The following is a 61,436-nucleotide window of genomic DNA, read 5'->3' as shown; positions in this document are numbered from 1 at the left end:
GACTTGTGAGAAAATTGAACTCGAAAAACACAAGTGACCCTTATTCAACTTCTAAAAAGCCTTAAAAAAAAAAAAGACCAGTAGTGCTGAGTCTCTCGGATAAAAAAAAAAAAAAAAACTCTCGTTGGTGCTAACAAATAGTGCTTCTATATATATTTCACAAATCTTTAGACTTAGTCTTGAACAAAATAAATAAAGACCCTCTCTCTGCTAATGATCCAGGTGTAGAAGTTAATTAATAAATCAAAACTGAATCGGTCTCGGATTTTTTTAAATACAGGTCAAGTCTCTCCTTATTTTCCACTATTCATCTCACAATGACAAGAAAAGAGGAAGAAAAAAGAAAGAAAAACTCACAATGAGAAACGTACGTCAATCAAACGGCAAAAGATTGAGAGTAGGAGTTCATGTGGAGAATGGCTATCCTCAATTGTAAAAGTAGTATATGACTCTAGCCCTAATATGACTCATGTTACTAGGTATGCAAGATTAATATGAACACTAAAAGATAATATGAATATAGAAGTTTAAATAATGCAGCAAACACAATATTAAATAATTATTAATGTCATCGAAACCACTAAAACAATGAAAACTATGAAGTCTTACCTCATGTGAAGCTCCTGAAACATCGATTTCGTGTTCTATTCGTCAAAAACAATTTTTCTCAATCAACATGTTTGATAGTTGAGAAGATAAATAATACGCTAAAAGTGATTTAGGGTGTATTTATAAATTTTAATTTTTTTCAAAACCTAATAAGGTCAAAATTGTCATTGCATAGTGGAGTAAATAAGTCATTTAATATTAAATTTTAATATGGGGTGCATTCAATATTTTGTGGGGTGTTAATATAAAAACTCTTTTTATTTTGTTTTTTTCTCACTGTACAAAAGTCAACACAAGATGTTAACTTGATTTAATTATGACCGTTAACATAAATGCGAGGGGAGAGAAAAAAACGGATGAGAGATAAACCTACACCAAATAAAATTGCTCAATCGAAAATCCACCTTCTACTACTTGTCCACTCATGTTTGTTTATTTTATTGTTGGTCATGCTTAGGTGTCGTTTTAATTATTTGACTAGTACTACTTTCTCTGTCATCTTTTTAACTAACAGATTTAGATATGATAATTTAATTTTTGATGAGTTTTTATATTGTTAATTGTAAGATATTATGTTTCAATATCCTAACATGTATAGCATGGAACTAGTTTTTTTTATAGCTTTTTAGGTTAGATGACAATTGTTAATTATGGTTGTAAATTGTAAGATATTATGTTTCAATATCCTAACATGTATAGCATGGAACTAGTTTTTATAGCTTTTTAGGTTAGATGACAATAAGTAGTGTTTTTAGGTAGATTTTCCACAAACTCCGCGGATATAGGTTTGCAGCAACGAAATAATAAATCATGCTGGTTTCTTAACCTAGACTTTCGTAAGTGTCATTACTTGAGTCTAACTTGTAAATGAAATATAAATTGAATAACAAAAAAGCACATGTACTATCACAATGTATAATTGAATAGAAACATTACAATTCTGAACTTCTCGTGTCTATTATTAATACATGAAAAGTCAAGAGTTAGAATATGTATTGCTGATTACCCATCAAACTGTACAAGATAGTTATAGCATGTTGATCCAAGATTGACCCAAATAAAAGTATTAAATTTCATACAAATTAAAATTGAGTGTACGAAATAACTGTTAAACCAAATATAAGACTGATTGCACTCATGTTCCATAATGATATTAGATTCGCACTTTTATTTTCTAGTAAAAGAAATAGCACGCACTCATAGAAAACATAAAGTTGCTATAATGCTTTTTTTGTATTACGATAGAGCTAGGTTTTTACCAATTATATGGAATGTTTACTAATACATTGTACATGGCTAATTACAAGTTTTTTTTTTTTTGAAACTTTAACGAAAAGTTTTCGGTGTTGTTTATTTTAAAGAAAAACTATATTTTTATATTAAAAAGTCATCATGATACTATTCATTTTACCCTTTATTTTATCATTATTGTTAAAACTTAAAGTTTTCAAATTATTTTTATTAGTTTTTTTTTATATGCAACGGTGTACAATGTAAGTTGCTCTCTGTTAAGACGGTGTGGTCAAAGTCTATTACCCACAAAGTCAACTAGGAGGAAAATGGGCGAGTGGAGTGGGATGCACGTGCGTCCAAACAAGAAACATGTCGTCATCATAAATTTTCATGGGTAAAAGAAGTGGGACCCGCAGTGGCAAGTTACAGATTCCCACACCCTAGAAAATAGTACAACTAGCTACGTGTCTGGTATCCACGTGTCCAACATAGCAATCACCAACTTCTGAGAGCGACATGTCGTCTGGTATTTTTGGCCTTTTTTTTTTTTTTTTTTTAGAAGAGTTTTGGCCTACTTTTTTTCCTTACTTTTTTGCCAAAAGAAATTCGATTTCATCAACCGAAAAATAAAGGGAGTTATTTTGCACATTATAAACGTAACCATGCACTTTTTTTAATAGTGAGAAATGTAGAAAATAGTGCATAAGTCTATTTTAAATGCTAGTAATTCATTTTAAAACAAAAATTAAATTTTTTATTCGAACGGTGTTTATTTTAAACTAATCCAAAATATATAAAAAAAAGAATTCAAATACATGTGCATAAAAGATATCATATCTACTTTAATTAACATGATTGCGTATATTTGAAATAGCTATACATTTCAATACTTTTTTTCCATTATGTTAAACGGTTCGGCAAAGCAGTACAAATGACCTCAAAGAATACTAAATAGAGAGGTTCAATCTTCTTTCACATATACTAATCTCTCTGCAAACGCTTGCAACAAACCTTTAACTATCACAGACCAAGGTCGTCTCTAAGATTTTAGGGGCCCTGTGCGAAATTTATAAAAGCATCCCTCCTTAAGATAGTCTTAAAAAATGTAGGACAATGTATTGACACTAAAAAATAATTACTTAAATCAAAACAAAGTTTAGCACTCGCTGATTGCAAGTTTAAAAATGTTACTAATAATAAGTAAAAGAGCTACAAACATAACATTCACTAAATAATCAAAAGCACTTCACTCTTAAACAACCAAACAAGAAAACAAACTTCAAAAACTCTAACTTTAAAGCTTCACTTGAATATGTAACATTATTATATAATAATATTAAAAAAATACAGTCTTTTATGGTGTATTATTATTAGCACTCAAAATATCTTATTGTGCTCTAAATTTTTATATTTAGAAAATAAAAAAAATTACGCTTATAAAGAGTCTAAGATGAGATTTTAATGTGCTAATAAAATCAAAATTTTAATATAGAATATTATCTCATAATAAAAGCAATTTTAAATATAGAATATTATTACATGTAAATATTAAGTGGCAAAAATTTTAGAGACCCCTTCAAATTTGAGATTCTGTGTGACTGCACATTTTGCATCCCCTCCACGCTCCCTCTGTCACAGACGCTACGCGTCGCTCATGATCTATCTTGTATGGGAATAGTATGGACGGGAAAGTAGCAGTTTTTCACTAGATCAGGATCCTCTCCTGAGCATATGGAGAGGATCCTCCTGATCAAGCTCATCAGACCGTTCATTTTTTATCCAACGGTTATAATTATTATAATTTTAGAGGGATACCCTGTTTGTAACCGTTGGATAAAAAATAAACGGACCGATAGGCCTGGTCAGGAGGATCCCCTCCATCTGCTCAGATCGTGGTCCTTTTTCACTTGTCCTTTGAAAACGTGTTTCATATTTGGGAGAGTGGGAGAGTGTGAAATTGTTGGTGGATACTTCAGGCCGCCACGTGTTGGTTAAGGATTGCAATCCACAGACAATAAACAAGGTTGTGTTTTACACCATCTTCGAAATGACTTAAAAACCCCTGCCTGCATACACCTGTCTCATAAAGTATTGTATCCCCACAAGCTATGTCAGTCTGGTACCAACAAAAGCCACATCCTCATGTATTTTTTTAGTGGTGTTTGTTGGTTTGCCTTCTATAGAGGTGTTAATCTTTCGCCCAAACTAAAGCCAATTATCTTCCTAAATTTTTATAATTAGCCAATTTCTCTTATGAACTTTAACTTTAGCAGATTACCCTTCTAAATTTTTTAAAATTTTCATCCATCCAATTTTCCATTCTTTTTGCCCCAATACATTGTCATGTATTGTCTACATGATCAAAATGGATAAAAAAATTGGATGGATGATTGTTTTTTTAAATCTAGCGTCAAGAGGAAATTGACTATTTATAAAAGTTTAGGAAGTAATTGACTAAAATTAAAGTTCAAGGAGGAAATTAGCTAATTATAACAGTTTAGGGAGGTAATTGGTTAAAATTAAAGTTCAAGAGGGGAAATTAGCACCTCTATACAAGTTCAGGGGACAAATCGACAAATATGACTTTTTCTTATTCAAGTGATACTCTAATCTAATCAGAATCACGTTAAATATTTGCTTTTTTGAGTGTAAGGACAACAAATTGTGCGATAAATAACAACTTAGCTACGCACATATATGCTCAATTTGGTCTTCAACACCAATTATTCGATGATGTCAAACATGACACAAAATAATCAGCATAACTATGAAGAAAAATGTTGAAGAGACCATATTTTTGTATCACATATGTGTATCATCTGATGTAGTATAAATATATGATATTCCTAACGTTACTCAATTATATGGTCTTTCCTAACGTTACTCAATTATGAAACTCCCAATAATAATTATTCCACCAAAATATAGTTACAAAAAAATTTTAACCGAAGAAAACTCGAAAAAGTGAGCAAGGTCACACCTCGTAATATGGCCGCTCTCTAACTTCTGCCTACCAAAAACGCCTAGTGTATGAAATCTCTCAAGTAAATAAGCTTTTTCTTATATGTTTCAACCTGATAAGATCCTTAACCTAACTTAAGCTGCAGATTTTGATGTTTGACGAGGAGCTTTTCCTCCATTCTGGTAAGGTCTCTGGTGCTGATAAGCTTCTCCATTGCGCCCGGCAGCTGGACCGGAGAATTCACGGTATTCACCCCTCTTCTCATGATCGTCTCTTCCATAACCACGGCCTCCATTGTAGTTTCCGCGGCCTCCATTGTAGTTCCCACGGCCCCTAAAGTTGTCATTTTGGTATCCACCCCTTCCTGATGAGAACCTTCCTTTGTCGCTGGCTGCAAGCATAAAATAAGTCCTGAGCAATCAAGCATGCCATCTCCCAAGCATATTTTGAGTGATAACACATTTGTATTTTTTACCACAGATATAAGGTTATGGTCTTTTGGCAATGTAAAATTATTTTAGAACACATGGGTTCGTTTGATACTGTTTCTGCATTGGTGATGAGAAAGAAATGAGCGCAGCGAGGAAAAGATAGGAGGCAGCAGATAAGAGTTTATTTTAAACATGTTGGACATAGGACATTTTCGTATGAGCAATTGTGACAAAGGCAATGGTGGAGGAAAGAGAGTAATTTCTACAAAAGCAATGCACATAATTCAGAAAAAATGATGAACAACATTGCAACTTACCTCGTCTCTCTTCAATTTGTAGCTCATAATTGCCATATTTGATAGGAGATGCCTGAAGTGCACGTTGCATGGAGTCAGCAGATTCAAATTCCACAAACCCAAAACAGTTTCCCTGATCCTGGATGTACAAGTGTGATGCAGGACAAGTGAGAAACAATACACGAAAGGCTTAAATCAAAACGAATACACAAAAGACGTAAAGCATACCCAATGGCTTCGAACTTGAATCCCATTGCGCTTGATGGGTCCATAAGGCTTGAATATCTTCTCCAGTTCTTCATGAGTTGCATCCATGGGCAACTTGGCAACGAAAATGGCATGAGACTTAACTGCAACGACAAATAAGAAGGGTACAAAGTATGAATACTTATTCCAACAGTGAGAAAGTTATATAACACCTCATTAACTGGCCCAAACAAATCAGGTAAAATGGTAAAATTTAATGCTACACCATAAAAAGAATATCAACCTGCAGGGACATTATTCTTTTCCACAGCACGGTTGTTTCGGGGAGGTAAAGCTTCAGGCGTTACAGGTGCACGTGGCTGCTCAACAGGTTTGGGTGCAGGTTTGCGTACAGGTGTCCTCACAACAAATGGAGCTTTATTCTCGCTCAAAGCACTCACCTGAACCAAGAAACAATCAGATGATAAGCACAAGTCTAGTAATACCAAGTACCAACTACTATACAACCTAAACATTAACTCACCACTGCTGCAAAAGACTTCTTTGGAGCATCCTTCTGGGCTTTAGGAGCTGCGTCCTCCGTTGCCTTCAGGGTAACACTCTGTCTTGATTCAATGGGATTATCAGCACTCACATTGTATTTAGTAACAGGTTCCGGAACAGTTTCCATCACATTATTGGCTTTCTTTTCATTAGTGATCTTAACCTCCAAAGGGGTAGTTTGACTGACCACGGGCTGATCAGCGGCAGCAGAGGGCTCTGTAACAACTGATAACATAATATCCATAAATAATTTGTTTACCAAATGCCAACCCCAAACAAAATAGAAAATGGAAAATTATATTTGAAATCGCATACACCATATAACATACCATGGTTCGAGGGAACAGGAGCTTCTGGTGTACTTTCGACAACATTATCTGGCACAACATCCAAGTATTTAAAGATATCATTCAAGACAAAGTATCCGTGCTGTTGTGGGGCTAGAAAGAAAGTTTGAGTAAATTTTCTTCGCACTTTGTCATCTCCAGTTAAATACCCAGTCACTAAAACAATCACTCCACCATTGAGTGAAAACTGAGAATCGGTAGTCAATATTTTTAAGTCACGATAATTCTGGTAACCCGAGGACAGTAGCATGTTCTCAATGCCCTGTTTCAAAACAAACATCCAATTAAATCATCAGAATAGGAGAACTCCAGTTAACACTAAAACCCTGCTTAAACATCCTAAATTTTTCAGCTAACAGAGAAACAAGGAAAAGCGGGAAAACCGAATGAATGCATCATGAAAATTTACAATAACTAAGGCTGCCAAAGACCAATGCAGGCAAAAGAAGCACGAAAGAGCAGCTAAAGGCCACCATATTAACAATGCAATCTCCTCCAATACATTCACAAATATTGTACTCAATCAAAAGGCTGTAACAACTAAGTAACGAACATCGGCAAAGAAACTATTAAAACTTTTTACAAGGCTTACTTCCATAGTTGTCACTGACTTCATCGAACCATCTTGTTCAGGACGAGATATCACACTTGAATCCTGATAAAATTTATGGAGCACCTTAGAATCATCTCGAAAGACTTGATGGTATTGGTTTATAAAATTCTCGCCCACGTCCGTTGCTGTTGGTGGATTTTCTGATTGATTTTCCATCTCTGCAACCACAAAGGTGGTGTTAAATTCTATTTGATATTAACAGAATTAATCCAAAATACAAAACCCAATTTATAGCTTAATTTCACATTCTCTCGAAATCAACCAAAAGAAAAACATACAATACTAACCGAAAATTGAGGATCTAAAAGAAGAAACCGAACGTACTGATACGATCACCACTCGAACTTGGGTACAAAACCCCAACCCTAAAACCCCAAATAAAACAGGAATACAATTATCATCGGCATAATTTACATATAAAACATAAAAAAAAAAACCCCCAAATTTATAATATTTTTTCTTCTCTTTTGTTTCTGGACCCAAATCTACAAAATTTACACCAGGAATCATAAACCTAACAAAAAAAACAACCAGTTCCTGAATCAAATCGCAAAGAAAACAACAGTTGGATATAAAAACCAAGAAAACAAAACGCAAGCAAACTCAAATTCATTCACGATACAATGCAATCAACCGAAAACTCAAACACCCCAGATACAAATTAAAAAAAAATTAAAAAAAAAAAAACCCAACACGGAGAGAGGAGAGAAATCAAGACGCACCAGACGACGGCAACAGGGAGCCGAGAAGCGCCCTGCGGCGGCTCCAACTCCAGATAAAGGGGAGAGAAACTCAGAGGGGAGCGGCAGAGAAGAAGAGAGTAATAGGTGGTGTGGAGAATCTGATGTGAAGGTTGGAATTTATAGGCGATTTGTTTGTGTTTTTCTCCAAATCCTGGTCCGATTTATTCTCCTCTCTCGGCCCACCGCCTTTCTCAGGAGTCTGGAGTTGGAGGGAATTTTCATATTTGCACAGTTCGGGAGGGTCCCACCAAAACTAAACGGATATTGTACAACGAGTGAGAATCCTCGCCGATCTTCTTTGTGAGATTGATAATTTTCAAATTACATATATTCATCGTATATTATACGATTAGAAATTATTATATTTTATTTATTTAAAATTAAATATAAACAGTACTTGATAAAAAATAATCGTATAATATATGATAAATGAATGTAATTGGAAGATTTCTAAATTCTCACAAAGAAGATCCGGCGAGTACCCTTACGTGTACGAGCATTTAGAATTGAAGTCCTTGATTTGTTTTAAGATAATAAAAAGTTCTTGATCTGACGGCTACGATTGGTGGATTTTATGCCATGTTGAATAAGGGAAATTAAGAATTGTCAATTTCTTCCTTTTTTTGGGTATTCGCTAAGGGATTTATTTATTTATTTTGTTGATTTTTGCTGAGGAATTAAGATTGCCAATTTGTTCCCTTTGTTTTGTTTGCTAATAATTTGCTCAAACGAGGAAATTCTATTGAAAAAAATATTGTGAGATGATTAGGGTAAGATTATGAGTCTTTAATGTATTTAGGGTGCGATTCTTTACTAATAATAATCAAGTCAGAATAATTACTATTTTGTGCACGGTTGACATAATATTAATATTATACTTGTCTAAGCTACACATAACTTACACAATCACACGCAATCTTAAAGTTTTAAGATGTATTCAATTTCAATTGGATTTTGACGGATTTTAATTATTTTAACAAATTTAGGAATATTCAATCAAGATTTTAAGATTCATTGAAATTCAAAGTGTATTCATTTAGAAACTGATTTTAGAGGATTTAAAATGTTCAGGAATTTCAATTGGAATTTTGACGGATTTTAATTATTTTTAACAAATTTAAGATTATTCAATCAGGATTTTAAGATTCATTGAAATTCAAATTGTATTCATTTAGAAACTGATTTTAGATGATTTAAAATGTTGAGGAATTTCAATTGGAATTTTGAAGGATTTTAATTATTTTTAACAAAATTAGGGATATTCAATAAGGATTTTAAGATTCATTGAAATTCAAAGTGTATTCATTTAGAAATTGATTTTAGAGGATTTAAAATGTTGAGGAATTCGAGGGAATTAAAGATATTTCGTAATATATTGTAAAGCATATACATATCTCACATATTTCTAAGAAATTTTAAGAGAATTTAATTAAAATTTTACATAAAATCCATACAAATCAATTAAACTTTATAAAAATCTATTAATTTATATCCATTAAAATTTCTTAAAATCCCAATTAAACACACTCTCTTTAATTTTATCTCGTGTCAAAAAATATTATTGACACTCCAATTCTGCTCAATATTTTTCTTACTAAACTTTGCACAGAGGTGGGAATATAGTTAAACCCCCAAAATTTCAATGATTAGGGTTTAGGGTGGGTGGCAAATTGGCAATCACCACAAACAGAAATGTGCGGAATCGCTTTGATCATCTGGGGAATTCGTTTTGATCTGTCGTCCCTGCTTCTCAATCCTACACCTCCACTCCCCAACTCCGACCAAGTCTGTCTCTTTCTTCTTCTTTTTTTTTTTTTTTGGGTTAAAAAAATCGAAGCTTTTCGGCTTAACCATTTGATTAACTGAGTTTGTTGTTGCTACCGAGCAGCTTGCGTTCGCCATTGACGATCTAAGAAAAGCTTTGCGGAGGAGGGGTCCCGATAGCTTAGGCAGCACGAAACTTCTTCTCCATTCAGCCGTTTCGAATCGTCTCCCGGTGCGGGAAATTGTGTCTTCCATTGAGGGGGTAGTAAAGGAGGAGGCTGGTTGCGAAGGCGATGAAGGCAAATGTTTCTCTTTGGAAAATTATCGAACGCCTCATCTGCATACCCATTTCAGCACCGTTCCCAGTTCGTCTGCTGAGTTGCACTTCCTGGGTGCCACTTTGCAGCTCAGGGGAGTAAGCCCTGTGGTTCAGCCATTGATAGATTCGGATAAGAATATCCTTGTTTTTAATGGTATAAATTTGTTTTCGAGTTTCGGGTTTTTTTTTCTTTCTAGCATTGCATTTTGTTTAAGTTTGGTAGATGGTGGATATTGAATTTGGATTCTTTGTGAAAGGTGAAATCTTTGGGGGCATAGACATTGGTAGAGATGAGAACGATGGTGAAGTTCTTTTGCAGTTGCTGGTACAGTGCTGTTCGGGTTCTGTTCCAGATGTTCTTTCTAGGATCAAAGGGCCTTGGGCTATCATCTATTGGCAGGTAACTCCGAGTGGTAAGTTTGGTTTTAGTTTATTGGCATTTGTTGCTGCATTTTTCTTGCTTGGGATTTTGCTTCTGAATTGTTTATGTATTTCCATGGATAGGAAAGTTCAAAAACTCTGTGGTTTGCTCGAGATGCATTTGGTCGGCGGAGTCTTCTTGTTCACTGGCCAACACTGGAGGACTCTCGGTTTCTGCTGTCGTCTGTATCACCTTTTTCTTCAAATGAGCGTTCTTTTGGTATGTATAGCTCGGTAGAGCTTTATTTTTCTTGCCAATCTGATTCTTGATCTTGGACTGTACAGTAGTGAGCCGTATCTATTAATTGATAATGTCAATGGACTGTAGATTTTGAAGCTGAAAATGGAACTACCAAGCTGAATTTTTGGGAAGAGCTCCGATGTGGAATATACAGTATATCTATGAATGCTCCAGGTCTTGATGGGATTTTGGTTGGTGAAGTGCAAAAACATGAGTGGACTAATGGTGTACTAGAAGAACTGATAAAATGGGAGAGAACTTATGTCGAACCTAAACCTGAAGACTTACACATTTCCCATTCCAAGACTCTGACAGGGAAACGTGATATGCACTCAGTTAATTCAGGTACAGAACCATTAAAATCAGGTTAATATCATCTTTGCTGCAGAGAATCTAATCTTAAGTCAGTAAACTTTAAACTTTCAGTATTTGTTAGTACACGCGTTGTTGTCTGAGGATGTCATTGTGCCTTTTGTTTTGACTGAGCAGGATCTATACAAGCTTCAATTTCTGTGCCAGCACAGGCGGTACTGATTGCTTTAAGGGAATCTGTTAGGCGACGCTCTTCACTGCACACAATTTTTCAGGTTCAGAAATCTTATTCTGTTTTGTCATGCTTCTAGTTATATCTGCAGTATTAATATTAAATACTCAGTGATGTAGTACTTTTAAGTTTTAACTTCTTACTGTTTATTAGGCAGGTAGACATGATATGGAACAGGAATTTGTACCGGTGGCAGTTCTTTTTTCTGGTGGATTAGATTCTATGATAATTGCAGCCTTGTTGCATGAGTGCCTTGATCCGAGCTGTAAGTGTAGCTGGATAAGCTAGGTCAGCAGTTTATTTTGCCATAGTTCAATGTTCGCCTTGAGAAACTCAGTTTGCCTATCGCATTGTGAAATACTTGTTTAATATCTTTAGCTGAGTTGATTTTATATTAATTTTTTGTTTGCAGATGATATTGATCTACTTAATGTGAGCTTTGATGGTCGGTCTGCTCCTGACAGAATCTCTGCCAGGGCAGGAGTAAGCGAACTGAGAAGAATTGCACCTTCAAGAAAGTACTCACTAAACTTTTCTTGCGAGTCTATGTCTATGTTTAATGCTTTGGCTCAGCATGTGTATAAAATAATATACTTTTGGATTATTTGTTCAATGCTAAAATGCAGTCTAACGTGCTTTTCAAAGAAGTGTTTATGGTCCACATACTCAATATCACTTAGCTTTGGATTAAAGTCCTTGATGGTTTGACTCCATTCTTGTGGAGATGCAGGTGGAAGCTTGTGGAGATCGACGCTGAATTGTCAACATTGACCTTTGAAACAAAGCATGTCATGTCACTCATAAATCCTGCTAACACCTACATGGTACTCAATTTCATTCTATGGCCTATTGTAGATTACATTTGTCCAGGACATGTTTCCTGCTGATATTTATATTTATATTTTTTTTTTGTTGACTGTTTGACTAAATTACGGTTTTAGATATCACAAGTATGTTAAGGTTTCGAGATAGGTGTTTTATGTTATTTAGTGTTGCAGGACCTGAATATAGGAATAGCTTTGTGGCTAGCTGCTGGTGGTGATGGATGGGTATATGAGGAAAATACCAATTATAATGATGAGGATTGTCAATGCGTCAAGTACAAGTCTAAGGCGAGGATTCTTCTTGTTGGTTCAGGTGCAGATGAGCAATGTGCTGGCTATGGTAGGCACAGAACGAAATATAGAAGTGGCGGGTATGAAATTAAATTACAGGGGTGTAGAGTATTATATGTTTTCAGGTACTCATTCTGGTGGTCTACTGTATCTCAGCTGGCGTGCACTAAACGATGAAATGAAATTGGACATGCAGAGAATTTGGAAAAGAAACCTTGGGAGAGATGATCGGTGCATTGCTGACAATGGCAAGGAGGTGCTGCTGACAACTCGGATAAATATCTTTCATTTTCTCCTTGGCTTGTGTTATGTGTTGATTTTAGTCTTAATTTATGCCAGGCAAGGTTTCCGTTCCTGGATGAAGATGTTATAAGAATTTTGCTTGGGTTTCCTCTCTGGGAGGTTGCCAACCTTGATCAACCGAGCGGGATAGGAGATAAGAAGATTCTGAGAGGGGTCAGTGCTAATTCCTTTGCTCAGTGTTTAAGTAATGTCTGATCTGCTTTTGCACTTGATGTGTACTGAATACAATGTTATCCTATTCTACGGTGGCTATGCAGGTCGCAGAATTGCTTGGTTTGTATGAAGCTGCTTCTCTGCCTAAAAGAGCTATACAGGTGTTCTTCTTTTCTGTTTCTCTCTCTTTCCTGTGTTCCCCCACTTTTTTGGGGGCTGAGCATGCGTAGAACTGTGATAGTTTAGGTGATTTAATCATGCGTTTTTCTGTGTTTCTGTTTTAGTTTGGTTCAAGAATTGCAAGGGAATCAAACCGAAAGAATTACGGAAGTAACCGTGCAGCAAATCAAGCATCTGCAGGAAGTGCAGTGATTCACAAACGGTTGGACTGACATGTTTATGATTGAATTGGAAATGGAAGATCTTGGAAGATTCGGAAACAACGTTGTTTTATGCACATTCGCACGCATGTCTCTCCGTTTCTTTGGCGCTTAATCGCTTATTAATTTGTATTAACTTGGCCTTGGGAATAATTTGACCTTCTGTAATTGATCTGGTGTCTCGTTATATATCAGTATTTGTGCGGAAAGAACCTGTTTGGAACCATGGAACTAATCAAACGGTAGCAGTTGGTGTTTCGTTAGACATCTCGTGGTGGTGTATTTCATCGTCTTTTTGGTTTTTGTTTTTTGTGTTGATCCAAGCCAATATATATATATATATTTTTTTTGATGAATCCAGGGTATCCCCGCATGTAGGCGAGGACTAATCTTTCGAGCCGGGTCGGACCCTATTCGGGGGGGGGAAGCTGTCCCAATGTTTGTTTTTTCATTCATAAGGCTCGAACTCGAGACCTTGCTTAAGTGAAACAAGTTCTTTACCACTTGAATCACCAAACATTGGTACCAAAGCTGAATTTCGATAAGCTATAATACTCTAAAAAGTACTTTCAGTCATTTTAAAAATAATTCTAAATGAGCTTTAAGTATTTAACTAGCAATTTATATAAGTCGAACGTTAGAATTTTGAGAAAAATAGTGAGAATACCATCATACCGTAGCCTAAGACCAATATGTGAATCTCTGTCAGGGGCCCAAGAAAGAAACATAACGTCTGTAACGGGCCCAAATCTTGAAGGGTGTCATAAACGCTTTCCAGGCCCAGATACGATCGTCTAGTCTGGCGCCGTTAAGTGGCGACCGTCACAGAATTTCTCTTTCGTTTCTTGCTCGGATTTCCCTCTCAACTCTTTTCGCAGAGATGGAAAGCCATGGCAGCACCTCGTGTAGCAGCAGCAACAACATCAACAAGGAGCAATGGAGAGCGGAAGACGCCATAGCCGGCAACGCCGAAGCTCTCCGAGCTCTCAGAGAACTCATCATCTACCCTCTCCTCTATTCCCGTCAAGCCCAAAAGCTCGGTCTCAAAGTAAACACCTCAAAACCGACACACACACACACACGCACACTCCATATCTCTTACGCTTCCGTTTCTATTATGCTAATTAATTTTGGGTTTCTGGGTTTTTCTTCAGTGGCCTCGGGGTTTGCTCCTCTACGGCCCTCCCGGCACCGGAAAGGTAAATATTGATTGAACCATCACTTTTCCAAGGTTTATACTTGTTAATTTGCTTGATCATATTGTTAAAGTTTTAATTAGCATTGGTTTCCAATTGGGTTTTTACTAATTTTGTTTGCTTATTGGATTTTTATGAAATTTTTTGTTTTTGTTTTTGTTCATGCTAGACAAGCTTGGTACGAGCTGTGGTTAGGGAATGTGGTGCACATTTAATTGTCATTAGGTACCCTATTATTCCTTAATCTTTGAATTAATCTTAATCTTCTGGGTACAGATGAAATGATGGCAGTAGCAAAGTTGCTCTTGACTCATGTTAAGTTAGGATTATGATATTATGTTGTCATGGTTTTAATTTCGTTTATTTTCCTATAGTCCACATTCTGTCCACAAAGCACATGCCGGAGAAAGTGAGAAATTTTTACGGGAGGCTTTTGCAGAGGCTTCCTCACGTACATTGTCAGGCAAGCCATCTGTTATCTTTATAGATGAAATAGATGCACTCTGTCCTCGCCGTGATTCTAGGTAACAACCAGTGGTGCTAGAGTGAACTCTAATGAACTTCGGACATGCCTGGCTTAACATGGTTAAGTTATGTTTGAATTGCAGAAGAGAGCAAGATGTTCGTATTGCCTCGCAACTCTTTACGCTGATGGACTCCAAGACATCCTCAGCATCAGTACCACAGGTTGTGGTTGTTGCATCCACCAACAGGTATGTTGTTTCTTCTAGAGTTGAATAGTTGATAATGTTTAATCATGCCTACAAAATCTGATTGTTTCATGAGAGACATGATCTATTATTTCACCATGGTTTTGAAATTTTTGGTACTATGTCGTCATAAATTTTCTATGCATTCTCATTATCACATTGCCATTAAAGCCAATTTGCAGAAGAATTCATGGCTTTACATTGTGATTTATGTTCTAGTTAGTACATATGAAGTGGTTTTGTATACTATTTCGTCTTATTTTCCAAATATATTAATATCTGGTTTTGACATACAAAGAGCCGAAGCAATCGATCCAGCACTCAGAAGGTCTGGGCGGTTTGATGTTGAAGTTGAAGTTACTACACCTACGGAAGAAGAACGCTTTCAAATTCTAAAGGTTAGAGTGATGCTTTAAAAATTTTATAAGCGATAACGTGGCTTACTTTTTCAATAATGGCAATCAACTCATCGAAATTCCACCTAGTGTTCACTAAATTCCAAGTATAACAATGCCAATGAATGTTCAGCTCTACACAAGAAAAGTTCCTTTGGATCCCAATGTTGATCTACAAGGCATAGCTGCATCTTGCAATGGATTTGTTGGGGCGGACCTGGAAGCTTTATGTCGTGAGGCTGCTATGTCTGCAATTAAAAGACATTCAGACGCAAATAAAGATGCTTGTGCGTTTAGCTTAACAATAGAAGACTGGAAGCATGCAAGGTCTGTGGTTAGTCCAAGTATAACAAGAGGTGTCACAGTGGAAGTTCCCAAGGTGACATGGGAAGACATAGGAGGGTTGAATGATTTAAAGGTGTGTAAGTTTTTGCTTGTTTGTTTTCACCTCAGGCTGAAGTCTCATGGTACTAATTATATTTTACCTTTCTTGTTGACAGAAAAAGCTCCAGCAAGCTGTTGAGTGGCCCATTAAATATGCTTCTGTGTTTTCAAGGCTGGGAATATCACCCATGCGTGGAATTCTTCTTTATGGTCCTCCGGGATGCTCGAAAACCACTCTTGCTAAAGCCGCTGCACATGCTGCCCAAGCTTCCTTTTTTTCTTTGAGGTTTGAACTTCTTCCATAGTTTGACAAATTTGTTAAGAGTTGCATGCCTGAAATTCATAAAGTTTGAATCAGTGGTGCAGAATTGTTTTCAATGTACGTTGGAGAGGGTGAAGCTTTGCTGCGTAATACCTTTCGGAGAGCTCGCCTTGCAGCACCCAGCATAGTATTCTTTGATGAGGCGGATGTTGTTGCTGCCAAAAGGTTAGTAACTTAGTATGCTGCAATTGTCCAGTAGCCTTCTTTGTTGTGGGATTGACCATTAACATGATGATTTGTTATTTTGTATCAACTAGAACAAGTTTGCATAACCTGACAAAGAACAGCAGTACAAGTTTCATAACTTTCTTTGTTTTCCTTGAATGTGCAGAGGTGGGAGTTCAAGCAACAGCAGTACTGTTGGAGAAAGGCTTCTTTCTACTTTGCTGACCGAAATGGATGGTTTAGAAGAGGCTAAGGTAAGCGCTGTACCCCATTAAATTCTTTTACTGCTGCTGTAATTTCAAAATCAATCTGTGAGAGGTATCAATGCTGCATCAGTTCTCATTTTCTTGTGGCTTTAAAATTGTTTTCTCATTTGTTTTTAGGGAGTCTTTGTTTTGGCTGCTACAAACCGTCCTCATGCAATTGATGCTGCACTAGTTCGCCCTGGACGCTTTGATTTGGTAAAGATTTTGTTTTATCATATGAATGGTTACCGAGGTCTAGAGAAAAAATTTCTACAAACCAAATCTCAGCAGTATGTCAAAGAGATCCGTTAACTCTTTATTTTCTTGAAATTCTAGGTGCTCTTTGTACAACCACCAGATTTAGAAGGTCGATATGAGATACTTCGGGTACATACTCGTAACATGAGAGTAGGAGATGATGTTGATCTCAAACGCATAGCAAAAGATACTGAGCACTTCACAGGAGCGGAGCTGGAGGGTCTATGCAGGGAAGCAGGAATAGTAGCTCTGAGGGAAGACATATCAGCCACTGTTGTTTGTAATCGTCATTTCCAGACTGCAAAAGATTCGTTAAAGCCAGCATTAACGAAAGCAGACGTCGATTCATATTTGGCTTTTGGTATTGCTTAAGAATCGAGTGCCGAGTATTTCAATTGCAAAAGGATTTCTTACTCAACATAGGTAGTACCTGAAAGTGTTAGATGTGTACTATATTATTTTGCAGCAGTTTCCGTTTGAAAGAGAGCCTTGTTTTGATGTGATTTTCAAGCTTTGTATCTGTAATTATGTGTAATATGAGAGGTTTCTCGATAGAGAAGCCCAATTTTTGACACATATTCTTATTTTTGGTGTCCTTTGAGCAATTTCCTTGCTGCTCGCAGAAAGAGGATATGTGCGACTTTCTGTTGCTAGTGCTGAAGCGTTGGCTTTGAAGTGTGGCTGTGAATTGGGTCTCTCATTGGGTCTGATCCATGTTGTTGTTGAATCTGATTCTCAGGCAACCATTTCATGTTTGTGGGGAACAATCTCTGATGGTAGATGGGGGGCTTTTCCTATTTTAGCGAAGTGTTTGAAGCTTGGGAAAGCCTTTCAGGACTGTCGCTGGTCTTGAATTCCAAGATCAGCCAATTTGGCGGCTGACCATTTGGCGTCGCGTAGATGTGTGGAGATGTGTGATGTGTCTTGGGTTGATCTACCCCCATCTTTGCTAGTGCATGTACTGAATAATGATAGTTTACCATGCCTGCCTTAATTTTGTGTTGGGGGTGCAAAGGGGGACCTTTCGAGCTTGGCTTCGAGTGTCAGGTTTTCTACCCCCTTGTACTTCATGTCTGTTTTATGGTTGTTTGCCTATTGTTTGGCTTTCATTGTTGTCTTTGGCATCTCTTGCCCTGGTTAATTCATTGTCATTTTTTGTACTTTTGCAAGTCAAACCAACCTGGTTTGGATTGGTTTGGTTTTTTTTTTCTATTTTTCCAAATCCAACTAAGTGGTTTGGGTTGGTTTGGTTTTTTTGTATTTTTGTCAAATAATCACGAGTATTTAAGAATATAATGTCTCTTTTGCCCTTATAGATTACACAAAAGTAAGGGCATTATTGGCTTTACACGTTTCATATAGGCTTTCAACTCCGCTTTACTCCCTCACAAGTTCACAACCAGAGTAAAACAAACACAACTCCCATCCTACGTTCGCACGTGCGGCATTCGAAAACAAAATTTTGCACGTGCTTCAAACTGTGACTGCCTTTTGCGCCAAAGCCCTAAACCCACCGCCATGGCTCCAGGCCAAGGACGGCCGAACAACTCCATGAAAAGCCCTAACCGCCAATTCTCCGCCGGCAGCGGCAACGGCAACGTCGATGCCCTCGCCACCAAGTAAGCACCTTTAATCTCCTTACTTTCTGTTTGGCTGCTCAGAAAACCCGAAAATGTTAAAAGGTCTTTGATTTTTTAATTCTAGGAGGAAAGCGCTCGCGCAGCACAGGAAGTCCCTCCCAATCGCTTCTGGTATTATCTGAGACTCCAATTACTTTAATTAATCGTTTTTGTTTCTGTTTAGTGATTGTCCTAGGAGTGTAATTACTGGTGTTGTTTGATTACTAGTTGAAAATCGGCTAATCGAGGAGGTTCGGAAGCACGATACTTTGATTATTGTTGGCGAAACTGGAAGCGGAAAAACAACACGTATGTAGTCTTTATATATATATATATTGTATAAATCTACGAATATGTATTTATGTGCAGATTGTTTTTTTTCTTCTAAATTCTGTATTTATTTATTTTTGTAGTTCTGAGCTTTCAGCTCGATGTTGTTTTTCCTGTGGTATAATCTCTTTTTTGTTTCTCTAGAATTACCTCAGTTTTTGTTCAATGCTGGGTTTTCGGGGGACGGAAAAGTCATTGGGGTAACTCAACCTAGGCGTGTGGCTGCAATGACTGTGGCGAAGCGGGTTGCTGAGGAATGTGGCGGTAATTTGGGTCAGAAGGTTGGTTACTCCATTAGATTCGAGGACGTGACTTCTAGTTCAACACGGATCAAGTACATGACAGATGGATTGCTACTGAGGTAAATCTATGAATAACTTGGTTAGGCGATGTATTCTCTCTCTGAGACTTCCATCCAGAAGCTTCATTAACATGCTTTACAATCATTTTTGGTGCATGTGGAGAGAGTTCTCAGTAAGAAAGTCGCTTTTCGGTTGGTGTAAAACCACGTTGGAGTCTGTCTAGATGTAGACTTTGGCTTAGTTATATGATTTTTATGAACTGATATAACGGTTGGAACACTTTCAGGGAAGCACTATTGGATCCATATCTCTCTAGGTATTCAGTTATAATTGTTGATGAAGCTCATGAGAGAACTGTCCAGACAGATGTGCTACTAGGCTTGCTGAAAAATGTACAAGATGCAAGGTCAAAATCCCTCAACAACCTCCAGAATACTAAAAACCAGAAAACAAACGATGACATGCAGTCGAAAGAAAACGGTGCTCAGGGCTTCCGTTTTCTCAAGCAATACCAAGGAAGGACCCCGTTGAAGTTAATCATCATGTCCGCCAGCTTGGATGCAAAAATTTTCTCTGAGTACTTCGGTGGTGCAAGAGCTGTTCACATCCAAGGGCGACAGTTTCCCGTGGATATATTTTATACACATCATTCTATACAAGATTATCTTGATGCTTCGTTAACCACAATATTGCAGGTATTTAGTGCCCTTCATCAGTATTTGGTGTTAGATTAATCTGGAGCAGGTCCTGATTATTCCTAAATAATGTACATGTTCTTATAATATAACTCTATTTATATATCTGTGGTGTTAGATTCACCTGGAGGAGGGCCCTGGTGATATACTTGTATTTTTGACGGGTCAAGAAGAAATTGAATCTGCAGAAAGACTTGTCAAAGAAAGACTTAAACAGTTACCAGAAAACAGTCAAAAACTAGTAGCTGTTCCTATATACTCATCTCTTTCGTCAGAACATCAAATGCGAGTTTTTGCTCCAGCCCCTCCTGGATTTCGTAAGGTAACTTAATGATGTCCATTAGCTTTTGTATATGAATAGGAAGCATCAAGATATTTTGTGATTGTTGCATAACAAAGTTTCAAGTGGAGCAAATATCACCCCCAAGATATTTACAGTCACCTCACCCCCTCGAATTCTCTCACATATGTGTTCGTGTAAAGTTGTCCTTTTCATGAACTTGATCATGGGGAAACTCAAAAGAAGGTTTATGATGTATATTCATTTGGTGATCTCTAATAATATTACATTGTTCTGTTAGGTAATATTGGCAACAAATATTGCTGAGACATCATTGACAATATCTGGAATCAAGTATGTTGTAGATCCTGGGTTTGTAAAAGCACGTTACTATGATCCAAACAAAGGGTTGGAATCTTTGGTTGTTGTTCCAGTTTCAAAAGCACAGGCTCTTCAAAGGAGGTAAATAGTTGGTCAGGGGGGATCTAACAAGAATTCTTAAAAATAAAATATCAGTTTCAAGGACAATTGAAGTTATTAATTTATATTTATGTTTTTATCAAAAATAAAAAAACTAAAATTATGTTATACAAATTTTTAGATTTCCTTGCCAGCTCATTTTGTAAACACTTTATACAGTGCAATATCATAAAATTAAATTTACCTGTGGATATTTGAAGTGTTGAACTGATGCTTAAGACCATATAACTTTGTATGACAAATGCTTTCGTTGTGCAGTGGGCGTGCAGGAAGAGAAGGACCAGGGAAATGCTTCCGCCTCTACCCAGAAGATCAATTTGGCAAACTTGAGGATTCGACAAAGCCAGAGATCAAGCGATGCAACCTCTCTAATGTCATTTTGCAACTTAAGGCGCTGGGTGTTGATGATATCACTGGGTTTGACTTCATAGAAAAACCGTCGAGGTAAAATCTTTGATAGGTTTTGTTATTTGTTTGTTTCTTATGATGCCTTTTGTGGCTTGATGGTAGAAAGCAAGTGGCAGCTTTATTTGTTTTTGTCAAGCAGTTAGTTCTTCTAATAAAATAAATATTGATTTTTTTCTCTCCCAGAGAATTTTATCATACATGAATCTTATTTGAACAGGTCGGCTATTGTCAAATCACTGGAGCAATTATTCGTACTGGGTGCTTTGACAGACGACTGCAAATTGTCAAATCCAGTTGGAATCCAAATGGCTCGCCTTCCCTTGGACCCTATTTATTCAAAGGCTCTAATCGTAGCAAGTGAATTCAATTGCCTGGAAGAGATGTTGATAAGTGTTGCAATGCTCTCTGTGGAATCAATATTTTTTAATCCCCGTGACAAAATAGAAGAGGTATTTGTATATGAATCATTGACCTATCTGTCTCCTGTTAATTTCTCGTAGAATAAATATAGTTTGAAAGTGGATTAGAAGTATTCTTGAGATTTCATTCTCTCTTTCCAATTTCCATTATGCTCCCACACAATATAGTTAAATATAATCTTGTTACTTCACTGATATGAATGAAGCTATATTAGTGTAGTTATGCTTCTCTTTTCATGATCTCACAATACGGTGAACTGTTGTCTTTTACAATACTACTCTAACTTGTTATACATCCTTCCTGTTGTCAGGTGAGAACCGCGCAGAAATCCTTTGCAAGTCCAGAGGGAGACCACCTAACTTTGGTTAATGTATATCGAGCATCCAATGAGTTCTTGGAGAAGAGATCAGGTCTTAGTAAAGAGAAGTGTGAAAAAGCTTTCCGGAAATGGTGCAAGGATAATTTCATTCATAGTCGCTCCTTGACAAATGCTCGTGACATTCACAGGTCGGCTATTTTTCTTACTTGTTGAGCTATAGACATGTTTCTGCTGGTCTTACACAATCAGACTAGATTTTTTGCCCCTGTTTTGGAAGATCGGTGTATCTATTATGGTGTGGATTGAAGTAATTGGCGTCTCTAAGTGTAATAGATGTTTGTTTGCAGACAAATTCGAGGGCATATTGAACAAATGGGTCTCCGTATCACCTCTTGTGGGGATGATGTGCTTCAGTTTTGCAGATGTCTTGCCGCTTCTTTCTTCCTCAATGCAGCTTTAAAACAGCCTGATGGAACATACAGGTCTTGAACTTACCTTGACATGTTTTGAAATTCTTTTAGTTGGTTTCATTTACGTTTCGAAGCTTGTACCCTTATATGTATATTATTTAGTTCTCTCTTGGAATCATGTACGATCTCTCACAGTTAACTAATCAAATGACAGGGCTTTAGCAAATGGTGAGGTGGTTTCTATCCACCCGTCTTCTGTGTTAAGAAATAGACCAGAGTGCCTAATTTACAATGAACTGGTCGAAACTAGTAGAAAATTCATCCGCAACACAACTAGAATCGACTTTTTGTGGTTAACTGAGCTTGCTCCTCAATTCTATGCCATGCAGAATTGAAGGTAGTGCGAAGAGGTATGCTTATTGGATTATTTGGAGATGCCATTGTTGTCTGCACCATCTGCAGTGAATTTTTTCTTTGTTTTTATGAAGTTTTTACTGGTACCATATTACATGCAGGCATGGCTCAGATGATTCGTTTGAAAGCTCTACTGCCATTCGCTTTTTTTTTATGCCTGATCCTGAGGTGCAACAAAATAAGGAGTGGTTGCAGAATCGGTGGCTTGGACGTCTGATGCTGGCATAGCGATGTTGTTTAATGTTGAGATAAGTTGACTGGTTGATTAGTTGCTCAGAGCCTGGACCATGTGGTCCATCCGCCGCCTACTCGTGAACTAGAGCATTCTGGAAGAGCTTAATCCTGTCCAACCAAGCAGCCACCTGCAACGGCTTCACAATTGCAACATGACGTGACGAGAAGTGCTGTTGTAGCGTTTGGTTGACATACTGTCGATGCTAAGCATCTAAAGCTAGCTAAATCCATGTTGGATACCGTTTACTTTCTTCAGGTTTCCTACGCATTGTTTCAGCGAGATTGCAACTTGAAACTGTTGATACAGATGGTAGTGATAGGTTAACGATGACGAGAATTACGCCATAACGATGAACCTGAACTTGAAGACAAGATACAGGAATATGTACACTGATAAAGTCCAATCTGTTTGTTTTCATCATACAACTGATGAAGTCCAATCTGTTTGACTTGCAAATTGTTTGATATTGAAGCTAATTTTTGTGTTCCTTAATCCAAACCAGGATGTTGCAGTGGCATCAGTCTCAATGAGGCCAACCCCTTTTGCACCAGTAACAGAGAAGCTCTCTCTTTCCGACGAGAATTACGGCGGCGTCAGGCGGTTTTTCGTATCAACACAAGAAGATCATGCGATGAGCATTTGCGACCATGATCGAACCCACCCGACCTTTCGCCGGCCACACATTAGCTTTCTCTTGCATGCAATCCTTCCAACATGTCCGAATTACGCCGAAATTGTCGACATGTCAAATATAATTGTGTTGGACCATATGTTAATAATACCGTTAATTTTTCCAAAAAGAAAAAAATTTCTGACATGTTTCTTTTGGGTTTTTTAATCGTGGGTTGTTGGGAATAATGTTATAATTTCCAAATTGTTGTGGGTGGTAAGGGTGGTGGTGGTGGTGGGGAGTTGGGGAGGTTAAAACTTGGGTGATTGAGGTTTGAAGAGATAGAGCGGTTGGAGTTACTTATTGCTAAATTATTATTATTTTCTTTTTTTACTTGTTGGGTATAGAAAGAGAATTATTGGGCACATTTAGAATTTCAAAATAAAAAATAATAAATTGAGTGTAAAAAGAAGATAAATTGGTCTAGATAAAATTTCCATTTACTTTTTCCTGGTAGGATTTAAATTTGTGAACATTGAAATATTTATAAAATAAAATCCGAATTCCTTAAAAAAAAAGAATTTTAACGAAAAGTTATCGGTACTGTTTATTTTAATGAAAAATCATATTTTTACACTAAAAAACCAATCCTGATACTATTTATTTTACCTTTTATTTTGTTATTTTCGTTAAAACTCAAAGTTTTTAAATTCTGTTTTTTTCTAAAAAAAATATAATAATAATAATAAATTTGAAAAACAGTGACAGTGTATCTACACTCACATTTGTATATAACGCATAGAAGTGGCGTGTGGTCTTGCCGTCCGTCTCCAGTAGCTCAACACTCTCTGCTTCCACAGCTCTCCGTCCAGATCTGATCCCAACAACCAGGTACCCCGCGCGCCGCTTTCTCTAACCCTAGATCTCTGCCTCCCTTCTCGGATTTTGATTTCCATGTTTCAATCGCTGCGTTTCGCTTTCAATTCCTCGCTTTTTTTACCCGATTTTACTGTGTGCTGTGTTTGATTTGATGCTTTTCCTAATGAATAATTTTGATATTTTGATCGCTGGATTTTTTGTGGTGAAAGTGTTTGTTCGAGTTGGTAGAACGATGAGGTGCATTTCTTTTGTTAGATCTATAGATATGTTCTGATTTTTTTTTTTTTAGAATGTATATGTTTTGATTTGTGCTGGTGTTTGACGAGGCGTTTCTTTTGCTTCTGATTTTTTGAGATTTATAGAATGAACAGTTCATCGTGGATCTGTCTGTTCGATTTTCATACCGAAAAGCTTTTGCATCGAGGCTACATTATGTTGAATTGAGCTTCCGTGTGTGAAATTTAGCTGAAATGATCAATTGGGTTTTAAAATTTGTGAAGAAAAGATTAAAAATTGAAGAGAAATGGAATTGTTCGGCCTACCAATGTCGAAAGTTTGAGCCTTGAAGTTCATGGTGCAGATTCTAAGATTTTTGTTTCTTCCATTTCGTTCGAATTTGTTGTGCATGGTATGTTTTATAAAACGGAATTACCATCATGTAGAGTTGTTTGATTTCAAAGAATTTTGTTCGGATTTATTGTAATTGTTCCTGTTGGCACATAGCTTTTGGTATATTTTCTTGAAATATTTGTTCTTTTTCCGGAAGTCCATTCTAAACATTTGTTACTAACACAAGAGTTCAGGGTATCTGTGAAGAAGTTGGAGAACATGGGTCGCGGAGTTAGCAGCGGTGGGGGTCAGAGTTCTTTGAACTATCTTTTTGGGAGTGGAGAGGCTCCGAAACCGGCTGCCAACAATGCTCAAGCTGCGCCAGTTCCAAATGAAGGGAGGGCTGTGAGCAATGAGCCTGCTTCCAAGCCTACTGCTCCTGCTCCTCCTCCTGAACCAGTTGATATCACCAAGGCTATTCCTGCTGGTATCCATAGCACCTCCACAAACAACTACATGCGTGCAGATGGCCAGAACACCGGAAACTTCATTACGGTATGGTTCTTCTCATTGTCTTCTACAAATAACATTACAGTTGTTTCTGATGCGTATAGGCTTTTAGACAAAACCTAGTTTACTTACGCGGTTACAGATATAGCCCCGTGAATCCCCAATTTTTTCTTTAATTTTGAATTTGTTATCCAAATAGTGTTGTGTTTATGCTGCAGTGAAGCCATTTTCTCTAGAAAGTAGTTACTCGTGTGAAATCCGATCTCCAACGGTACAGTGACAACAGTTTATATTTATGCTGAAATTGGCATTTTCCTCTTCATTCCTCCACCCTAAACTTGTCTCTCAACTGAAAACATTGTTTGTTGTAACGTTCTCGTTCTGTTTTACGCGCAATCTCTGTTTACCAATGTTCATATTGATTTTTCTTGTGTGCAGGACCGACCCTCGACCAAGGTCCATGCTGCCCCAGGTGGTGGATCTTCTCTGGGTTACCTCTTCGGTGGACCAGGTGGTAACTGAGACAGACATGCCCTTCGTAACGTTGAATTTTGTGAAACCTCCATGCCGGACGAGGCAATGCCTTCATCCTTTTTATATAAAACAATGGAAGTCTTTGTGGATTCTGTCATGTAATATAGATCTTGTGGTTGTTTGGATCATTCAGTCAAGAATGATCTATTTAGATGGATAAACCATCTGATACAGGTTTCGTTTTCATCGACAAACCAAACATTTCCTAGTGCATATTTCGCGTTACCTGTTGTTTTGTCACTGACTCATTTCTGTTTTCCATCGATACATGGTCATTTCTGTTGTTTTCTAAAGTTCGATGATGATTGGAAACGCCGTGCCTGGCCTGGCCGGGGACAGGCCTACGGAGCGCGCGGTTGCATTTAACGGTTGCATTTTTCTGCAAAATGAAACGCGTAAATTTAAGAGGAAAACGAAATGCTCAAGAATTTTACAGTTTCTCTACCAAACAAGCTGAAGCAGCTGATGATCAGGCTTGTTTAGGAGGAGCAGGGGCAGGAATTATACCGCACTTTCTCCGAACATAATCCAAATCCTCGTGAAAGTGCTGCTCGTAATACACGCACATTAGATCTGTGCACTGCATTCCAGCTCGGACGGCCCAAGGGAGGTAGTGTTGAAAGAACAATTTCCTTTGCTTACCGTTGAATCTCGCCGATCCCCCTATGACGGACATCAGGCACATGGGAAGGTACATTTGCTCAAACTCTATTACCTTCAGTGCTGACTCCCCCATCAAGTTCGTCGGAAGGCCAAAAAGCGTGTGCCAGAAGTCGTGCACCTCCCGAGCCCTCATGGCCACATATGGAAGCTCATCTGTCTCCATGAACCGCACAGGCGGTCGATCATCTGGCGAGAAGTTCCTGGATCCCATGAACTTTGCATAGGCGGCGCCAAATGTGTTTTCTGGTAGATCCCATGCATAACCCACATTTACAGATATTACACGGGGTTGCTCCAACAGTATGGCCTGCAAAGAAAGAAACACATTCGACTATGGATGACAACAAGAAATCTAGCAAGCAAATGGATTAGCAATGAAATTATGATATCTCGGACCATTCTAAGTCTGTTACTGGTGGCAAAAACAACGCAAAACAGTATACATAAGAAGAATCAGTTCGATAACAAACGCATTGTAAGTAATGCTACAAAAGCAGACGTATAACGGAAGATAACACGCACTATAAAGGTCACATATGAACCAAGAGCAGCAGCATTCAACACAAAGAACAATATTGCAATTTCTACACGAACGGCTAAAATATGACTTATGTTGAAGTAATTATCTAAATTAGTGTTATAGAGAAGAATGTTTACGTTACGCCACTCTACAAACAAGCAGAGTCACGAAGAACGTCTTACAATCAAAGAACAGAAAACTACAACACCTTCGTCGATAAAAAATAAATCAGATGGCTAAGAAGAAGCAACATGATTAGCTATGACCACATACGTGAACAACTTTCGTAAACATACGTAGAACATGTTATTTCATGATATCATTTTCGATTGATAGATAACTATTCCGAAATGTAATTAGTAACTAAGACGGATAAGAATAGAGAAGACGAGGTTTTACTCTGCCTTCAGGGCTCCTCTTCATTCTTTTGAGAACTCTCTCAAATGCAGGCATCCCAGTAGTCTCTCCAAGAGCTGCAATGAGATCAGCTCTGCTTGGGTCCAGCAATGCACCCGCAGCTGAACCGACCGCAACAGCCACCTGCTGCCACCGGTTCAGCCGAACACGAGCACTTCCTAACATGGCAATTCTCCGCTTTTCTTGCAATCCTAATCCTTACATGCAAATTTCAGCAACCATTTAACCTTTACACGATCAAAACAAATACAAACATTGCCTATGAAGCATTTTCACAAACAGTTTCTGTGCAAATTACTGAACATTGCATCCAATGAAACGTAATTCACAATAACGTTTTTAATCATCACAACAAAGAAATGAAGCACCCACTTTTGTGAATCACTACAGTTTCAATCACATTAATATTGGGAAATTAAGAAAATCTTAGCTAACAAGTAAGAGAGAATGCTATTTGGGCAAGATCCCTGACGATTACTAGATTTTTTCTTTTTTTTTTTTAATCTCGAAAAATTGGGTAGTTAGATTCAAAGTCGAAATTATTAGAATTTTCAATCCTCAATTTTCTCGGCAACCAAACAAAATTTGAAGAAATTTGTGTTTACCTGACTCACTGAGTTAGTACAGGATGATCGACGCTTTGGGCTTCTGGGGCGGAATAAGGCGGTTGCCTTTGAATGTGAGCAGTGCCGTTGGTTTTGGTAGGAACAAGCAAGAGTTATGGGTTGGGCCGGATAAATACGGGCCTGTTATTTCTTACACTGACCAATGGGCCTCTTCTTTCGTCTTTTTTAAAGTTAAATGATCTAACAGCTCTCGATCAAATATATAAATTAAATATACATTTTTGTGTGCACTAAAGAAAATTCAGACACTCAATTATTTTTAATGTAACATTCTATCACTTTGTACTAGAAAACTTAAATAATTGGATTACATTTTCTTGACGAAATTTTAAACTACGTTAATTTATGATGATAAATTTTTTCATGGAATGGCCAAGGCAGAGATTAAAAAATGGGAGTATTTTTGTTCATCGATATAAGTTATGGTGTATTTACACCACTCTATTCATCATTATAAACTATTAAATGAGTTTGAATTTCGAGATTCGTGTAATAGATAGACACAAATATCAAAATTCAAACTCATCTAACGGTGTTAAATAGAGTGGTGAGCAAAAATGCACTCCCCAAAAACTATCATAAAAAATCAATTTCGAATTACAAAAATGAACACACTATTTTAGTCAAGTGACTTTTCCTTTTACGTGATCCAACATTATTATAAATGAGAGTTTCGATTAATTTATGTATTGTTTTTTTTTTTAACAAACGATATAATATATATTAAGGAGGTGGAAACTAAGCTTAGTTTCATAATGGGCTAGCAATAATATGATTCAAATTTATGTATTGTGTTAACCACATTTGAATATTAAATTCGTTATCTAAGATACTCGAAATACAAAAGGTGCTAACCTAGTCATGTAACTCAACATTTGTGGTTTTGATAGTGGAAGAATGAAGAGGGGAAGGAAGTCCGCTAGAGTTTGAAAATGTATTTTTTTTAAAGTAATGTTATTCATATCATATTTTTATACCACATTTCTATACCATCTTAGGTTGCATCTGATGTGGACAACCACATCATTTAAAAAATTTGCAAAACTCAAGGAAATGAAGGAGAAAGACTCGTATACCGCAATCATTATTTAATTAACTAGTTTTTCTTAATTATTAGTTTTCTAAATAATGAACTAAATTTAAAAATCTGATTAATTCAAATGATGTGGATGTCCACATCAAATACCACCTAAGGTGGTATGAAAACGTGGTACAAAAACATGGTATGAGTAACACTATTTTTTTTTTTTTAACAATCGATATTATTTACACTAAGGGGGTAGGAGAGTGGGATAAGCCTCACAATGAGCTAGCAATAATGTGGTTCGAATTTATCTTTGACGAAAATCGAACCTAAGATCTTTCACTTACAAATGAAAATGAATACCATTAGACTGTAGTACTAAATGACAAGATTTGAAAATGTATTAAATGGCTTTGTTTTGTATGCAATTATAAATTAAATGCTATATTTATGGGACATGGCGGGGATGTAAAAGTATGTGCCAATGCCGTTTCTGTGCCCAGTTCAATGAAATTCATCCTTACCATAAAGAAGGTGGCTTTTATTGTCCGGCGGCAATGTCTATCACGGGGCGGGTTATGTTGTCATTTGCTTCCCCCTAGATTTTGTATCTCAACTCAATCTCTTGGAGTTTCTTGTCCTTGAATTACGATTAAATCATGATTTGACACTATTGAATTAACTCGTTAAAGATATTTATCGTTGATATCAATAAACATAAATCAAGAAACAAGTCACGATCAAGATTTTTGAACCGTTGTATTAAATTATGTGTATAACGTGAAAAATCAAGTGATAAACAAAATAAGCAAGTCTTGGCTTGGCTTTTTGATAATAACTTTTAATTCCTTCAACACCTGAAACCCTAAATAAAAACGGTTCATTTCTTCTCTTTGAATGCAAACTAAAATACAAGACGGACCAAACCCTAACTCCAAACTCCAACTAAACCCTAACCCGTAAACCCTAATAAGGAGAGTTACAAGACCAAAACCACCCCCCCCCCCCCCCACCCCTCCCCTCCCCCGCCGCTGCACTTGCGCTGGGTGCTATTTGTTTTCTTGGAATTAAGGAAATCAATGTCCCCATTTTCCAAAACGGACCAGAAATGCAAAGGTTGTTGAGGTCAACGAATGCCTCTTTGTGAGGACTTTCTTCGGATACTTTTTGTGAGCATCTGAATTCTTATCTTGTGTTCGTTTATTGTATATCATACGGTCAATTTTTATCAGGTATTGTTTATGTTTAATTTTAAATATAAATATTTAAAATGATTTATGATATTGCAACGTTATCATAAACGAACATAATATAAAGATTCTCGTGATCCTCACAAAGAGAATTCGAAAAGGACCATCATTCGAGGTAGCAGTAAATAATACATTAATAGAGAGAGAGAGAGAGAGAGAGAGAGAGAGAGAGAGAGAGAGAGAGAGAGAGAGAGAGAGAGAGAGAGAGAGAGAGAGAGAGAGAGAGAGAGAGAGAGAGAGAGAGAGAGAGAGAGAGAGAGAGAGAGAGAGAGAGAGAGAGAGCTGTAGCAAAAGAGAAGGCCGTTGGTTACTGGGAACTAACAAAGCAGGACGGCACCGTAAAAACTGTCGTACATACTCCACTGTACTCCAAACAGAGAGAGAAAAATCTCAGGAAATCGTTTTACTCATTGACCACTCCAATGACTCATTCATCGTCCTTGCAATCAGATTTTGTTTGTCGCGTTTATGTCTTTTTCATGTATATTAATTATTTTAAGAAAGAAATATGTTATTAGTATTTCAAAATTTTCATTCTACATTCTTCATAAGTGTATTTTTTTTTATAATGATAAAAAGTTTGAAGTGTCAAATAAGATTTTTAGAGTATTAATAACAATTTCTTTAACAAATTTATTATGTCAAATCTGTTATTTTAACAAATTTTTATCAATTGACGGAAGTCGTGTTATTTTTTGTTGGTATAATAAGTCATGCAATAAATCGTTATGTCTGATGTTTAGATCTACAAAACGACATATTATAGGATTTTTTACGGTTATCCAATAATGAATCGACTCGTAAGCGGGTTTCTAATGTATTATTTGACAACAAACCAACTGGTTAACTGGTTGATTTGGAATCTATTAATCTATCATAACATCAATTTCACCGGGCACAACAATGCATTATTAGCAAGCTATAAACTATTTACATAATTACAATTTTTTATCCTTAACTATGTGTCCCTCAAACAAAAATAAAGTATTATTAAATCAAACGCATTTTATGTAAGCTGTCTCTTCGTTTTCCTTTTCTCTCTTGAGTGTATAGCAGACACGGTGGTGTTGGTGTTGCAGGTACGCAGCATGCGCCACTGCCTCACTTGCTGCCATTTGGTGCAGACTGCAATCTCTGCTGCAGCTATCTTTCTTTCTAGGCCACAGCTTTTTGCTTGTTCAACACTTCAAAGAGTGCATGGGGCTTTCTGTACTTCACATACACGTCACCACTTGAAACCAAACTAGTATTTTGCATTCTGGTTTCTGGCCAGAAATATTTTAAACCAACAAAACTAGTTGGGAAATGCAAATCCATACGATGTATATTGATTCTCTATGTTATAGAAGGACCAAAACTCATCAACGTTGTCCTTTTGGGGTAATTTTGGTTTACAAATTCCACCAATTCAAATTAACGACAATAGTTGCACCGACCTCAACACTCAATAGTATCTTGTTATGACATTCAGTTAGTGCATCAAAATGTTATGTGACGAACGTGTTTTATGAATGTTTTCCTTGAAAACATAGTGTTACATCACGTTATCCGTTTGCTCAAAATGTACATCATCTGCCTCGTTGGTTTTTAAGTCCATGGAAATGCAAGGGGGTGTATTCTTTGACATATAGGTGGTGTGGCACTTCCACTTCACACTTCATAATACAGTGTTCTTATGTATATATAGATAGACGTTTACTATTTTCTTAACTGAAATCAATTATTTATGTGTTGTAGCTCTATAATTTGAATTGGGTCAGGGTTCGAATCCTCCTCGCCCACAACCATCCCTCCCTACTCGTAAAAGTATCACTCCCCTTGTCGCTACGAGATAAAAAAAAAAACTTCAATGAGACAGCTTATAATGTCAATAAGATCCATGTCATTCATTACGCAAATAGCTATCGACAAATATATCAATACAATCTCAATAATTATATATAATCCTATTCTCCCTAGGATTAATAATGGACTAATCGACATTTGTTTAATATATTCACTATTTAACGAACGAAACCAGAACGACGTTGTTTGCCTCTCCATCGGTTTCTAATATTTACACGTGTCCTTAATTTTGAACGTAAATACCGTTCCAACGGTTGCCCTTCCCTCTCTCGTTACTATAACTAGAACAAAAGTGCATTTCGAAAGACGTGGGACCCTCCGTGGTGGGCTCCATCTCGAGAATCGTAATCGGATGGACGGGACGCATCTACGATTTCGAAATTGATTCTTGGTCGACCAGAACCGTCCTCTTTTAACCCCAGTCAAGTTATCTTTTTACCACGGTTAAACTCATCCCACCAACTTCATCTATTTAACTACCCCATTTCACGCTCTTCGTCCCCTGTGCTTGCTCTTCTGACTTCGTCTCTCCCACTCTGAAAAAAACCGCTCTCTAAAACCCTAATCAAAATGTCTGTCGAAAATCACCTACTGTTCGTACCCAGGTCGGTTCTTCACTCCTCCGTTCTGGGGTTCGAGGCATTTGCCTGTTTTCTGCTCCTCACGGCGGTCTGCGCCTTCTGCCTCGCTCCCGGCGGTTTCGCCTGGGCTCTCTGCAAGGTCCGAGCTTTCCGGGCGATTCCGGGTCCAACTGGATACCCGTTCATTGGGTCGCTCACGGTTTTCACTGGGTTAACTCGTCACCGTGTGCTCGCCAAGTTGGCTAAGAGCTTCAAGGCCGAGTCTTTGATGTCTTTCTCCGTTGGTTTGACGCGGTTTGTGATCGCAAGCCACCCGGAGACGGCTAAAGAGATGCTGAACAGCACAGCTTTCGCTAACCGCCCCGTGAACGAGACGGCCTACGAGCTACTTTTCCACAGAGCATTGGGGTTCGCGCCGTACGGAGAGTACTGGAGGAATCTGAGGAGGATTTCGGCGACCCATTTGTTCAGTCCGAAAAGAATCGCCGGCTCCGAGGTTTTCCGACGTGAAGTGGGGATGAAAATGGTGGAGGAGCTGAAGCGTTTGATGACGGAGAACGGTGAGGTTCAGGTGAAAAAGGTGCTCCATTTTGGTTCTCTCAACAACGTTATGATGACAGTTTTTGGGCGATGCTACGAGTTCGACAAGGGCGGAGATGGGCTGGAGCTCGAGAGTCTGGTGACTGAAGGGTATGAACTACTCGGTGTTTTTAACTGGAGCAACCATTTTCCTTTTTTGGGTTGGTTGGATTTGCAGGGTGTAAGGAAGAGGTGTAGAAATTTGGTTTTGAAAGTGAATGTTTTCGTTGGAAAGATCATCGAAGAGCATTGGCTAGAGAGGGCGAAAGGTGACGACTTTGAGAAGGAAAAGGTTGGAGATTTTGTTGATGTTCTGCTTGACTTGGAGGAAGATGACAAACTCAGCGATTCTGACATGATTGCTGTGCTTTGGGTACAATTTTTACCTTTCTACTCTAATTTTACTTAATGTAGTAATATATTGCTTACCATTCTTGTTTTTGTTTAAAAAATTGGGAAAAAATAGAATATTTTTATATTAAACTTGTACAAAAATGAAATTAAAGATACTAACATAAAACGGTTTTACAGGTGACGATGTTCTAAGTAACGCTTTTCGCTAATACGACATTAATCACAATTAAACAACAATAAAGTGGCTTAAATAACGTGTTTTATTGTGTAGATAATCTGCCGGCAGTGAAAAATTGTGACCTAAACTGTTCTAATTGCAGGAGATGATATTTAGAGGAACAGACACGGTGGCTATTCTGCTCGAATGGATCCTTGCAAGAATGGTGTTGCACCCCGAAATCCAGACTAAAGCTCAGTCTGAAATCGACGCCGTGGTGGGCTCCACGAGAACCGTCCAGGGTTCGGATATTCCCAACCTGCCTTACCTCCAAGCCATTGTGAAGGAGTGCCTGAGGGTGCACCCACCAGGCCCTCTCCTATCTTGGGCCCGCATTGCCATCCATGATGTCTACGTGGGAGATAACTTTGTACCGGCCGGAACATCTGCCATGGTGAACATGTGGGCAATCACACACGATGAGAAGGTTTGGACTGAACCGGAGAAGTTTAGTCCGGAGCGATTCATGGCGGAGGATGTGAGCATCATGGGGACTGATCTGAGGCTGGCGCCTTTCGGTTCCGGGAGGAGGGTTTGTCCCGGGAAAGCATTGGGATTGGCCACCGTCCAGCTCTGGCTTGCTCAGTTGCTGCAGAACTTTAGCTGGGTTGCATCGGAGAATTGTGATGTGGACTTGTCGGAGTGTTTGAAGCTTTCGATGGAGATGAAGAGCCCGTTGGTCTGCAAGGTGGTTCCTAGGCTTGTTTGATGAAGCTTTGTTTAGTTGTTAAACCGACCCCTGCGTAATTTAATTAGCTTGGTTAACAAGTTAGGGTAGACTAGTTTAATTAAAGTAAATCGTGGTTAGGTGTGCAAGGTTTGGATATGTTATCTGCCGTAGCTGGGTGGCTACCATATGCACAAGTTTGGGCTCATCTGTTGGGTTAAGTGCGGGTAGTTTTGGTTAATTAAGTCGGGTTAGCGTAATGCATGGGCAGCTTATTGACTGTATAATACAGTTTGGAATATATGGTAATCAAAGTTGATTAACTTTGCTAATCTATGTATAATTATGCTATTATGTTTTATGTCCTCTAATTCTAATTTGCAAGTTGAGTTGGTTTGTGTTTGTGTTTATACAACTTCCCCACAATTTTCTACTGTGATTTTGTTTCTTGTTCTTTCATTTTGTGTCGCAAGTTTGTTCACTCCGTCATGTTAGGTTAGGAACACTGTTCTAAAAATCCCTTTGTAGGTTCTTGATAGACGGTAGGTGGTTCATTGTTCCGATTAATTCCTAGGTTTTTTAAAATTAAGGCTATCTCAAACCAAATGAGAGTTGGAGGTCTCAATTGCTTTTCAATAAATTAATATTTTAATAAACACTGGAGGGTTATATTTTTTATCATCTTCAACCGAGGGTCAAATATAATTATGTGACAAAAAATTATCTTCAACTTGAGTCATATAACCAAACATAATTTATTATTTAAATTTAAAAACTTATCAACTTAATTTTATAAGAAAAACTGAGAATTTTTTTTATGTTATTTAATGTTACTTAATGTTTTTAATGATTTAGAAAGTTATAGGAAACAAAATAGATTTTTTAAATTAAAACAAAATCAAATATAACGGCTAGTTGTTGCATTCAAATTTGTGGCCCGACTCAGGGTTGGTTGGCTAGGTTGTGCCAGTCAGCCCGTTGGTCATTTGGCCATTTTTTGTCCGGTGAGGCTCACGAACCCTTTGGTCTAACCTTTGGTTGGAGACTGTTTTCTAGCTATTTTTAGTTCTCTGGACCTTTCGGTATGAGATGGCCTAATCTAGGTTGCGACTCACTTAGACACAAAGTAGATAATTTTCATGTTGCATTTTATTTTTTTCACTAAATTCTAAGAAACTTGTTGAATACTTAAATGAACACACTTTATATAATTATTCCCATGTTTTCATTATGTTCAAATACTTCATCATATATATGTTAATTGATTTTGTAGTTTATGATGGAATTAAACAGACACTTATTTACACGAAATATAATGGATTTACTTAAATCTGCCTATGCACTAGGCCCCAACTCACCGCCAACTAGCGTCTAACGTCTTTTAGAATCTTAGTTAGGAAAAATCGTTAATTTGGCATTTGTGAAATTAAAGTCCAAACCAAGAGAGTGCGAAGTTTTTGAGGATGTGGATTTTTGTTCATTTTGCTAAGTACTAGTTTGGTACTGATGTGTTTTTATAAAAAGTGGGTATAAAAAAAAACTGAACACAAAAAATGTTTGGTAAAAACTTAAAAACAGCTTTGTTGATGCACAAAATCAGCGAGGACTTTGGTACAACAGAAAGTGTCAGGTTTTGTGACCTTCGCTTGGTTGCTTCGGTCACTAGTGAGGATAAGTACGTAAATGAATAGAGACAGAGAAGCAAACACAGGATGTACGTGGTTCACCCAGATTGGCTACGTCCACGGAGTAGAGGAGTTCTTATTAGTAGTGAAGGGCTTACACAAGTACAAAGGATCAAGCTCTCAATTTAGTGAGTTCTTGTGAATGATTTAACACAAATGGCATTCGGCAATATTGTGGGGGAATGACCCCTATTTATAGAAAAACTTGTAGCTTTGTCACATTGACATGTGTCATGTTATGATTGGTTCTTGATGTTGACACGTGCTGCGCTCTGATTGGCTTCTAATCTTGACACGTGTCGAGTAGTGATTGGCCTCCTGGTCGGAGGGGAACTCTTCTGGGTCCTTGACAGTATAGCGTTGGCCGGTGCTCGGTAGTTTCGGGATTGGTCAAGTATGGTACAAACAGTGCTCCCCTAAGTTCCCGAGTGAAGGAAACTCCTCGGTTGGGGACTTGCAAGATCCAATCCCTTGAGTAATCACGAAACTTCTAAGTACCGAAGTGTGGTCTGATCTTCATCTGCCCTTCTCTGGAAGTACCTTTCCTCCATCTGGGAATGGTGTATTTAGCTGATGTTGACGCACAAGGTAATGTATCAATTTCACTTGAAGCTTAGTTGTAGTTTCGGGCTTAGTCAAGTGTGATACAAACCCTATAGTAGGAGTCCCTCAAGTCGCCGAGCTAGGAGATCTGCCGAAAGAGGTGACAGACAAGGTAAGCAGTCAAACTTCCAAGTAAGCAACCCAGGATCAGAGGTTTGACTTCGGCTTCCGGTTGATTGTTCTCATTCTCCTTGTCTCTCATTCAACTGCCAGGATAAGGAGAAGCAAATGGATAAGAGATGATATGAGATACTTTTGCTTTTGAAGAAGTAACTTTCCACATGCTTATTCTTGAACTGTGCTGGAGGGTTTTCTGGTGCCCTTCAGAGTATAAGGCCGACTCAAAAATTTGAGGGTCAAAACAAGTCCATCAAATCTAGAGTACGTTCGACCTTGATGATATGGGATACTTTTGCTGTTGACGGAATAATGAATGTGGTATGGAAAGGTGTCGTGCTGTAGTGATCTGTTTCAGCTCACCGTTGAACCTTCTGCTTCAATCTTTTGCATGGCAGAAGTGGTGTGCAACCTTTGCATTTAAATGGTCCTTCAGAACATTCCTTCATAGTGACTCATCCACGCTTGGCAGCTTCAGTGTAAAGAGCCAATATCTGATCAACTGTCATGAGGTATTTGCCGGTGGAATTCGTGACCTTGACAGCAGTTGAGGATGAGTACTCGAGAGCAATGCTAAGTAAGCAACTAGGCAAAGGCTCCAGGCAGTCAGTTCCAAATTGGAGGTTTGATTTCAGGTTCCGACTGACTGCTCTCTTTCTCCTTGTCCTGCAGGTGTGGACAAGGACAAAGACAAAGACAGGGAGAAAGCATGATATGGGATACTCTTGCTTTCGACCCTGATGATATGAGATACTCTTGTTCTTGGTGTGGCTTATTTGCTGAGGTATTATCGGGGGGAAATAAAGCTGAGTATTTCGAGAGGTTATGTTGAGGGTGCATTTTCGAATGCGAGAAAGGGTTGAGCATTTTTGCAGGTTTGCCTGTCCGTTGAGGAGGGAGGTCAATGTATATAGGGATTTCCCAATAACAAGTAGTAATGCTATTCCTTTACCCTTCTTGGTCACAACAATGTAGTGGGAGCTGCCAGCTTCACGTGTTTTAATTTTGTCAGAGCACTTTGAAAAAGTGGTATGTGGTATCTGGAAAGCTGATATTACGTGTGGAGATTACAGACAAGCTTTATCTAAGGAAATCTGGCTCTCGAAGTTCTGAGAGTTATGCCTCTTCGGTTTTCGAACAAGCAATCCCGTCGAGGATCTGACTCTCGAGATTCGGAAAGCGGTGCTACTCCGGTTTTTTAGAAAGTAATTATGTTGGGAGTCTTTTCTCGAATGTGAGTAAAGGTTGGACGTTCTTGCCAACCTGTCTTGCCGCAAAACACGGAGGTCGACACACATAGGGACTTTCCAGTTGTCAAGCAGTGGTGCTGTTCTTTTACCCTTATGGGTAATAGTAGGGTAGCTGGAACTTCGAAATTCTCGTGCCTAAACTTTGTCAGAGATCTTTGACAAAGTTATATGTGGTACCTGAGGAGTTGATGGTGCATATGGAGAGCGGTGATTGAACAGTAAGATTCACGTGTTTTCTACTTCACCAGAAATCTTCGACAGAGTGCCCGTAATTTCCGCAAAGCTGATTGTGCATGTGACAGGTGCTGACGAGGCTGAAAAAGCAGGTGCTTCTTCGATTTCTGAGATCGGCCCTCGTGGTCTCTGAGCAGCCCAGCTTTTGAGAAAGCAAACGCCTCTTCGATTTCTGAGATCGGCCCTCGTGGTCTCTGAGCAGCCCAGCTTTTGAGAAAGCAAACGCCTCTTCGATTTCTGAGATCGGCCCTCGTGGTCTCTGAGCAGCCCAGCTTTTGAGAAAGCAAACGCCTCTTCGATTTCTGAAGCTCCGTCGAGTGCAGATTTTTATAGAGGCTGGCATTAAGTTCCACAACACACCTGAATCTCTACCAGTAGAAGCTCATTTCTTGCACTTCTAAGATCTTGATTTGTCTGACCTCTTCCTTCTTCAACACATTTGAAAATGTCTGGACCCTCCGACCGTCGTTTTGACCTGAACCTTGGAGAAGAGACAGCCACGCCTTCTCCAGACAACATATGGCGCCCATCCTTCATATCCCCTACTGGTCCTCTTACCGTTGGGGATTCTGTGATGAAGAATGATATGACCGCTGCAGTGGTGGCCAGGAACCTTCTCACTCCCAAAGATAACAGACTACTTTCCAAACGGTCTGATGAGTTGACTGTTAAGGACTCTCTGGCTCTTAGTGTTCAGTGTGCAGGTTCTGTGTCTAATATGGCCCAACGCCTATTTGCTAGAACCCACCAAGTTGAATCATTGGCTGCTGAAGTGATGAGTCTCAAACAGGAGATTAGAGGGCTCAAGCATGAGAATAAGCAGTTGCACCGGCTCGCCCATGACTATGCTACAAACATGAAGAGGAAGCTTGACCAGATGAAGGAATCTGATGGTAAGGTTTTACTTGATCATCAGCGGTTTGTGGGTTTGTTCCAAAGGCATTTATTGCCTTCGTCCTTTAGGGCTGTACCTGGTAATGAAGCTTCAAATGATGAACCTCCAATGCCTCCTCCTTCTGGGGTTTTGTCAAGTACTGAGGCTCCGGATAACCACCCTCCGGTGCTTTCTCTTTTTGGGGCTCTACCGACTGCTGAGACTTCCCCTAAGCAACCTTTGTGAAGGCTCCCTTTTGTTTGTTTATTTTGACTCATGTATATGTACATATTTGTGGCTTATCGAAAATATTAATAAATAAGCTTTGCTTCATTTCAATATATTGTGTTAAATACACAAAAGCCTTCTTCATAAAGTTCTTTGAATTTTTGCTTTTGTTGAAACCTGTATTGTTGAAGCTTTGTGAGTGAAGCATGTAGTTTGAGGTAGTGTTCCCTTAATTTCCCGAGTGAGGAAAGCTTCTCGGTTGGAGACTTGAAAAATCCAAGTCACTGAGTGGTTGTGAGACTGCCGAGTATTAAGGTGCAGTAGCATATGGTGGGAGTCCCCCAAGTCTTCAGGCGAAGAGAGTTGCCGAATGAGGTGTCTCGCTTGTTACTAATTTGTCAAAGTAACGAATCCTTGTTTCGATGTCACACATTTGCATATGCCTTATCTAAAAATATTTCCAACTTTTGTGTGTTTGATGCTGCATGCTATTGACTAGACAAGATCAAGTGCAATTAGTAGCTTTTCTCTCTTTTTCATCTTTTCTTTGGTGGAATTGCTTTTCGTTTCCACTAATCAGCCTGAGTGGATGTAAGATAACACCATTCTCTATAGCTCAGATCGCAAAGTCGTCTTCATGAAAGTTGTTCCTTATCTTGTGAACTACAACATCTCCAAATTTGAGATCCATCGGAGTAGTACAACTCCAGAAATTCAGGTATGATGAGTAACTGTTCATCAATTTTTTGTTAACCCGTCAGACTTGTTGTGAGCTTCTAAACTCCATTTTTTCTTGTTCATCTCAACATACTTTCTTCATCGAAGTTGTTCCTCACCTTGTCAGCTACAACATATCCAAATTTGAGATCAATCGGAGCAGTACAAATCCAGAAATTCAGGTATGATGAGTGACTGTTCATCATTTTTCTGTCAACCTGTCAGACTTGTTGTGAGCTTCGAAACTCCATTTTCTCTTGTTCAGATCAACATACTTTCTTCATCGAAGTTGTTCCTTAACTTGTGAACTACAACATATCCAAATTTGAGGTCCCTCGGAGCAGTATAACTCCAGAAATCCAGGTATGATGAGTGACTGTTTATCATTTGTCCGTCAACCCGTCAGATTTGTTGTGAGCTTCGAAACTCCATTTTCTATTGTTCAGATCAGCATGCTTTCTTCATTGAAGTTGTGCCTCATCGTCTCTTTCATAACATATCAAAAATTCAGAATGAACTAATGGTTAAATATTTCCAGATCTTCGAAACATCATAGCAGCTTCGAAATCTGCAAGAATCCGACTGTCATGTTTGGAGCTTCAACACTTTAATTTCCGTCGCTCAAACAGAAATGGTTCCTTCTTGAAAGTTGTTCATATGCTCAAAAAATATAGGGTGTCCAAAATTCAGCTCCATTGGAGAAGAGCAGAGGTTGCAGAAATTTGATAGATGAAAGGAGGCGGAAGAGGGAGAGAGAGAAAAAGTCTCTTGGGTTGGATTTCTATTTTGGGGCAGATTCCAAGTTTTGTAGCACCTTCATTATTGATGAATTGCTTGTACTTTTGTCCATTATGAAACTTGGGACTTTGGCTTGTTGTTGGATTTATTATAATATGTTTGGAAACATATACATAATTGCTTGTTTGGTTATGACAGGGATGTTGTGGGTGTAGAACAAAACAAATGTTTGTGTTGACCTGTGTTTTTGTACAAGTTCAAGGGCATCTTGGGTTTTGTGAACAAAATTTGTTTATTTGGAGCAAGGTTTTGTGTTGAAGCTTTGTAGGTGAAGCTTTGGTGTTGAAGCTTTCTAGGTGAAGCTTTGATGGTGAAGCTTTCTGGGTGAAGCTATGTAGGTGAAGCTTTCTAGGTGAAGCTTTTTTAGGTGAAGCTTTGTAGGTGAAGCTTTTTTAAGTGAAGCTTTTCGGGTGAAGTTTTTTGGGTGAAGCTTTGTGGGTGAAGCTTTTTAGGTGAAGCTTTGTGGGTGAAGCTTTTTTAGGTGAAGCTGTTTGGGTGAAGCTTTTTGGAGGTGAAGTTTTTTTTGGGTGAAGCTTTTTTAGGTGAAGCTTTTTGGGTGAAGCTTTGATGGTGAAGCTTTGTAGATGAAGCTTTGTAGATGAAGCTTTCGAGGTGAAGCTTTGATGGTGAAGCTTTGTAGGTGAAAGTATGTAGAGGGAGCTTTCTAGGTGAAGCTTTTTTAGGTGAAGCTGTGTAGGTGAAGCTTTTTTAAGTGAAGCTTTTCGGGTGAAGTTTTTTGGGTGAAGCTTTGTGGGTGAAGCTTTTTAGGTGAAGCTTTGTGGGTGAAGCTTTTTTAGGTGAAGCTGTTTGGGTGAAGCTTTTTGGAGGTGAAGTTTTTTTTTTTTTTTTTTTTTTTTGGTGAAGCTTTTTTAGGTGAAGCTTTTTGGGTGAAACTTTTTGGATGAAGCTTTTTGGGTGAAGTTTTGGAGGTGAAGCTTTTTGGGTGAAGCTTTGTGGGTGAAGCTTTTTAGGTGAAGCTTTGTGGGTGAAGCTTTTTTAGGTGAAGCTGTTTGGGTGAAGCTTTTTGGAGGTGAAGTTTTTTTTTTGGGTGAAGCTTTTTTAGGTGAAGCTTTTTGGGTGAAACTTTTTGGATGAAGCTTTTTGGGTGAAGTTTTGGAGGTGAAGCTTTTCGGGTGAAGCTTTTTGGATGAAGCTGTTTTTTTTTTTTTGGCGCTTGACACGGTCTTCATTTGCTTGTTTTGTAGTGACTGTGGAAGACGGATTGCTTTCTGATTGAGAAGGGTTCCGGCATCGCTTTGCACCATCTTCCTGTGGGTAATATAGGAACTTCCTTATGTTTTGATCATGCATGTAGTGATAGAATTTGTTTCTTCTTATTGTAGATGTCAGAGCCTGGAAGTTCTAGTGATGAGGGCTCTTCTAGCTTTAGCTCTAAGTCTGAGTCTGCAATGTCGGAGTCTTCAGGGTCTTTGTTAGAGTCCTGTACTAGAGAAACATTGGATGATCTTCCCAACCGTCGAACTTTAGCTATTGCTAGTTCTTCCTCCATGGCGTTGGGTGAGGGGGTTTCTCCTGATATGTCTTTGCCTCGGCGGAGGCATGGTTATAAGCCTGCGCCATCACCTCAGAGTAAGTCTTCCAAGTATTGGCATTGATCATGTATTTAAAGAAACAATCACGTAGGCCTGCCGTGAAGGCTTTGAGGGCAGTCTTGTCGTCTGCCTCGGCACACCGGGAGTATTCATGGCTGAAGCGGCCAGCATACATACGTAATGACTCGTCTGGCTTCTGGCGGATAGTGTACAGGTCATCTGCAGAGTGCAAGCGATCGGTTTGGAAAATGTGTTGGGAAACAAATAGTTTCCTCAATTCCTCAAATGAGTCTACCGTCTCAGGTGTAAGACGACAATACCAATTTAGAGCTCCGCCAGAGAGGGTGGAGGGGAAGAGAAGACATCGCTCTTCGTCGGTGTGCATCCGGTATGCCATGGTGGACTCAAAGAGGTTAAGGTGCTCAATCGGGTCCTCTTTTCCAGTATAAAGTTGCAAGCCAAGCTTCTGCTTTGTCTTTGCTTGAAGGGGGGTGTTGAGGATCCTCCTTGTAAGAGGGCCAAGCCTGGGTTGGTTCCAGTCAGGTATTTCAGCCTGACGTTCAGCCTTCAACTTGTTTACTTCCTCAAGAAGTTGTAGGACAAGGGGGTCCTGAGCGGAGTTATGTGCCACTGGAGCTTTCTTTCGTAAATCTCCATCTCCTCTTGGAATTAGGAAGGTTTGATCAAGGGCATGTGATTTTTCCCTGGACTCGCTGTACTGGCTTCCAGGGTATGTCTGTCGGAACACCTCTGAGTCCCCTGTACCCTCATGTCTCTCTAGGACTTGTTGCACCTTCCCCAAGTTGGTGGCCGGCTCGGGCCGTGGCAGGGGACCGAGTCTCTCAGAAATCCTTGGGTCATTGATCTTTGAGCTTATATGGATGGAATTCTCTCGACGTTGCTTCAGGAAATCCCGACAATCGCGAAAGACGGCTTTCGATCCTTCTGCCCCTTCAGCAAAGAGGTGTCTCCCTCCGCTTCTCATGGTTCGGGTCGAAACAACTGGGTTAAGAGAAGCCTCATGTTGATTATCAAATCGAGGGGTAATTTGTTCCCTATCAGGGATATCTATGTCGAATGCATGTGACCCTCCATGTTGGAGGGCACCCAGTTGATGGTTAACTTCCACGGGGGCAACAAGCTCGCGTGTTTGAGCTTGCCTAGCTTCGTGAAGTGTCTCGAAGAGCTTCTCATATTGCTCCTGGAGGACCTCATTCCTCATTGCTATCTTGTTGTTCTGAGCTTCCAACTCATCGACTTTAGCTTGAAGAAGAACTCGTTTTCCTTCCTTCTTTCGTTGTTTCGCACTATGTGCAAGGGGGGTGTCATTCTGTGTGCTGTGGCTTCCTTCGCTTCCCATGCTGGAGAGGGATGCCTGATCAAAAGAAAGTGTACGAATGATAGAAACCAGCTTGACACAGCTGAAGAGAGTAGGAATAAGTGTCGTTTCCCACAGACGGCGCCAAATGTTGATGCACAAAATCAGCGAGGACTTTGGTACAACAGAAAGTGTCAGGTTTTGTGACCTTCGCTTGGTTGCTTCGGTCACTAGTGAGGATAAGTACGTAAATGAATAGAGACAGAGAAGCAAACACAGGATGTACGTGGTTCACCCAGATTGGCTACGTCCACGGAGTAGAGGAGTTCTTATTAGTAGTGAAGGGCTTACACAAGTACAAAGGATCAAGCTCTCAATTTAGTGAGTTCTTGTGAATGATTTAACACAAATGGCATTCGGCAATATTGTGGGGGAATGACCCCTATTTATAGAAAAACTTGTAGCTTTGTCACATTGACATGTGTCATGTTATGATTGGTTCTTGATGTTGACACGTGCTGCGCTCTGATTGGCTTCTAATCTTGACACGTGTCGAGTAGTGATTGGCCTCCTGGTCGGAGGGGAACTCTTCTGGGTCCTTGACAGTATAGCGTTGGCCGGTGCTCGGTAGTTTCGGGATTGGTCAAGTATGGTACAAACAAGCTTATTTTCACAGTTTTGGGTGAAAAAGCTGAAAACGTGAAGTAGCAAAAATGACCTGATTCTCACAGCACAACAAAAACAGTTTTTTTTTCAAAGCACAGCAATACCAAACCAGCCCTAAGTGGTTTTATGGCAGTATTTCAATTTTTTTCATGGTATAGGTTAGCCCACAATTGAAGTTCAAATGTTATACGTGCTCCATGTCACTTAATTTGTGTTTTTATGTGTTTGAGTCGAAAATTCGCCACACAAGAGAGGTTATGTGCGGATGTGAAGTTTAAAATAGTCTCACATTAGTAAAATGAAAAATTTTGCAAATGCATGCAAGTAAATTGAGTTACTCTATATTACAAAGGCTTATGATTGAAAACGTACATCCTTCGCTTGGTAAAAATTAACTTTAGACATGAATTGAAAAAAATAAGAAAAGACGAGAAAGAGACATTTGAACATACTTGAGTGAGGGACCATAAAAAAAAAATATGCCAACTTTAACTTGAGAATGAGAGTGTATGGGGGCAATTCTTGCATAACAGACTAATTCACGATGTTGATGAGGAATGAGGTTCGTCTGTTGTTTTAGTGGTTTATAGTTTATGCATCTTATCGTATTTTAGGCATATATATGTCATGACATCTCCATTGTAGTAAATTTATGTCGATATATACGTGATTGTAATCGAGCAGCATGCATGATGATTGATGATTAAAGAATAAGAACCAAAGGCTGGATTTGGTAGGATGGGTTGGGTGAGATTCATATTCCTTTTCCTTTTTGAAGGATAGAGAGAGAGAATATATATATCCATACATGGAGCAGTAGGGATATAAATGGACACAACTCCTTTTCATTTTGTAAAGGAGATGCAATACTATAGTGATTCCGATGATAATCTTTTCCGACTACGTCCCCGGCAAGTTTATGGTTCATTTTGCATACAATTATCGGAATTTTTAAAATTAATAGAAGCGGTATTTGAGATTGTCTACTGTCAACTATTTTGGTTTTTCTGTAAAAAAATCTCGATTAAATTGAAGAAACCAGTAGTTTAAGTAAAGGGTTGCTTTGACAAAAATGCCTTCAATTTAATGGAGATTGTTCACTTCAATATGTTCATATTGCAAAGCTGTGAAATCAGAGTTAAGGTCATGTCCTGAAAACTGACAATTTTGTTTTGAGAACAACATGCTATTTTTTTCCATGCACGTTTTCGAAAAATATAGCCAGTCGAGCCCCCTCGAAATTCCTTTGGCGACGCATCTACGTTAAAATCTTGTTCGAGTTATTAAATTTGAGTAATAGTATTTGGCATGTTAACTTTTCGAAATTTCTCATCATGTGACATGTGGTGGTGATAAATCTAATAATATCAAGCATATCATGGTGTCGTTGATTAGGTTACAAACATTACTAATCCAGTTGTGATTAAGGCATTTTTATTGTCCAAATGTTGTAATACGAATTTCATTTTGCTATTCATCATTTAAAGATATTTTTGTAAAATTTCATTTTGTTATATCATTCATCATATGACGTTTTACCTAGTGGCTGAGAGTAATAATGCTTATGCATCCTAGTGCAAGTTAGACCCCCACAGATCATCTTTCCCTCTAAGATTTAACAATTTAACCCACTAACGCAATCGTTTAGACCCCCACAGATCATCCTTCCCTCTAAGATTTAACAATTTAACCCACTAACGCAATCGTTTATTAAAAAAAAAAAAAAAAAACTAAACCAGAGATTGTTTTAGTGCTACAAATATATATATAAAATATATAAAAACAAAGGCTTTTTTTATTAGCACCCCACATATTGTTGAATGCACCCCACAAAATATTCAATATTAAATTACTTATTTATTCTACTATGTAATGACAATTTCGACCTTATTAAGTTTTTAAAAAAAAAAAATTTTCCAAATACACCCCACATCACTTTTAACGTATTATTTATCTTCTTCGATTATCAAAACCATCTCACCCTCCATTGTTGAACAAAATCCCAACTAATGAAACTACAAACACATTGATTGAGAAAACCCTAACAAAATGTCTATGAATATGCCAATGCTATTGATCACTGTGACTGCAAGAAATTATTTTCTCTCCAACCACACATTTTATCACATCCCGGTATTTACTATGTCGAAAAACTTTAGAACTTATGCCTTTGAAACTAGCTCTATAAATTGCAATGCCAACAACTTGAAACTTTCGATAATTATTTTTTATTTTGTATTTCTTTTGTTATAGAAAAGTTACATAAGATCTTGAGTTTGGATAATTCTTGAGTTTGGAAGTGACATAAGATTTTCCAAAATGCACAAAGATAAAAAAATTTAAGATAAGTGTTAGCGTCCAAATCGGTGAATGATAATATGCTCTCAAACTGGAAACGAAAAACAAGTCAATCACAGAAGTAACTAGCCTGGGAACAGCAGGGTATCTAGATTCAATCCATCAAAATTAAAAATGAGTATTATAAAATTTGAAGAAATTGGGGTGTATATAGAAATATAATGTGTATTTTGAGAATGTGGAGTGTGAGGGTATTATGGAGAGGTATGTGGGGTGTATAAAGATAATTTTTAATTGAAAAAGTAAATGTGGGGTGTATTAAGTATGTGGGGTTTATTCAACAATTTGTGGGGTGTTAATATAATAAGCCAAAACAAATTGACCGTATTTTTGGGGGTGCCTATGGGGATGAGTAGCAAGGCGCGTTACCTAAACATGGGCTTTTCAAGTCCTTTAAAAACGAATCACGTTCGGCCCAAATCGGAAACACTATTGAGCCCAAGAGCCCGAAAACATCATCGTGCTCGACAGCTGGTTCCAACTGGTTTGCATCCACTCCGAGCTATGGCCATCGCCAACTAGCTAACACACTCTTTCTCTCTCTATCTCCCTATCTCTCACTCCCAATCGGAAATGGATCCGATCCTCACCACTCGCCGGACCCGAAAAATCCCACCCAAACCCGATTACTCAACGGTAGTCATCCACGACGACGATGACGCCTTGTCCAATCGACAGAGCAAGCACAAGAGCTCCGACCCGGAACCCGACCTCTACGCCACCATGGTCTATAAGGGTAATGCCGACGAAGACGAAGACGACGACGACGCCTCTCTCCCTCCGCTCCTCAAACGCCTCCCCAAGGACTTCGGCGGCGGACCTTCAATCGATTACTTCGACGACGAAGAGGAAGACGAAAACGGCGGCGATTTCGGCACAATGATCATTAAGCCCGATCGAAACCGGACCACGAGGAGGTCGCGCGACTTCAAGCGGGCGTCGTTCGACGATGACGGAGAAGGCAGTGGGTTCTCGACCTTTGTGGTGAGGCCGTCGAGCGAGAGAGAGTCGGTCAGCGGGACCGTGGTGAGGAGGACGAGCAGCGGCGCTGGTTCGACGATGAGTAGGGCAGTGGCGAGTATGCAGGCCTCGTCGGAGTTAGGAGTTGGGAAGCAGAGGAGGGGCAGTGGGTCGTCGCAGGGAGAAGAGTATCGGCAAACCACTAAAATGTCGTCGAGTTCGATACCAGATAGCATTACCAGAGAAGACCCAACTGTAAAGTACGAGCTGCTCAATGAGCTTGGTGGGTTTCTTGTACTTTCAACTTGTATGCATCTCAGCTGCTTCTGCATTTACTTCTGTTCAAGTTTTCTGTGAAATTGGATTGAATTGGCAGGGAAGGGATCTTATGGCGAGGTTTATAAAGCCAGGGATATTAAGACGTCGGAGCTGGTGGCGATCAAAGTCATTTCATTGTCTCAAGAGGTATGCTTCGGTTATCTTCTTTTCGGTTTTTCGTGCATTTTATTTGTATTTGGTTTGATTTTGAATTTTTGTTTTGATTTGGTTTTATTTTGAATTTTTGTTTTGATTTGGTTTTAGGAAGAGGGGTATGAAGAAATTTGCGGAGAAATCGAGATGCTGCAACAATGTAACCATCCGAATGTGGTTCGGTACCTGGGGAGCTACCAAGGAGAAGAGTATCTTTGGGTAATGAATGGCATTTGCTTTGATTACTGGTGAAATTGCTAGATGATGAAGCTGTTATTGGTTTGTGTTTGTAAGTAGGGTAGTGCAAAATCTGAGACTATAGACTGCTCTTTTGTTGTGTCTTGTTAGATTGTGATGGAGTACTGTGGTGGTGGTAGTGTTGCCGACCTGATCAATGCTACCGAGGATGCTCTGGAGGAGTATCAAATAGCCTACATTTGTAGGGAAGCTTTGAAGGTAAGATCAATTTTGATTGGATATTCGAGTTCGAAGTAAACAATTGCATCTCATTAAGGGTTTATTTATGCTTAAATTTTGTCATGAAGTGCCTATAAAATGCTTCATATATGTTCTCTCCATTTTATATGTGAAAGTAAATTGAACTTGACAAAAAAATTTCAGTGATGATGCCACCTTACATACATTCATTTTTTATTCAGTTTATATTTATCAATGTAAATTGTTTGCTGTATTTGGACAATATTTCTTTTGCACAGGGCCTTGCGTATCTGCACTCGATTTTCAAGGTCCACAGAGATATTAAGGGTGGTAATATTCTGTTAACTGAACAAGGAGATGTCAAGTTGGGTGAGTGAAATTATCTTTCATTTATATGCAGTACTATTTCGGTAAAATTGTGGATGTTATTTACATCCAATTATGCAATTCTTTCACAGCTAATGACGTTCTCTTTTGTAATACTTCAAAACCTTAGTGGCATTATTACATCATCAAGAAAGTGCCAAGGGGATTTTTCCCCTTAATTATTTTTTCAACATTCCAGGTTGACAATTGAAATGGAGTATAATAAAATGTTCTGTGCTATTCTTTTCTGTTTTAATTTTTCTGGTGAAGTTCATTTTTCTTCTACTTTAACAACAATTTTACTCAACTTTGGTGCATGACAATATTGGCAGGTGATTTTGGTGTTGCAGCTCAACTTACAAGAACCATGTCAAAGCGCAACACGGTATGTTATCGTTTTGATAAGATGTATGTGATAACTGCGGCACAGTTGTGTTTAATTTGACTTATTTTGATTTATTTCTCCAAGATTTTCCCTTAATAGTCCAGAAGTTGCTAGTACTTTGCTCTAAAGGTCAAATGATTATTGTTTTCCCTTTTTTTTAATAGTGGGTATCTTAACGGGACTTGTAAAAGTAAACAAGGGAATCTGATGATTCCCTGGACTTGACAATGACTAACATATCGTGGTTTGATAGGATGGACACTTACAAAACTTGGCTTTTTGGTGATACTCTGTTTGTGCTTGATACATGAAAGTTCTTTTATTTTGTTCTCAGTTCATCGGCACTCCACATTGGATGGCTCCAGAAGTTATTCAGGAAAGTCGCTACGACGGAAAGGTATCATGTGATTCATTTCTACTCTACACAGTTTATTTCCTTTGTCCTGCTTGTTTCTTCTCTATGTGCTGCCCTTGTTAAGACTGACTTGTTGGTATAATTTCAGGTGGATGTATGGGCTCTTGGTGTTTCTGCAATTGAAATGGCAGAGGTAATATATGTTCAGCATGTTCTTTTCAAAACTGTATTGGGACTTATGACTATTGTGTCTATGTAGAGAACACTGGTATTAGTTCCCATGATCAAATAGTTGTTTCTTCTCTTAGCACCAATTGCTTAATCATATTTCTTCACGAGATCACGCCATTCATAGTAATGATTGTTGAATACTGTCATGTTCTCCTTGTAATAATTTTCAGGGGCTCCCTCCAAGATCTTCAGTGCATCCAATGAGGGTTAGTGTTTTAACTTTTTAGTTTCTAGTTACTTGAAAGTCAAATTACATATTTTTCATCTCCGTTTCTACCAAGGTTGCATGTTCAAATGGAAAACAGATGTCACTTTCTAGGTTGCATAATCTTTCCTTCTTTGCTTTTATTGACAATAGGTTAAGATATCGAATTAGTAAAAATTTTATGCTTCTAAGGAGCTTGTAGCTCAATTGGTTAAGAGTGTGCACCCCTGCACCCGGGTTACTGAGCTCGATTATTGCTTGTAAGAAAAATTGGATGTTTCAAGAACTGTGTCTTGTAGATGGCCCCTGATACATACAAGTAGCAAAATTGTCATATCCAAGTATAAGTAGGGATCCTGTGATGTGAAGTGATGTGTAATTCAAGTATAAGGTGGTGTGGTTGATAGCACTGATATCGGTATGAGAATGATTGGCTTGATGAAGGCTCCAAACTTATACAGCCTTCATCTCTCTTTTCCCTGGTTCCATTATTCTCTTTTGGTTTACAAATTTCAAAAAACTAGTTCAAAATTAGGAATGCTGTAAGTTATGAGGTTTGAAAATCATTCTCTGATGTGTACATTACTCTTGGAAATGTATATGATATTATAATGGATTTTTTTGCCACTATAAGTTATTGAGTTGACCACTTGAGTACACCATTAAAATCCTTTTTTAGTGTTTCCTTTTTCCTTTTCTCATTTGTTCCGCATTTTTTCGTTTGTTTCCACAGTTTCAGTTTTAATGGACAGAATAAAGGCTAGGGAATTAATTGCAGAATCTACTTAGAAAAAGAGGAAAGGAAAATTCTGCAGTATTCATCTTTCGATTGTTTTTTTTGTCTTTCCCAAGTTGAATGTTAATAATGTTAAAAAAAAATTCCCCCTTTTTTCCCTTTCAAGTTATTGCTTGTTGAGGGGATAAGTAACCTATTTATTGTCTATTATAGGTTATATTCATGATATCCCTTGAGCCAGCCCCGATGCTTGAGGATAAAGAAAAATGGTCCGTTTTCATTCTTTTGTATATCCGATCTTTCTCTAGCATTATTGAAAACAGTTGCCTGTATGACAATGTTAAATAACTTTATGCTGTATCTTAAAGCAGTGTAGGTTTTGTGATTTTATTGTTATGGGATTTGCGCTCATCCGAAAATTCTTTATTACAAAAGTATAACCACCGCCGTGATTCAAATTACCGAGCATGAGTTCAACTTATTTCTTGGAATGTGATTCTTTGCCTGGGACTTATCCGAGCTACTGCATTTGAGTTTAATCTGTTTTTCTTTTGAGAGGAGTTGCAATAGAACTAAAGAAGTTCACATCAAACATTAAAGGGTTCAGATATAAACTCTTACCGGTGCAAATTATTATGTTCACAATGGTTCCAACCTTTTTTTATGTATAAGTCCATTGTTTTTGCTTTTTATTGTGCAGAATTGTACTCAAATAGTACTGCATTCTTTTGCAGGTCTCTTGTGTTTCATGATTTTGTGGCAAAATGCCTAACTAAAGAACCTCGTCTACGCCCTACTGCATCTGAGATGCTTAAGGTAGTGCTAATAGTGAATGGCAATACGTTCTCTTGCATGTATATAATTCCTGAGTGGAATAATTATATTTACCTTGAAGCAGATTTGGATACCCATAATATTATAAGAAAAGAAACATATCTTAATCTGGCCTAGAGCTCATAATCTTGGATATTTTGTATCTTTATTACTTTTTATAAAATGCAGCACAAGTTCATTGAAAAATGCCAATGTGGTCCCTCCGTAATGTTGGCAAAGATTGAAAAGGCAAGGCAAGCAAGGGCTTCAATGGCTTTGGAAGCACAACATATTGCTCCACCTGAACGGGATAGTGTACGAATTCTTATTTTGTCTTTCCTTGTGCAACTTGTGTCAAATCATTCTCATCTTAAATGTTGTTTATAATTTCAAGCAGACAATTGAAGCTCCCAAAGTCAATGAGGATTATGGAGATACTGTTCCTTCAAAGCCACTCCAAGTGGAAAATGAAGTATCTTCAGGTAGCACATTGAGGAAGCAGCACATATCTGGTGATGTGGGAATGGCTGGGGAAGGTATGCTTGTTCTTTGAAGACCTCTAGGTCGGCTGTACATAATAGATACTTTGGAAACTTTAGTTTAAGTGGGCTAATTTGATATTGAATTCTGAGAAGGGACGTAATAGTTATTCCTTTGAATTTTTTTCCTTTACACATTTATTGTTATTTCTTTTTCAATTGCATGAAGTATGGTGATAAGTCACCTGTGGGACCTTATGTTTCGCAGTATCAAACTTATAAGGGCAGACGGTGTAGCTATTACTGATAGTGAGATCATTTAGTGCTCTCTCTCTATGGGACATGACATCACTTGATGTTCAAAATTGGAGATCGTTATTTTCATATTGTTCATTTTGAAGACAAGTTGGTTGAATGTATCTTAGTGAAACGGTTCTGTGGGCGCATAACTGTGAACTCCCTTATCTATTTGCTTTTTGGGTAGGATACCTTCCATCTGATGTATGTGAAACCTATGTTCAACAGGTAACTTTGGGACGTTTATTATTCATGAGGGGGATGAAAAAGATGAGATGTCTAGCGAGACAGAGAGTTTTAGTGTCAAAGAACCTTCACCTGCTCCTGGACTTCCTGAAAGCTCTTCCAATACTGGCGCAGGAGGCAAATTACCCAAACCCAGGTACTGCCCTCACTTTTTATTTGTGAATTCCATATAGAAATCTTGTTTTTTAGATTCCCCCTACCCCCCCCCCCCCCCCCCCTCCACAGGCTTTATAAGATTGCTTTATGTAATATCAATGGCCTAGTCAAAAGATAAACTATAGTTCCACAACAGTGCTCTGATTTACGATGATGCTCTATCAGGGAGGAAAATTCAAGTAGTATTACCAAAAACGGCATTCCAGTTACGCACACTCTACAGGCATCTGAGCAGAGCATAAAGACAAAAAGCACATCTCAAGTCCAGGTTGGAGGTCCAAGCAGCATAAGCAGTGGCAAAGTGAAGAATGAAGCTGTCAGCCGGAAAGCTTTTGCAATGCAAGATAAGGTAATATTCGCTCTGAGGTCTATGCTTGCCTGTTGATAGGTCCCTATCACAGTGGGACATGCCTTCCTCATTTCTTCTCCTCAAGGGGCATCCCTAATTCCCTCTCTTATCACTAATCTAAAATTATCCCAACCCCTTGACTTAAATACCAGCCCTTCCTAAAAAAATACCGGGTTGTCAACAGGCTCAACACTAGTATATAATTGCTTATTTTCATGTTCATGGCAGCTTTGGTCCATATATGCAGCTGGTAATACAGTGCCTATTCCATTTTTGAGGGCAACCGATATATCCCCCATTGCTCTCTTATCAGACAATGTTCTTGGAGGCATGCATCAGGATAATAGTGGATCTGTAGCCGTGGAGGCACTACAGGAGCTTTTTACTGGTGATGGACAGTCTAAGAAGGGACGAAGAGGGCAAAACGAGGTCAAATCTCTCTCTCTCTCTCTCTGCATTCCCTCCCTCGCTCTCTCTCTCAGCATTTTTTTATCTATTGATGCGCTGCAGATGCCCCTCCCTCCATGTGTTTACAAAAGGCTCTTTACAAGTTCAACTCTAATGAATCTGGCACAAGCGTTAGCCTACCACAAGATGTATGTCTTCTTCAACCAAATTATATTTATCAAGCTTTCACTTTGGCTTGATAAAAAATTAAAAGAAAGTTGTTTTATGTGCGTAATATGTGAGCACGTCACATCATCTATGCCGCGGCAAGCATGTCCTGCACGCCGCCAACTTGCTTTTTTTGCTTGTTATTTACTCTAGAGATTTCATTTGCTTTCAGGTGTTACGAAGATATGCCGCTTCAAGAAATGCAAGCAACTCAGGAGCAACAGACCATTCAAAATCTTTGTGATACGCTAAGAACCATTCTTAGATTGTAGGGGGGAATCATAGCTGCCCTAGTGTAATTTTTGTTGATTTTCGGTAGTCTCTTACTGCCGCAATGGCATATATAGATGAAGTTACTGAGGAGCTGTACGGGTAACGGTAGGTAGTTTATAGCTGTGATGTAATGTGTATGTAACGTTTGAATTCCGTCAAGTATATAACTAAACAGTTGGTAGTTTGTAATTGTGCTCTACCTTCACCTTGTACATTACATTTCCCCCTGACGTGAAATCATATCAATTTAACAGAGGATCAAACGGTCAAACAGAAGCACGTTTTGAAACGTTATGGGGTTGATGTAAGAAAATAAGACCATGGTAGGTTGCTGTTATGTGAAAACTAAAGGGTGCAAAATGTAATTAGCTTAAGAAAAGGGGCGCAAACAAAAATAAAAACCGAGTGGTCCGACCGGAAAATAATGAGACTGAGCCGGCAGCGGCAAGCAAATACTTCGGAAAAATTGGTTGCCAAAGCCCAGAAGGCAAAAGAGAGAAGAATGATTGGGAGGAGGAGCCTCAGCCTTGCACGGTGGCACAGTGCTAGAGAAAACGAGTTCCGTAGATTGAACAGTGATGAGCTTTTTCCTTGTATGCAACGCTTCGATATGAGGAGATTCTGACATGATATTCTACTTTTATCTCCCAGCATGGAGGAACTTGAAAGTTACAGTCAATAATACAAGCAACGATTAGATGAAGTACTGGTTTGATACTGAAGTGCTTTATAAAAAGTAGGTATCAAAATAAGTTGAGCTAAAAAATGTGTTAGGTAAACACTTAAAAACAGCTTATTTTCACAGTTTTTGGTGGAAAAAAAAACTGAAAACGTGAAGCAGCAAAAATGACCTTATTCTCACAGCACAACAGAAACAGTTTTTTTTCAAAGCACATGAATACCAAACCAGCCCGAAGTCGGAGAACTTGGAGAAATTCTTCAAAATTTGGCTCGTGAGGTATTATGTGGCTGGCTTTATTGTGTGATTAGTGAATGGAAGTAAATTTGATCCATACAAACATGTTTAATATATAAAACTATGTTTTGGTTTGAAGGTGTCATCTCCTGGTGCGGAAAGGTTACTAAAGGGACCGGATAATCCACAACGGTTTGAAGACATTCCTATGAGTGTATGCTATGCAGAACAAGTGGATGCTAAATGCCGAGAAAAGGACCGAGTGTTTAATCTGGAGTCCATTGAGGCAGAGTCAGAAAGCTCTGTGTGGAAGTAGGCAAATGTGAAGGAAAACAGGGATCCTAATAGCAAAGGCAGACCGTTGACACGAAAACAGCGGGATTAGAGATTGAAATTGCCGTTTTTAGAGCTTCGTGATGTTTTAGTCGAAAATGTTACACAGATTTTAGCAGAACTCCGGTGTCCTTGCACTTTAACTCGGGTGAGTGAGACCGGAGGGTTCCACTATGCTTTCCGTATTCAGATTCCTCACTTTTTTGGGCCATACAATCTTACAATGTTCAAATACTATTGAGTGGGCAGAAGGACCATTCCATCTCCTGCCATGCCTATTCAGGGTAGCCAAATTCTTGGTGGGAATTTGGCAGATGCCACTCAAATTCACAACTAAAGTTTTGAAGGCGTTTTATCATACCCCGTAATTTGATCTTGGGTTGTAGGACCTTGCCTACGGTACACTTCTTATAAGGTAGCTTTTTTTTTTTTTAGAGTGCCAAATCAGATCGTGAATGCGTTAAGTAAATACAGCTACTGTAGCCAATCCAACATTCTAGTTTAAGATTTCAAGCTCTCAAGGCGCCTTAGGAAGTTCGTCTTTATGACAGTCGATTACTTCACCAAATGGGTGAAAGCAGAACTGTTAATCAAGAGCAACTCATGCTATCTCTATTTATCTAAAAGGGTTTGTATCCATAACGTCAATAATTTACGTATTATAATACAAGCAGACGATAGAATTCATGATTTGACTGTCCTACAGAAAAATTAATCCGAGGATAGCAGTGAGAAAAGACAAGGATTGTCTGCCCTCCCACTTCCGGTGTCCTCCCGTGCCCTCCTGTTTGTATAGTCACGGTTCAACCACGTCAACATTTTATATTACTATTCATTTTTGTCTTATTATCTCTATAAAAAAACAATATAAAATGTTAACGTAACTTAACCGTAACCACACAAAACAGAAGGGCACGAGAGAGCATCTGAAATGAGAGGACAGAGAACCCATGTCCGGTGAGAAAAGGGGTGAGTATGTGATGTGATCAACTGGATTCACATGAAGATAATCCATGGGAATTTTTGGAGAGAGAAAAAATTATCACTGTTTCCATAAAGCAGATAGAAGAAAAACAAGAAAGAAAAGAGAGAATTGAACAGTTAAAATTGACAGCACGAATTGAATACAAGGCCCTGTGACTTGTGAGAGTGTAATGAGAGTTGCTTCTTGTCGGTTTTTGGTTGCTATCCTCCATAGTTTTGGTTGGATTTTAATTTCATGTTCATTTCTTAGGACAAGAAAAAGTCTCCCAATGAAACACTCTGTTCACAATGAAGCATTCGATCTGGATATCACTGCAGTGGTATCTTAAATCAACCACAAATACAAACTGGGAGTGAGTGATTCGTGTTTCATCTCTTAGGTGTCTAAAAAACTTCTCTTTCTTCTTCGTAATAAAGACGCTATTGTAACGATATCTAAAACTGATCATGAACTGTCATATTAAAGAGTTAAAACACAACTCAGTACATGATTGATTTGAATGGTTGTGAAAAAAAACAAGCTAATTGAAAGTTAGAATCTCTATGTGAGAGTGTTGGTGATTGGAGATGGAAAGAGATGGAATATGCCTTCAAAATGATGAAGATTGAAATTGAATGGGAAGTGTCGTGCAGGAGAGAATGATGACGGATCCTTTTCGTGGAGATCCGAAGTGATTTCGTGATCGTGACCATTTGTCATACATTACGCAATCAGTTTTTGTTAGGTACTATTTATATTTAAATTTAAAATTTAAAATAATTTTTTATCGCACAATATATGATGAACGATCACGATTACAGAATTTTTCGGATTTCCAAGAAAATGATCCTGTGAGGATCCTTTTCCTGATGAACTCATTTCATTAAATCCAATAATAATAATAAAAATTATCACTAAATGGACTAATGGTTGAGACAAATTCTAGACCCGCATTCTATACAACATTGTCCTGTATTCTATTTTTAGCATTTGCAAATCACACGATGGTAGCTAAGAGATGATGAAATGACTCTACGAGCCTTTTGAACTTCTAAAAAGGTGAATTGTATGATGACCTACCAGTTGGTCTTTTTTTTTTAAATTAAAAATAAAATAAAATAAAAAATAATATTAATAGTGTAAAAACTTATACGTCAATTGAAAAGAGGGCATGTGTCCATTTTGCAAATACGTGGGTTTTCTCCGTCCATCCCTACATCATCTGATATGAATCCGAATTCTTGTCAGATTCTCTTTGTGAGGATTTTGGAGATTCGTAAATTATATCTGTTTATTATATATTGTGCGATCAGAAATTAGTTTAAATATTTTTATTTAAAATTAAACACAAATAGTTCTTGATAAAAACTGACCGTACGATATAGGATGAATATACACAATTCACGAATTTCTAGGATTATCACCAAAAGGAACCAGAGAGGATCATGTTAGATCTGATTTAGACTAAAGAGGATCCTCTTTGTAAGGATTCTGGAAATCCTCAAATTGTGATCGTACATTGTGCGGTCATAAATTATTTTAAATACTTTTATTTAAAATTAAACAAGACCAATACTTAACAAAAACTGACCACATAATGTACGATGAACGGACACGATTTAAACCCCCCTTTAATTTCCTCACTCATTGACAAATTCCTAGTTAGGTTACATGAGGAGGCTCTTCATTAAGGAGAAAATCATTTCCTATCCCTGATTTATATCCATTCTGTCTTTATTTTTCTCGTCACGTAATTTTGTCACCGAGCAAAAAGATGAAGAACAATAACTTGACTATCCAAATCCAAGCTCATACCTTTTTCTATCTCCTCGTGTAACTCATCAGTTCACATCTTTTATACTTCTTTCTCACGTAACTTAATTATTATGTGATTGAGAAAGAGATTTAAGAGAATCGGAGAATATGAACTCGTGAGATGCAAATTTTTCTCGAATTGATTGGGAGAGAAGAGGGGGGAAAAGGGGGGGGGGGGAGTCGTTGTGATTGGATGCATTATATACGTACAAATATGAAAAAGTTCAAAGTTCGTTAACTCGACGTAGCATGTGGGAAAATTTAACGTATTGAAACAGGGCAAAGAAGCATGGCCATTCAACCTGAAACCGGCTACTGATCCCCATCTACAAGTAACCATCCTCCAATCTGTGGGGAAATATGTGATCCCATATGTATATATTTGAATATAGAGAGTTTTAGTGTTGAAGGTTTAAGTTTTATTTACTGAGGTATTTCGTCAAACATTTTGTGGGCTTGTTGTCGTTTACCGAATCATGTTGCGCGCATATCAACATATATCAATATATGTCGAAGTAATCTAATGAGTGCTATTGAGAGAACTTGTCGAGTACACTCGACGCAACCTGCCGAGATATGCATAACATGCGTTACTTCAAAGGGATGTGATATCCACATACCTATTTTTACTTCTCTCACACCTTTTTAATTTTCGACCGTCAGATTGGATGAATTAAAGAAAATCAAATGACAGAAATTAATAAAGGGTGTGGGAGAAGTAAGTAGGGGTGTGCACACACCCCTACTTCAAACACTTGGTGGGTACGAAAGGGACTCCGACCAAACATTTGAAGGACCCTTGAAAGACTTTCACATGTGTATTTTCCAAATTCCAAATGATTCTAAAACCACCTTGGTTCCAATTTAATTACCGTCACTGTATATATGTATATGTGTGTGTGTGTAGAGAGAGAGAGAGAGAGAGAGAGAGGGTAAAATTTTGGGATGTGATATCCACACATCTCATTTTACTTTTCACACACCTTTTTAATATTCGGCTGTTGGATATGATGAATTGAAGAATATCAACGGGTTGGAATTATCAAGGGGTGTGTGAGAAGTAAAATGGGGTGTGTGGATAACACACCCCTAAGATCTTAATCCCAAATTAGACAACACATGTATAAGGTAGGAGAAACCAAACTATCCTTAATCACAAATTGCCCAAAAACACTGAAATAAATCAACAAAATGAAACAAAAGAATCCTCAAACGAAAAAGTCTATAACAATAAACCAAATCCCTTTTTAGTTCACCACTGAGATTTGGCAAACTACTAACTATTTTCAGATTGATGGGTTTCTTTTCTTAGCTAAGACCAAACATGTGTCAAGCATAATCTAACAATTAATGTCATAAATATGCAAACGCGGGCCTAATTATGTTCGTTATAGCAAATTTGCTCTCTTTATACGCCCGAGTTTGAATCTCGTCCTGATATTTTTGTTTGCGTGCATAGTTTGCTCAAGTTCGAGACTGCCTTGGCTCAACACTAAATCTTGCCTAATTGTTTTAGCATTTTAACTACGTATTTGGTTGAAATTTGAACAACTCCAAATTAGAATAATTTGCACACAATGATTAATATAAAAATAATAATAACGTATATACAACTTGTTAGATTATTATTTTTTTTCCTGATTAAATGGCTGTATTTTACTACTACTACAACAACAACCAAATCTCTTATCCCACTAGATGAGGTCAGCTGTATGAATGCCATTGCGCTAGGTTTTGCGTCACATCTTATGTTCATATCCTTTCATTATAGCAAATTTGCTCCCTTTATACGCCCGAGTTTGAATCTCGTCCTGATAGTTTTGTTTGCATGTATAGTTTGCTCAAGTTCGAGGCTACTTTGGCTCAAACACTAAATCTTGCCTAATTGTTTTAGCATTTTAACTACGTATTTGGTTGAAATTTGAACAACTCCAAGTTAGAATAATTTGCACACAATGATTAATATAAAAATAATAATAACGTATATACAACTTGTTAGATTATTATTATTTTTTTTCTGATTAAATGGCTGTATTTTACTACTACTACAACAACAACCAAATCTCTTATCCCACTAGACGATGTCAGCTGTATGAATCATATATAATGCCACTGCGCTAGGTTTTGCGCCACGTCTTACGTTCATATCCTTTCGTTATAGTAAATTTGCTCCCTTTATACGCCCGAGTTTGAATCACGTCCTGATAGTTTTGTTTGCGTGTATAGTTTGCTCAAGTTCGACGCTGCTTTGGCTCAAACACTAAATCTTGCCTAATTGTTTTAGCATTTTAACTACGTATTTGGTTGAAATTTGAACAACTCCAAGTTAGAATAATTTGCACACAATGATTAATATAAAAATAATAATAACGTATATACAACTTGTTAGATTATTATTATTTTTTTCTGATTAAATGGCTGTATTTTACTATTACTACTACAACAACAACCAAATCTATCCCATTAGATGAGGTCAGCTGTATGAATCATATATAATGCCACTGTGTTAGGTTTCTTTCCAAGTCTTACGTTCATATCCTTTCTTAAAGTTTCTTTCCAAGTCTTTCTAAGTCTTCCTCTACCATTTTTTCCCTGAGCATCCTTCTCGTAGTCACATCTTTTAACTGGAGTATCTGTAAGGTCTTCAGTTCACGTATCCAAACCATTTGTGTAATGGGTGTATTTTACTATTGGTGTAAAATAATCAAAGATACCATTTGGCAATACGAAATATTACTTTCAAAGGTGGGAAAGCAAAATTTTGGTGAAGGCAATTACATCCCCACACGTTACTGCTTCATCTTAATTTTTCTCAGAAAAAATATAAAGACTTCATAATTATCAACATTTCAACGGCCAATTTAAGTGTATTTTGTTGGCTTTTTGACAAATTGCAAAATTTTAAACTCACTTAAAATACTTTGTTTCTCCGAATTTGTTTTGCACTCAAGTTTGAATATTTTAAATGATAAAATTTACAATTTTGGGAAGCTATAT

The 61,436-nt window shown here is 38.2% G+C and overlaps 8 protein-coding genes across 20 annotated transcripts; 6 read left to right on the top strand and 2 right to left on the bottom strand.

The window, feature by feature from the left end:
• Positions 1–4,730: 4,730 nt before the first annotated feature.
• Positions 4,731–8,215, bottom strand: LOC103425458 (nuclear transport factor 2-like). 2 transcript variants are annotated; one of them, XM_029096337.2, is made up of 9 exons: positions 7,964–8,118; positions 7,529–7,606; positions 7,221–7,399; positions 6,611–6,890; positions 6,262–6,506; positions 6,022–6,178; positions 5,760–5,881; positions 5,553–5,670; positions 4,731–5,195 (listed from the first exon to the last, which is right to left on the bottom strand). In XM_029096337.2, exons 3-9 carry the CDS (start codon positions 7,395–7,397, stop codon positions 4,939–4,941), a joined length of 1,356 nt encoding a protein of 451 aa, XP_028952170.2. In that variant the 5' UTR covers positions 7,398–7,399; positions 7,529–7,606; positions 7,964–8,118; the 3' UTR covers positions 4,731–4,938. The 2 variants fall into 2 exon arrangements, with proteins under 2 accessions (XP_028952170.2, XP_008361761.3); XM_008363539.4 differs by lacking the exon at positions 7,529–7,606 and having other exon boundaries at positions 7,964–8,215.
• A 1,348-nt stretch (positions 8,216–9,563) lies between these two features.
• Positions 9,564–13,490, top strand: LOC103425457 (uncharacterized). Of its 5 annotated transcripts, none has more exons than XR_011576926.1 (14): positions 9,564–9,769; positions 9,873–10,221; positions 10,325–10,467; positions 10,572–10,707; positions 10,816–11,094; positions 11,218–11,315; positions 11,426–11,537; positions 11,685–11,790; positions 12,003–12,096; positions 12,271–12,436; positions 12,544–12,643; positions 12,727–12,843; positions 12,948–13,004; positions 13,128–13,490. XR_011576926.1 is itself a non-coding variant. In XM_070815021.1 (14 exons), exons 1-14 carry the CDS (start codon positions 9,677–9,679, stop codon positions 13,233–13,235), a joined length of 1,989 nt encoding a protein of 662 aa, XP_070671122.1. In that variant the 5' UTR covers positions 9,571–9,676; the 3' UTR covers positions 13,236–13,490. The 5 variants fall into 5 exon arrangements, 2 of the variants coding, with proteins under 2 accessions (XP_070671122.1, XP_070671123.1); XR_011576924.1 differs by having other exon boundaries at positions 9,565–9,769; positions 12,271–12,467; positions 12,584–12,643; XR_011576925.1 differs by having other exon boundaries at positions 9,568–9,769; positions 10,816–11,073; positions 12,271–12,467; positions 12,584–12,643.
• A 535-nt stretch (positions 13,491–14,025) lies between these two features.
• Positions 14,026–18,058, top strand: LOC103402814 (cell division control protein 48 homolog B). 2 transcript variants are annotated; one of them, XR_003769933.2, is made up of 13 exons: positions 14,051–14,271; positions 14,378–14,422; positions 14,589–14,644; positions 14,794–14,943; positions 15,028–15,132; positions 15,428–15,527; positions 15,658–15,942; positions 16,025–16,194; positions 16,267–16,395; positions 16,562–16,649; positions 16,779–16,856; positions 16,977–17,321; positions 17,522–18,058. XR_003769933.2 is itself a non-coding variant. In XM_008341575.4 (12 exons), exons 1-12 carry the CDS (start codon positions 14,104–14,106, stop codon positions 17,268–17,270), a joined length of 1,668 nt encoding a protein of 555 aa, XP_008339797.3. In that variant the 5' UTR covers positions 14,026–14,103; the 3' UTR covers positions 17,271–17,474. The 2 variants fall into 2 exon arrangements, 1 of the variants encoding a protein (XP_008339797.3); XM_008341575.4 differs by lacking the exon at positions 17,522–18,058 and having other exon boundaries at positions 14,026–14,271; positions 16,977–17,474.
• Positions 18,059–18,097: 39 nt separating this feature from the next.
• Positions 18,098–23,249, top strand: LOC103402813 (pre-mRNA-splicing factor ATP-dependent RNA helicase DEAH10). The gene is made up of 13 exons (XM_008341574.4): positions 18,098–18,517; positions 18,603–18,649; positions 18,746–18,826; positions 18,992–19,208; positions 19,436–19,844; positions 19,963–20,166; positions 20,426–20,586; positions 20,863–21,048; positions 21,230–21,461; positions 21,743–21,939; positions 22,099–22,233; positions 22,376–22,571; positions 22,677–23,249. Exons 1-12 carry the CDS (start codon positions 18,417–18,419, stop codon positions 22,554–22,556), a joined length of 2,151 nt encoding a protein of 716 aa, XP_008339796.3. The 5' UTR covers positions 18,098–18,416; the 3' UTR covers positions 22,557–22,571; positions 22,677–23,249.
• Positions 23,250–23,716: 467 nt separating this feature from the next.
• Positions 23,717–26,117, top strand: LOC103402812 (protein SPIRAL1-like 1). 2 transcript variants are annotated; one of them, XM_008341572.4, is made up of 3 exons: positions 23,717–24,311; positions 25,103–25,403; positions 25,797–26,117. In XM_008341572.4, the coding sequence occupies exons 2-3, from the start codon at positions 25,128–25,130 to the stop codon at positions 25,878–25,880; spliced, it is 360 nt and encodes a 119-aa protein (XP_008339794.3). In that variant the 5' UTR covers positions 23,717–24,311; positions 25,103–25,127; the 3' UTR covers positions 25,881–26,117. The 2 variants fall into 2 exon arrangements, with proteins under 2 accessions (XP_008339794.3, XP_008339795.3); XM_008341573.4 differs by having other exon boundaries at positions 24,156–24,311; positions 25,096–25,403.
• Positions 25,796–28,221, bottom strand: LOC103402810 (ubiquinone biosynthesis protein COQ4 homolog, mitochondrial). 6 transcript variants are annotated; one of them, XM_029095691.2, is made up of 4 exons: positions 28,098–28,221; positions 27,475–27,689; positions 26,400–26,862; positions 25,796–26,271 (listed from the first exon to the last, which is right to left on the bottom strand). In XM_029095691.2, exons 2-4 carry the CDS (start codon positions 27,655–27,657, stop codon positions 26,255–26,257), a joined length of 663 nt encoding a protein of 220 aa, XP_028951524.2. In that variant the 5' UTR covers positions 27,658–27,689; positions 28,098–28,221; the 3' UTR covers positions 25,796–26,254. The 6 variants fall into 6 exon arrangements, with proteins under 6 accessions (XP_028951524.2, XP_070671121.1, XP_028951525.2 ...); XM_070815020.1 differs by having other exon boundaries at positions 25,972–26,271; positions 27,475–27,683; positions 28,098–28,193; XM_029095692.2 differs by having other exon boundaries at positions 26,021–26,271; positions 26,535–26,862.
• A 4,516-nt stretch (positions 28,222–32,737) lies between these two features.
• Positions 32,738–34,967, top strand: LOC103416489 (cytochrome P450 78A5-like). Its single transcript, XM_008354732.4, has 2 exons — positions 32,738–33,770; positions 34,072–34,967. The coding sequence occupies exons 1-2, from the start codon at positions 32,808–32,810 to the stop codon at positions 34,675–34,677; spliced, it is 1,569 nt and encodes a 522-aa protein (XP_008352954.3). The 5' UTR covers positions 32,738–32,807; the 3' UTR covers positions 34,678–34,967.
• A 12,557-nt stretch (positions 34,968–47,524) lies between these two features.
• On the top strand, positions 47,525–54,600 carry LOC103425561 (serine/threonine-protein kinase 1-like). Its single transcript, XM_029095560.2, has 18 exons — positions 47,525–48,279; positions 48,373–48,461; positions 48,579–48,686; positions 48,816–48,923; positions 49,184–49,274; positions 49,604–49,656; positions 49,991–50,053; positions 50,160–50,204; positions 50,413–50,448; positions 51,397–51,452; positions 51,918–51,999; positions 52,186–52,311; positions 52,394–52,532; positions 53,001–53,154; positions 53,340–53,523; positions 53,752–53,952; positions 54,034–54,119; positions 54,311–54,600. Exons 1-18 carry the CDS (start codon positions 47,610–47,612, stop codon positions 54,408–54,410), a joined length of 2,391 nt encoding a protein of 796 aa, XP_028951393.2. The 5' UTR covers positions 47,525–47,609; the 3' UTR covers positions 54,411–54,600.
• Positions 54,601–61,436: the final 6,836 nt, after the last annotated feature.

Source organism: Malus domestica, chromosome 16, assembly GCF_042453785.1.
Source record: "Malus domestica chromosome 16, GDT2T_hap1".
Taxonomy (NCBI): Eukaryota; Viridiplantae; Streptophyta; class Magnoliopsida; order Rosales; family Rosaceae; genus Malus; species Malus domestica.
Note: the sequence above shows the minus strand (reverse complement) of the source record. Positions and strands in the feature narration are given on the sequence as shown.

What these genes read in the sequence shown, in the direction of transcription:
- LOC103402810 (XM_008341569.4), bottom strand. Translation starts at nt 27,657, where the DNA reads ATGTTAGGAAGTGCTCGTGTTCGGCTGAACCGGTGGCAGCAGGTGGCT. An exon ending in AGAGGAGCCCTGAAGGCAGA is followed by an intron (nt 26,863 to 27,474) that starts GTAAAACCTCGT and finishes CTTTCTTTGCAG; the next exon opens with GCCATACTGTTGGAGCAACC.
- LOC103425458 (XM_008363539.4), bottom strand. Translation starts at nt 7,397, where the DNA reads ATGGAAAATCAATCAGAAAATCCACCAACAGCAACGGACGTGGGCGAG. An exon ending in AGTCAGTGACAACTATGGAA is followed by an intron (nt 6,891 to 7,220) that starts GTAAGCCTTGTA and finishes GTTTTGAAACAG; the next exon opens with GGCATTGAGAACATGCTACT. An exon ending in AAAGAATAATGTCCCTGCAG is followed by an intron (nt 5,882 to 6,021) that starts GTTGATATTCTT and finishes TTGTCGTTGCAG; the next exon opens with TTAAGTCTCATGCCATTTTC.
- LOC103402812 (XM_008341572.4), top strand. Translation starts at nt 25,128, where the DNA reads ATGGGTCGCGGAGTTAGCAGCGGTGGGGGTCAGAGTTCTTTGAACTAT. An exon ending in ACACCGGAAACTTCATTACG is followed by an intron (nt 25,404 to 25,796) that starts GTATGGTTCTTC and finishes TCTTGTGTGCAG; the next exon opens with GACCGACCCTCGACCAAGGT.
- LOC103425457 (XM_070815021.1), top strand. Translation starts at nt 9,677, where the DNA reads ATGTGCGGAATCGCTTTGATCATCTGGGGAATTCGTTTTGATCTGTCG. An exon ending in CACTCCCCAACTCCGACCAA is followed by an intron (nt 9,770 to 9,872) that starts GTCTGTCTCTTT and finishes GCTACCGAGCAG; the next exon opens with CTTGCGTTCGCCATTGACGA. An exon ending in TGCCTAAAAGAGCTATACAG is followed by an intron (nt 13,005 to 13,127) that starts GTGTTCTTCTTT and finishes TTTCTGTTTTAG; the next exon opens with TTTGGTTCAAGAATTGCAAG.
- LOC103402814 (XM_008341575.4), top strand. Translation starts at nt 14,104, where the DNA reads ATGGAAAGCCATGGCAGCACCTCGTGTAGCAGCAGCAACAACATCAAC. An exon ending in GTTGTTGCATCCACCAACAG is followed by an intron (nt 15,133 to 15,427) that starts GTATGTTGTTTC and finishes TGACATACAAAG; the next exon opens with AGCCGAAGCAATCGATCCAG. An exon ending in GATGTTGTTGCTGCCAAAAG is followed by an intron (nt 16,396 to 16,561) that starts GTTAGTAACTTA and finishes TTGAATGTGCAG; the next exon opens with AGGTGGGAGTTCAAGCAACA.
- LOC103425561 (XM_029095560.2), top strand. Translation starts at nt 47,610, where the DNA reads ATGGATCCGATCCTCACCACTCGCCGGACCCGAAAAATCCCACCCAAA. An exon ending in TCATTTCATTGTCTCAAGAG is followed by an intron (nt 48,462 to 48,578) that starts GTATGCTTCGGT and finishes ATTTGGTTTTAG; the next exon opens with GAAGAGGGGTATGAAGAAAT. An exon ending in TTTGTAGGGAAGCTTTGAAG is followed by an intron (nt 48,924 to 49,183) that starts GTAAGATCAATT and finishes TCTTTTGCACAG; the next exon opens with GGCCTTGCGTATCTGCACTC.
- LOC103416489 (XM_008354732.4), top strand. Translation starts at nt 32,808, where the DNA reads ATGTCTGTCGAAAATCACCTACTGTTCGTACCCAGGTCGGTTCTTCAC. An exon ending in ACATGATTGCTGTGCTTTGG is followed by an intron (nt 33,771 to 34,071) that starts GTACAATTTTTA and finishes TTCTAATTGCAG; the next exon opens with GAGATGATATTTAGAGGAAC.
- LOC103402813 (XM_008341574.4), top strand. Translation starts at nt 18,417, where the DNA reads ATGGCTCCAGGCCAAGGACGGCCGAACAACTCCATGAAAAGCCCTAAC. An exon ending in TGGAAGCGGAAAAACAACAC is followed by an intron (nt 18,827 to 18,991) that starts GTATGTAGTCTT and finishes TTGTTTCTCTAG; the next exon opens with AATTACCTCAGTTTTTGTTC. An exon ending in AATGCTCGTGACATTCACAG is followed by an intron (nt 21,940 to 22,098) that starts GTCGGCTATTTT and finishes GTTTGTTTGCAG; the next exon opens with ACAAATTCGAGGGCATATTG.